Here is a 72089-nt window from a genome sequence, read left to right as displayed (position 1 = left end):
AAGACAAGGTTTGTTTGTACCAAGTCAGTAAGGCTATTATTCAGAATCAGGTGAGGCTTTGGACACATACAGCAGCATGCTTCTAGGGACACTTAACTAGTGAAATGATTTCCCCACAAATAGACACACAAAAAGAGAAGACATAAAACAAAAAAATATAAAAAAATAATAAAAAATATTTTTGGAGTTTTTGAAGTAACGAAAAGAAAATAAGAAAAAAAAAATTTGGAATTTTTGATTTTTAAAAAAAAACTTAAAAAAAATTGAAACACTAAAAAAAAATTTGGAACCGAACCCGAGCGTTCGGTCTATTTCAGTTGGTAAAAAAAATTAAGTCTGAAAAAGAACAGAACTTTGAAAATAAGAGAAATGAAGTTGAGAAAATAATACAAAAGGTTTACAACCAAAGAAACTACCTTTGAGTGATAAGCGACGAGCAGATGATACGACCGAACCCGAGCATTCGGTTCATTTCGGTATACCAAAACAAGACCCGAACCCGAGCGTTCGGTTCATTTCGGCACATATGAGACCCGAACCCGAACGTTCGGTCTATTTCGCTTCCAACTTTTAATTTTGAGAAGTAGTCTTTGGTACTGATTCCGATTCCATCATTCCTAGCCCTTTTAGAATTTTGTTGAAAGATGTTTTAGGAAGAGCTTTGGTGAAGATGTCAGCCAATTGATCAGTGGTTCGAACAAAGTGAATTTCGACGTTCCCATCTTCCACATGATCTTTAATAAAGTGATGACTCAGTGCTATATGTTTGGTCTTGGAATGTTGCATTAGGTTATGACAGATCCTAATTGCACTTTCTGAGTCGCAATGTAGTGGGATCTTTTTCATATTGAGTCCATAGTCCCGGAGCTGGCTTTGGATCCAAATCACTTGAGATGTACAGGAGGCAGCTGCGATGTATTCTGCTTCGACAGTAGACAGAGATACACATGTCTGTTTCTTTGATTGCCAGCTAACCAACTTCCCATCTAGAAATTGGCAGCCTCCAGTGGTGCTTTTCCTGTCTAAACCACAACCTCCAAGGTCTGCATCTGAGTAGGCTTGAACGAAGAAACCTGAGTTTGATGGATACCATAAACCGAGAGAGGTGGTTCGTTTCAGATACCGGAGTATGTTTTTCACAGCAATCATATGAGGTTCACGAGGATTCGCCTGAAATCTAGCACAGTAACAAACAGAAAACATTATATCAGGCCTGCTAGCAGTAAGGTACATTAAAGAACCAATCATCTGGCGATATAACGTAATATCAACTGTCGGTTTTTCCAAGGATGGTGTGAGCTTGGTGCCGAATGCCATTGGAACTTTAACCTTTGAGTCTCCCATCATGCCAAATTTAGCAAGAAGAGTCTTGGTGTAAGCTTCCTGGTTGATAAAGATGCCTTCGGGTCCCTGTCTAATATTTAAACCAAGGGAAAAAGTTAATCAGACCCATTGAGCTCATTTCAAATTTAGTCTCCATCAACTTTCTGAATTCAGCTGTTAAGCTAGGATTCGTTGAGCCAAATATGATGTCATCGACATAGATTTGAACAATCATAAGGTGGTTACCTTCCTTCTTACGAAAGAAGGTTGGGTCAACCGAACCTTGTTTGAATTTTGACATCTTTAAAAACTTGGTTAGCGTTTCATACCATGCCCTAGGTGCTTGTTTCAGACCGTAAACCGCCTTGTCCAGAATATAACAGTGATTGGGGTACTTTTCATTAACAAACCCAGGAGGTTGCTCCATGTAGACGGTTTCTTCAAGTTTTCCATTTAGAAAGGCGCATTTCACGTCCATTTGGTAGACCTCAAAGTTCTTGTGTGCAGCATAGGCCAGAAATATTCGAACAGATTCCAGCCTCGCTACCGGAGCAAAAGTTTCCTCATAGTCAATTCCTTCCTCCTGGCAGTATCCTTTCACCACGAGACGAGCTTTGTTTCGAATCACATTGCCTTCCTTGTCCATTTTATTTCTGAATACCCATTTGAGACCAACAACTGAGGCGTCTTTAGGAGTTGGAATGAGGCGCCAAACCTTGTTTCTTTCGAACACGTTGAGTTCATCTTGCATAGCTTGAACCCAATCAGAGTGATCAAGAGCAATATTTACTGTCTTCGGTTCAACTTTTGAGACGAAAGAATTATACATGCAGAATTCTACTTTGGAGAATAGAGATGTTTGCTTTGCCTTCAGTTGAGATCGGGTCAGGACCATTTCAGAGACATTACCCACTACCTGAGATACATGATGATCTCTGGTCCATTTAACAAGAGGAGGGTAATTTGGATCATAGGTTGGATCCAATTCAGCATTCACCATTTCTTCTATTTCGGATAGACTATCGTCGTCGTAGAACATATCAGCATTCTCCCCCTTGACTGATGGGCTTTCCGGTGTAGCTGGACTTTCTGGTGCTACAGGAATTTTGGGTGGTGTTGAGCTTTCGAGCAGAACTGAGCTTTCGGGTGGAACTGGAATGGAATTCTCCCCCTCAATTTATGAGCTCGGTTGTTTTGAAGGAGGTAGATTCTCCCCCTCAACTGAAGCACCATGCTTTGTAGGTTCGTTTGGAACATGTTCTCCTTCACCCATTCGTTTGGCGGCATCTTCGACGATTTGCTTCAGATGGTCGACTTTGTTGTCTGCTGCCTTGGCTTCCGAGAGAGTAGCTTTCTCCGGTTCATCGAATAGTTCTACAAACTGTTCAAACAAATTAGCAATCGAGGCCATGACTTGACATGTTTGAGTGAAAATCTCTCCAATTGCTTCTTCAGTGGCTTTTAGCTTCTTGACGTAGCTGTCATCGAAAGTCACATAATATGTTTCTTCAATCTTCCTCGAACGCTTATTTAAGACTCGGTACGCTTTTGAAGTAAGTGAGTATCCCAGAAAAATTCATTCATCAGCTTTAATGTCGAACTTGTTACGATGTTCTTTGGAGTTGAAGATGAAGCATCGTGAGCCATAACAAGGAAGAATTTTACGTTCGGCTTCCTGTTGTTTATGATTTCATAGGGAGTAAGAGAAAAGCGCTTGTTGAGATAGGACCTGTTCTGCATAAAACATGCTGCAGCAATAGCATCAGCCCAGAAATATAAAGGTAGAGAAGCGAAACTTAGCATTGTTCGGGCCGCCTCACACAAGGATCGGTTTTGTCTTTCGACAATACCATTCTGTTGAGGGGGTGTATGGGGCTGAGAAGTTGTGACTGGTTCCTTTGTCTGCCAAAAAGTCTTCAAGTTCTTTGTTTTTGAACTCCAGTCCATTGTCGCTCCTGATGTTGCGAACGACTTTTCTCAGTTGCACTTCAACTTGCTTTATAGACATCTTTAGCTTGAGAGTGGCCTCAGATTTGTGCATCAGAAAGAACACCCATGTAAAACGTGAAAAGTCATCAACAATAACAAGAATATACTTGCTACCGCCAGTGCTTTCGATAGATGATGGACCACATAAGTCAATGTGAAGTAACTCAAGTGGTTCAACAACTTTAGTGTTTATAATGGATGGGTGACTTTGACGACTTTGCTTCCCCATTTCACACGCAGCACACAAATGTTCTCGATCAAACTTGAGCAATGGGAGACCCCTAACATGACCTCCTGTGACAAGCTTGTTGATGTCTTTGAAGTTAAGGTGTGAGAGCCTTCGTTGCCATAACCAATTTTCGTCAGAATGTGCTTTAGATAAAAGACATATAGCTGGGTTTCCTTTGATAGGTTTGAGATTGAGAGGAAACATTTCGCCTTTGCGTTCTGATTTGAGAATCACTCTTTTTGTTTGCTTTTCTATGATTTCTGAACCCTCATCGTCAAATGAAACTTTGAGACCTGTACCTCCTACCAGTTGAGATACACTGATGAGATTATGCTGTAGCCCTTCAACGTACGCCACCTTTCTTATTGTGAAGTCTCCATTGGTTATCATCCCATAACTCTTTATCGTTCCATATGAGTTGTTCCCGAACTTGACATTCCCACCATTCTGAAGAGATCGAAACTCCTTTAGCTCCTCCTTCCTCCCTGTCATGTGACGTGAGCAGCCACTGTCAATATACCATTCTTCGTCGAACTGCTCGTCACTAATAACCTGCAAAAATTAAGCAGATTTAGGAACCCAAAGTTTCTTGGGTCCACGTGAGCCTTTCACAAGAATAGGAATAGTAAGAGAAACATCAACAAGATATGTTCTTTTTATTAATGTTGTTTCATCTTTCTTCTTAATGGTGTATACTTTGATTTTGTTAGAATTGGTTACAGTCATTTTGGTTTCAGGTTTTGGCGTTTGGGCCTTAGACTGCTTTCGGTCATCCTTGGCAGAGGAAATCTTCGCTTTTCCTTTCAAATCCTTTGATGATTTTGAACTTTGAGCGGGAACAGAATTAGGTTTAAAAGTGGATCGAGAATGAGAAGAATTAGAATGGGAATTTCTTCTGACTTGCGGTTCGTTAAGACCCTTTTGATTTTGGTCATTGGAGGGATCGAATCTGGATGTTCGGTAGCTATTGCTTTCGGGACTGAACCTGTCCTTTCGGTTGCTGTTTGAACTGAATCTGTCCTTTCGGTTGCTTATGCTCTCTGAACCGAACCTGTCCTTTCGGTTCCGTTCCTCATGTGGTCTGAAATCCTTTTTCTCTTGCTTTGAATTCTTATCGTGATAAGAGAAACGATTGTTTTGAGAGCGCCAAAACTGCTTTCGCTCAGAGAGATTCTTTTTGTATCTTTGATTCCTTTGCTACTTTTGATCCTTCACTTGTTTCGGCTGTTTGTGGATGTTAGTCTTTTGCTTCTGCTTCTTGTCAGCCGGTTCACTTTTCACAGATGATTTTTCACTTGTGGAAGTGACTTCTTCTGCAGGAACTTCTTTTGTACCACTAGTGCTTGGCACGTCGAAGTTGTCAGGCTTATTCAGTGGCTCTGGTACATATCTGCCTTTGGTTTTCCAGGATGTCCGCTCAGATAGACCAACAGTTTCATCGGCATTATCTATAGGAGCAGACCAGAAAAACTCATCACATCCATCTGCATTATCTTCGTTCATTATGGCAGTGAGTTCGGCTGTTTGATGTTCGGTTACTCCTGTGACCTTATATACCTGATTTGGTGTTGTTCTCACATATTGGTACACAACAGCCTTTTCTTCAAGAATCGGGGACTTATTTTGTGACAAACGAGCGAACTCCACAGAATTTTCAAAAATAAGATTTTTGTGGTTCTCGGGTTCACTCTTGACAAACTCAGAACAATCGACTTCATCCTCTACAGAAATTACACTCATATCATCGTCCTCATTAAGTTCAGATGCATTTTCAACATCAATTTTATTTTCTGAACTTAAATTGGCATTCAATGAGTCAAATTTTTGTATGGTTTCGGTCCTTAGTTTCAGCTTATCGTTTTCATCCAAAAGGTTTTTCAGCATGTCCTTATGGTCTTTGGACTTTATAAAAGATTCAATTTTGTCCAGACCATACATGTAAGTGGGATTCACATCATCAGACGACACAACACTTTCGCAGTTATATGCTTTATCATCGATTTCATCCTCCTTAAACTCAAGGAAGGGCAAAATCATGTGATGAATTTTCTGCCCTATTTCACTGTTCAGATGCAGTTGAGGGATGTTAGCATAAAGACGTTTAGCAATCAAACAAAAAACATTCCTTTGTTTTAAAAGTTTTAAATTGTCTCTTTGTAAATAAATGTTTTCGTCCTTAGATTTTATCAGCTTCGACTCTTTTTTCTCTATCCACATCCTTCGCTCGTCACTCTTGGATGACACCCTGCTTATTTGGTCAGTTAGGTTAGAATTGGTGACCCGTGTTTGAGTTAAACAACTATCCAGATTTGAGGTTCTTGAATTTAAGCTATTTAATTCCTTTTCATATGATTTCTGTGGGACTTTGAATGAAATAAAAAGAGATTGTACCTTCTTAATCAATTCGTCAAGCTCATTGATCTGCACACTGAGAGGTTTTGCTATGAAACATAGGTCCTCTCGCTCCTTGGTGTCCTCTTTTCCACCATCAGTGTTGTATCCCCTCATGTGAGATACATCGGTCACCATCAAACACTTCCCACTGCTTTCATCACCTCTTGCCACATACGCCTTTCCATGCGAAGGCTTTCTCACTTCATCATCCTCTGAGTCAGTTGATCATACCTGCACGCCACCGAACTCGTCATCTTCTGCCGAACCCTGTACAATAAGAGCATTCATAAAAGGGTTAGTAGCAGCTTTCTTCCTCTTGATCTCTTCCAGCTTTTTCATCAAGACAGCCTCTTCGTCTTTCTCCTCATCCTTCTCTGCCATTTTCTTCAGAACACAATCTTTGGCATAATGGTTCTTTCCTCCACAGTAGTAGCAGTTCACACTAGAATCTCCATCAACCTTCTCCTCTTTCTTTGGTTCCTCAGTCTTCGGCTCCTCCCTAACCTTTTCAGAACTATAGCTTCCCTGCCAATTTTGGTTCTTATTGGTAGGGAACCTTTTCTTGATGAACCTCTTTGGATTAGACACCATCATTGCATAATCTTCAGAAGTAAGATCATAGTCTTCTAGGTTCAGATCTTCATCTTCTATCACATTTTTGCTTTTAGACAGGAGGGACAGGGATCCCAAACTTGAGACCACATTCTTCTCTTGCATGACAATCTTTTCTTGGGATTTCAAAATTCCCACCAGCTTTGCCAACGAATAAGACTTGAACTGCTCATAAGCTTTGACTGTAGACACAACAGCTCTCCATTCAGATCTTAGGTCATTCAAAAAGGTGACCTTCTGTTCAATCAGCCTCCTTTCTATATCATGTTTGATCATCTTGCTAAGAAGATGATTGAAGCGATCGAATGTCTGAGTGACAGTTTCATCAGAATTCTGCTTAAATTCACCAAACTCAGACAACAACAACGTCTGAATGGAATGCTCCAAATCTTCATCTGTGGAATATAGCTCTCGCAACCTATCCCATATTTCTTTAGCGGTACTGCAGGAACTCACCAACCTAAATGTATCAGATTGAAGAGCAAATCGAATCTGTCTCAATGCCTTAATGTTGCACTGAAACTTTTCCTTTTCGTCTTGAGCAACGTCTTTAACATCTTTTAACAGATCATTATACTCTTTCTGAGTTTTAATGATTTTAGATGTTCCTGAGTGAGCAAATGGTCCAGACACGATTGCTTCCCAAATAAGATATCCATTATCTTCAGATCCGATGACATAATCTTCAAAATGATGCGCCCATACTTCGTAATCCTGGGTGTAAAGAATAGGAATCTTTGTCGTTGATCCAATGCTTTTTGAGATGTTAATAGGATTAGATTGAGACTCGTCCATGCTTGATCGTTGAACCTGTTTGAAAGATCAGACTTATATTATGTAATATTAGGGCAAAACAAATAAATGCTGAGTTACGTCAATTATGGAATGCCAGCTCCATAAATATCAGTTAATTCGGAATAACCCTAATCGTAAACTCTTTCACAGAAAAGATGTGTATGAATTACATAGCCTCCTGCTCTGATACCAATTGATGAGTTATAAAAACTCTTTGATCGATTAGATCTTTGTAACAGGTAAATAAAGAACATAAAAACAGTGAAATAAAACACAAGTATGGATCTGAATGAGTCGAATGATTCGATTACTCAATCCTCAGCAGAGCTCGACTAAGAACTTCCGCTGTAGAGGATTCTAGGGTTACAAAACAAGAACGATGAATCTGCTTGAAAAACTTCTCTAATCGTTACCTAATCATTACGTTCTAGGATGCATGCAAGCATCTATTTATAATAAACCATACATAAAACTCACGGATGGACAGGCCCATACCGGAGACAAAACTTGGACTAGCTAACGAGCCCAAAGGACGCAATACTAAGCTGGACCTAACAATACTTGTTTATAATGATATAATAAATTAAGAATGAAAATAAATGTTGAAAATAAAATGTTAGATAAACCAGATATCTATGAAGAAAGTTGTAGTGGTCTTGACAAGGGTTCTAGAGATAAAGAGCACCGAAATATGAGTTATACTGAATAAGTTATGACCTGTCGAAGTTTCGCGACAAAACCGGTACGACGTTGTGTGATGTAAAAAGTGAGTTTGCAATAACGTGCTTTTTAGCCTTAGCAATCTAAACGAAAGTCGTAGTATACGTTAAACCGAGAGCGTGCATAAAAAGAACGTCAAAATCTGATTTCGTATGAGGAAGTTATGAATTTTCTAAAATTTGGCATAATAGTGTGTAGCCGGGAGTTCGAATTTTAGATCGAGCGATTTTCAGCAGACAAAACCTAAACGAAAATCGAAGATCTCACTAATAGAAGCTCAACCATAAAAATAAAGATGAAAACGGACGTCGTACGACAAAGTTATGAATTTTTAACGGACATTTCCTATCCCGGCCTGTTAAAAATATAACTTTAAAAATCAAAATTAGCCGATGGAGTCTAAAAGAAAGTTGTAGAGTACGTCTCCACCTACTTGTGGATATAAAGAGCGTAAAAAACAAAGCTCATATGCGAAAGTTCGAACTTTTAGAAGTTGAAAAAGTAAAATGTGAAGCTAGATGCCAGGCTACGCCCCGCGTAGTCCTTCGGATGCCTGACGTACGAGTACGCCCCGCGCTGACCGAAGTACGCTTAGTAGTCTTCTATTGCATGGTCTGAAGTAAGCCATGATGCACAATCCGATGAGCAACACCTTCCCCTTACGCGCATCTTACCACCGAGGGTATACCCAACATAGTGCATGGCTTCGACCTATAAAAGGGGAGCGAAGCAGCCCCATTTCTCACATCTTCCACTCTTTCTTTCTCTCTCTACTATCTCTCTAAACCTCCCAAACACCCCCCAAGCCTAGGAAACCTCCCTAGCACTAGAAGAAAGCCCTATAAAGCCCGGAGACTCTGAGAAAAATAGTTTTTCGGTTCGGAAAACCCTGCCCCCGCAGAGCCCGATTTTCAAGAAAACCTCCCGGTTTCGTCGAAGCGAAGCGCTGACCAAGTTAGAATCACAACCTTATCAAGTGAGTGCGTAGCTAATTTCATCTTACACATAGATATGAAGTATTTTATATAAATTAGGTGCTATGTGTGCATATTATTTGTTTACCTGAGATCTATGCTGGATGAAAGATCTAAACTTCTTTTTTTCTTCAAATCTAAATTGTACATGTATTTTATAGATCTACACGAGATCAAAGATCTAAACTTCTTTCTTTTCAGATCTAATTTTTTTCCAGATCTAAACTGTATATGTATTTTATACTTTGAGATCTATGCTGGATGAAAGATTTAAACTTCGTTTTTTTTCAAGGTCTAGACTATATATGTATTTTATATCTACAAATATGTTGGGTAAAACATGGGTAGATGAGATAGTTGATGTGTGATGAAATAAAATGATGAGAGGCCTCGATGTTGACGATGATCTAGTTATCTAGTGGAGTATGGATGACGACCACATATTTTTCTAGATAGTCCAGTGGAACGCTAGCAGGCTCGCAACCTGTAGGTGTTTGTGAATGATGTTTTCACCGGTGTACTCCATCCCCCCATGGTTACCTTACGAACAATTAATACTAAGGAACCCCTTTGGTAGTAGTGTCCACCCCGATGAAATTTCTTAGGCTAGGTCCCTTATAATAGATGTTTTAGGGATGTAAAGTGAGGATAACGGGAACGGGTAATCGGGTTTAACAATTTGATGAAAATAATAAGCTTATTTATCGTGGGTTGAAAACCGTATGTGCTCACTAGGCTCCCCAGCTTGACCCACTTAGTTTCTTGTACTACAAGTAGTGACACTAGAGCATAGAAGCGATGATCTGATGAGAGATTATGGATTATAGGAAAGTAGTAATAAATAGAAATGTTCTATGGCCTATGTTGTTTTTGGTTTATGCTTTTGATCTGTATTAACAATGACATCCCGAGTTTTGTAATGTAATGAAAGTTCATTTCTTCGAAAATGCTTTGATAAATTCTTATCTATATTTTTATGGGAATAAATTCTACAACACTTTCTTTAAAAAGTTACTCTGGTTTTATTACAAAGTATAAACAAAATCGGTCTTTTCTGGCCGTAAAATTGGGGATGTCACAAAAATCCTTCAACTCCTCGCACATCCTTATCTCCGGTCTTGAAGTCTTAAGTTAGGATGATACAACTCTTCGCTATCACGTGTCTTACAAAATCTTCGCTACTCAATTTAAACAATTATTCACTTAAAAGACACACGACATAGCTGCCGAGGGACACAATTTCTTGTATCAACAATTTCCCCTAGGTGACCTCGCAACTATCCTCTTCATCGATTAAGTTTGAGAAACTTAATGATAAGCCACCAAAACTTCCTAACTTAAAGAAGCCATTTGAGTCTTCTAGTTAACTCATACTTCACTTCATAGGTGGTGAACTTGAAGCTTTTAACTTACGAGATAGTGTCTTCAAGTTGTTTCTTCAAGCATCGATGAAACGCACTGGCTAGAATGAAGAATTTTTCACCATCTTTAGATATTTTGAAAAGAATGCCGAGTTTTGGAAAGTTTTTGGCTCGGTGGCTTAGATTTTGAATTCCTTTAGTAATTGTAAGAGCATATTCCAAATGTGGAAAATTCATCTTTCAGCAAGGACATGGCATATCTCGGCATCAATCCTTGCAATGTCATATACTAGATCCTTAAGAAAGTCATGGGCTCTGGCATATATGGGTTAGATCTTGTGGTATTTTTCTATCTTTTTTTTGGAAAACTCTTGCAATTAGAAAGATCTCTTCATGATTCATAAAGACAAAGTTTGCTTGAGAGCGGTGGTATTCTTTGTTGAAGCGGGAGAGCATGTATGGAAAGTAGGTTGTGCCTTTGAATGAGTGAGGTTTGTATGTATTAACTACTTTCGGAACATCATTGGACCAGATTTCATCAACTTTCTTCCCATACTCATTGTGAAACAAGTTCGACCTTTCAAACTCCAATGGAAGCCTGTGATCAGGATGTGAAGATCAAATGGTTTGAATATTGGGAAGAATTTTGCGTTAGGAGACAGAGGAATCTCCAAGTATCCATCGGTGGGCGGCTCAACATACGTTAGATGAGGGACATAGTCTGTATAAAAAAGTCTTCACATTGGGTTCATACAGGAATGCATTAGTGAATCATTCATCTTCACATCAAATCCTTGTTCCTTCCACATGTATTTTGCTCATTTGGCATATCTACAGTCAGATTTTGGTTGTTTAGTTGCAGGGGAGTTCGACTTATCTAAAGACATATAGGGTTCTAAAACTGCTTCCTTGATGGGTGAGGTCTTCTTTGGAGATTGCGGTGGAGTTCCTTTCTTCGGATATTGAGGAGGAGTTGTAATTTTTAGCTTTTGAGGAGAAGGAGGAGGTGTTGGATTTTTTTTCTTCTGGAGGGGATTTTGGTGGAGACTAAGGTGGAGTTTGATTTTTCTGAGGTGAGGGAGACTTAGAGCTTTTGGAGGAGGATCTGATTTCTACTCTTGGTTCCTTTCCCCATTTTGAGGAAGAAAGCTTCCTATTCTCCTCAAATAATGCTTTTAATTCCTCAAGCAGTTTGAAGTTTCGGTAGAACCTAGTCAGCATCTAGGTGCTTAAGCCATTGGTTGTCATGAGGGTTGAGTTTTTGATGTACTCGAGGATATCCTTGGTGACTTATTGAATATCATCGATTGTTTCTCTTGAAGTGAAAGATCTTCTTATACCTCTGAAAGACTTTTGAATTTTGCTATAACCATCTCATAAGTATTGTGGGTTTTATTTGTCAGATACTTAGTCTTCCCTTCCTGCTCTGTGGTCACCCTAACCAGTTGATCTTTCAAATCTTTAACAACTTTCAGTAGCTCCTCAACATTCTTGATGAATTCCATGTGATCTACTTTCCTTTGGACATCTACTTGATGAATTCCTATCTTAACGCAAAGCAAGACGCGTTCAGCCATGAACTTTTCAAGTGTTTCTATCGTTAGAATTCATTCCTTTAAGATCTGCTATGTAGCCATAATAGGGGTCTGCGATGGCTGAGAGTTTGTGACTGCAACCAAGATTTGATCAATTGTCCCTTTAAGTTCATTGAATTCTTTTCTGGTCACATCTAGCTTCTTTTTCTTTTTGGGATTTGGCTTGGAAATGGAGTAATGATATCCACTTGATTCGCCCTCTTCAATAAACATCGAGAAGTCATCATCATTCCCTTACTTTTTCACCTCGTTTTCTTCATTTTCGAAATTGATTTCCAAGATTGGTTCGTCATTGAGTTGCATTGCGGCGCCATCGTTGTTGGGATCTCCTACTTCAGTTGGCATAGGAACAAGCTTCAAACATCCTTCTTGGTTTCTTGTAGCATCTCGAGTCTTTCTCATCATTTCTTTCGTACTCGTTACCCATTTTCGAGTACTCTCCATATCATCATCTTTCTTTGTGTTGTGAAGAGATGTTGCCCAATAGACTACGATTTGACGATTTGTGCCTTCTTTTTGTTGTTTGTTGAGTCTTTCTTGTTTCTCGTGCTCGAAGGGCTCAATTGAATGCTTCAAACTTCTTCTTCTTTGAATCAGTGTTTGGGTGATATTGGGCCTGTGTATTATCTAAAACATAACCTTCAAAACCAGTAACCACGGGGGTGTTCCCTTGGTTCACAGATCCTTGCAAAATGGTGCTCCCCGTTCCTAATCCGCTTGTAAGTAATGGTGGCGGTATAGGTTTTCCGGAACTTCCTCAATCTCTTTGTTCTTGAACCATGTTTAGCGTCGGTTCCATTCTAGCTAGGGTCTATGAAAAAGGACCTTGATGTGCATTCAGTTTTTGTGGTGTATTTTTAATGGAAAGAAGAATGGAGTTCAACTTTTGGGTGTAACAACGTACAAGTGCTTGATCTCGGAGACCGTGGGACGTCTATCGACACTAGAATCTCCTTGGAATCATAATTGGGTGTTATCTCTATGTTCCAGAATTGAAGATGTTACATTATTTATAGCAGAGTGGATGGACGGGTTTCATTTAGGTGATTAAACATTGAATCGAATGGCAACTGAAGACTTTTGAGAGACTATGGTATCTACCTTGGATCGATTTTGTCTAATAGGGGTGGGAAGTTCCAACTTTTTTTCCTAAATAAATCTTCATAGTTTGATTGCTTAGGTTCTTCGAAAATGACATTCACTAATTCTTTAGAGACGATGGGAGTTAGAGCTTTTGTGGGATCTACAGTCTGTTCATGGTCTATAGTGTGAGCTCGTTCTTGGGTATCGGCTCTGGGATCTTTAGTATTAGTAGGCTCTTCGATATGCATGGGTTCTACGATTTTGACCTTTTAATTTTTAAGGCTCTTCGATATGCATGGGTTCTTGGGTATCGGCTCTTGTGACAATTTTAACCGGGGTCTTTCTCTTGGAGATGACTTTACCTCTTGTGGATTTCGGTTTTGGAACATAACCAATATGTTGCGATGTAGGGCTTGGCAAGGTATATTGATACGATTCTTTATCATTCGTAGCTTCCATGTGGTTGGATACCGCAAGGTCAATAAGTCCTAGTTCAGTCAAATTGTGCAAAGGAAGTTGTCTAATGGGACTGAACATAAACTGATCCTTAGGAAGAGAATACCTTTTAAGTTCTCTACAGACAAAGAAGCAGATGTCTTCGCGCATGTTGATTTTGTCTTGAGAGTGCAGATCCTTGATGACGAGGGACCAAAAACTTACAAATGTTACTTTGGTGAGTCCTTTCTTTGGTGACTCTCTTCCAAAGTAAGTGATGAAGTCATTCTAGAGAATAGAGCCATAATCAAGTGGTTCGTTGGTGAAAACACTCCTTAGGATGTCCAATAGTTGCTTGCCCTCTGTACCACCGGTTCTACCTGAAAACCTTCGAATAATGTAGTGGCAAAGGAATTTACAAACACCCGATAATTTTGCTTTACGTGAAGTCAGCAACACCCTTCAATTTTGTTTGGAACCCCATTTTGTAAAGAGCCTTGAACACATGTTCATTGGAAGGACTTTTGAATACAATCTTTGTAGGAATTCTGAGATTGATTGCATCAAGGAACTTCTTCTTGGTGAGAAATTCAGTTGAATCATCAACGAGTTTGAGATGAATCTACTCTAGATATTGAGTTTGACGATATGCAGAAAACATACACTTGTTAAGCACTGAGACTAGAACTTTAACACCAGACTCCTGGTATGCAGTTAATTCAAGCATTTCTTGTGTTTTTCTCTGGGACTCGACGAGTTGGAGGCCCAACTCGTCGAGTAGAGTTGAGACCTGCAGACAGTTTAAGTGACCTACTCGACGAGTCGGAAGACTGACTCGACGAGTAGGTGTTGTTTGGATAAAACCCTAAATTAAGGGTTTGCACCCTATTTAAACACATTATCTCAGCCTCCATCGCCCTATATACTCCCATAAGACATCATATCGAAACCCTATCCATTTTTGTGTGTTCTAAGGCCATTTTGGTGCTTTTTGGTGGATTGTGAAGCTTGAGAAGAGGAAAGGAACTTGTGAGACCAAGGGGAAACAAGAAGATCCAAAGTTCGGAGCTCATTTTCAGCTTATTGGAGGTGTGAAGTTGAACTTTTGTCTATAGATCTTGATTTTTGGGCCTTTTCCTTCATCTTTCTAAGCCCTAGAGAGGTTGTATTCGGGACTAAGTGTTGGAAGTCAGTGTATGCTTTAGATCTAGGTCTATTGGGGGAGGGGGGTTTATGGCACAAAGATGCCTATTTTACTGCCATGAACACCCCATGCACCTTGGAGGCCATCTTTTATGGCTTTTTGAGCTAAAACCCCCCATGCATGTGTACCAAGTTTGGAACTTTACGTGTAAAATGGACATTAGGAGGCCAGATCTATGGTTTTGGTGTGTTAAGTTCCACTGAAATCGATTGTATAGTATTGGCCAAGGAGGGACTCGGCGTGTCACTTGGGTGACTCGGCGAGTCGAGACGCTTTTTCCCCTAAAACGTCTTCTGTAATGGTTTTGGTTGAGTGAAAGGAACGCTCAGCCTGCTAGGTTTTTGCCTTGGACCTAGAAATCATGGGACTCGACGAGTGCTAGAACAGACTCGGTGAGTCCAAGGCAATCTCCCAGTCTTTGAAGATGGACTCGACGAGTTGTTCTTACAACTTCGCGAGTCATAGACTAGACGCATTCATATGCTGAAGATGAACTCGACGAGTTCAAGGAAGAACTCGCCGAGTCGGTTGAAGATTGACTGAAGTGTTGTTGAAGGTGAACTCATGGAGCTCTTCCTAGACTCGACGAGTGGTCAACCAAAGAGTTGACCTTACCAGGGTTTGACCTTGACTTTGACTTTGACTTGGATTAAAGTTAACCCTTGAAGGGATTGTGCGTACAAATTGATAACTTAGAAGGGTCATCGTGTAGGGATTGAGGAGTCGAGGAGAGCCGACTTTCACGCCGAGGACAGTTCAGACACTACACGACATCGAGGTAAGTTACCTTCCAGTAGAAGTGGGTCTACGGCACCAAGGCCGACCCACTAGTAATTGTTAGTTGGGATGATTATCTTTGTGGTAATTTTCTGGTCTGTTATTGTTGGATATGTGAGTATGCTAGATCGTTAGATACGCGAGTATGCTAGTTTGCTAGTTGTTATGTTATGTGAGATAGTATCCGTAGAAGGGGGAATAGTCCCCAATTCGGTCGCTAGGACCAATGGGTAGGTCGGACACCCCAGATATATCTGATAGCATGATTATGATATGATATTATGTGTTAGTAATAGGGGTGAAATAGTCCCCGTGTTCGGTTGAGATAGACCAGAGGGTAGGTCAGCACCCCAGAATGGCATGACATGGGTAGGTCAGCACCCCAGAATGGTTTGATATGGGTAGTTCAGCACCCCAGAATGGCATGACATGGGTAGGTAAGCACCTCAGAATGGTTGGACGTGGGTAGGTCAGCACCCTAGAATGGCTCGACATGGGTAGGATGGGCGCCCAGAATTGCGCGGCAGTATGTATGCTATGTGATTTTATGGTATATGGTATGATGGGGGAACTTTCTAAGCTTCGTGCTTATTGTTTTAGTTTTTGATTTTAGGTACCTCTTCGTCTAAGGGGGAAGGAGCCAGCAGTGTAGCAACGCATCACACACACATGATTTCCACTTAGAGTTTTCTGGGATTGTACTCTAATATTTTGTTACTTCAAGATGATCTGGTTTGAAACATGATATTATGGTTTTATGTATTGACATGATCTTGGAAATGTTTTTATAAACAAATTTATAAATCACTTAATTAAAAACAAAATTTTTGGCCTCAAATTTTGGGATGTTACAAGTTGGTATCATAGCCCTGGTTTGAGGGATTCGGACACACCCTCGGGGTGTCTGGACTCAAACCGAGGGACTAAGAGATTTTCCACAAAGAAAATAGTTTCTAAATTTTTAAGTTAAAGAATTTTGAGAATGGACAAGGTGTGTGATGCGTGCAACCGGCCGAGCTCAAAGTAAGTTTTCCCCAAGATACCCATACTTGTTATGTTATGTGTATGATTTATGATTCTGAGAACTGCATGCTAGATTTGGGCTAAGGATCTAGGAGGATGCCTTGTATGCCTGATATATGATTCTGTGAACTGCATGCTAGATTAGAGCTAAGGATCTAGGAGGATGCCTTGTATGCTTGATATATGATTCTGAGAACTGCATGCTAGATTAGGGCTAAGGATCTAGGAGGATGCCTTGAATGCCTGTTGTATGAGCTGTATGCTAGGGTGGCTTAGCCAGTGGTAGGATAGCCTAATTAGGTTATGCCTAATGTGGTTACTCAATGAACGAATACTGCTTGCTTTGTGCTAATGGGTCCAGGCTAACTTTAACTAATTAGTGGGCGGATATGTAACAGTATTCGCCAGCTAGTTAGTGAAGGAAGGTAGGGACTCCTGGTGCAGCTGATCGCGGAGAGTAGGTCGGAGGGTGCCCTAGGAAATCCTAGGATGAGATCAGTCGAAAAGGGATATTGGTAAGGGGACTTGGTGAAGTTGAGGCAATCCTTGAGGAAAGTACGGATAGATGTGGAAGGTAGTATGGGCCCGTACTACTGAAAGCAGAGGATCCGTACTCGAGTGAAGGAGGGTTGATATGGAACCAGGAAACCGGGGGAGTGTGTGAGACCTCTCGAGAGTACGTATGATCCTGACGTTTACGTGTTTATTTTCAGAATGGTGGTCACACGACATGGAGCAGGAGGCTCAGGATCTGGATCAGGATCAGGATCAGGCTCGGGGGCAGGATCCAAGCAGGTGGATGATGGGCTACACGAGTTCATCGCGTTTGAGATCACGAGAGGTATCCTTGAGTCGACCCCGGTTATTTTCGGGTCGATCGAGGAAGGGATTATCGAGCTGATGGAGGATTGCCTCCGAGCATTCAGGAGTGATTTGGTGTCTGGCTAGGCGGGTACGCGCACACTGTCCTTCAAGGACTTTAGAGGGAGTGGTGTGCCAGATCTTCACGGGGTGAAGGACCCCATTGCTGCCAAGAGATGGATCGCAGACATTAAGTCTACGCAGTTGACGAGCTTCTGCCCAGAAGGGTCGAAGGTCCGCTTTGCTACGGGATGTCTGAGGGATAGAGCTAAAGACTTGTAGGAGTCGGTTGGTGACTCATTGAGAGCCCCAATCGTCGAGGCTATGACGTGGTCAGATTTCGTGACCAGATTCAAGGCTGAGTTTGTGCTAGCTGTGGAGCCTCAGCAGCTAGCCAAAGAGTTTTTGGATATGAGACAGACGACTGAGATAGTGGCGGAGATCACCGCCAAGTTCAGGGAGAGGGCCCTATTGGTACCCCAGTACGCGGGGGATGAGGAGATGCGGAAGACCCGCTATCATGATATGTTGAGGGCTGATATTCAGGAGCATGTCAGCAAATCAGCCTGCCCGACCCTGGAGTCCATGATTGCCAGGGCGTAGGAGAGGGAGCTCGATTTGGAGCACGTCCGGAAGAGGAAAGAAGAGACTGAGCAAGTGACAGGGGTTTCGGGAAAGAAAACCAAGGGATCCGACGTTAGGTCGAAGGGCCAGTCGGGCCAGAGTCACTGTAGGAAATGGGGCAGGCCGCATGAGGGAGCATGTAGAGCGGGATCGTCGGGCTGCTACAAGTGCGGCAAGACGGGACACTTTGGTAGGGATTTTACTGCCCCCGACCTATAGTGCAGATGTCAGACCTGATTTGCTTCCATTGTAATCAGAGGGACCATAAGAAGGCCAACTGCCCTAGATTGACAGCAACGACAGCAGTAGGGCCAGCGGCGGCGTCGACCCCAACGTCAGCACGGGTTATGGATGGCCTGAAGGCCAATGTAGAGGCTCCTGTGGTGCGTAGCCGAGCTTTTCAGTTGACAGCCGAGGAGGCGCGCAATGCACGTGATGTGGTGACGAGTACAATTTCTTTCTTATGCTTTTATATTATGTCGCTATGATTCTGATATGCTATGTATGTGCTATGTTTAGGATCGTTGCATGTGAACGATATCCCAGTTTAGGTATTGTTCGATTCGGGTGCTACCCGATCGTTTGTCTCTCTTGCGCTTAGCAAGAAGTTTCCCGAGTCTTCGGGCATATTGGATTGCCTTCTAGAGGTCGAGATTGCAGACGACCAGTTAGTGCGAGCATCAGAGGTCTACCAAGATTGTGATTTGAGGTTGTTCGAGGAGCGTTATCTGGTAGATCTGGTTCCTATACCTTTGTGGGGAACAAAGTTATTATTGGTATGGATTGGCTAAGCCCCAATGGGGCAGTGATTGACTGTGCGCATCAGTTGGTGCAGATCAGGACCCCAAGTGGGGGAGAGCTGGTGATTCAGAGCGAGAGGCCACAGCAGGGACCAACTTTATGTTCAGCAGCGAGAGCTAGGCGCTACCTTCAGCAGGTTTACGCAGGATTTGTCGCCTATATTATGGATACCCGGGAGGCGGGTAAGGCGACGGTGGGCGATGTGCCCATGGTACGAGAGTTTATGGATGTATTCCCTGAGGAGATGCCTGGGATACCTCCGGAGAGGCAGGTAGTGTTCAGGATCGACTTAGTCCTTGGTGCGGCTCTGATAGCCAAGGCACCATATCGGTTGGCTCCTCCTGAGATGCAGGAGTTGTCTACACAGCTGCAGGAGCTGTTAGACAAGGGATTTATTAGACCGAGCAGTTCACCCTGGGGAGCCCTGATTCTATTTGTGAAGATGAAGAACGGGTCACATCGGATGTGTATAGACTTTTAGGAGCTGAATAAGGTAACGGTGAAGAATCGTTACCCACTTCCGAGGATTGATGACCTCTTTGACCAGCTACAGGGAGCATCTTGGTTCTCCAAGATCGATTTGCGTTCAGGATATCATCAGATGAGGGTCAGAGAGGAGGATGTGCAGAAGACTGCATTTCGGACGCGTTATGGCCACTATGAGTTCGTGGTGATGCCTTTCGGGCTCACCAATGCTCCTGCCGCATTCATGGATCTCATGAACCACGTGTGCAGACCGATGTTGGATCGGTCTATGATAGTTTTCATCGATGACAACTTGGTTTATTCCAAGACGCGAGAGCAACATGAGGAGCACTTTCGGGAGGTTCTGGATACTTTAAGGAGGGAGCGCTTGTACGCAAAGTTGTCTAAGTGTGAGTTCTGGTTGCGCGAGGTGCAGTTTCTTGGGCACCTTGTCAACCAGGATGGGATTTCGGTTAATCCGGCCAAGGTGGAGGCCGTGATGAGGTGGGAGGGTATGAGGTCTCCATCTGAGATTTGAAGCTTCCTGGGACTAGCAGGCTACTATCGGAGATTCATTAAGGACTTCTCCAAGATAGTCGTTCCCTTGACCCGGTTGACAAGGAAAGTCATGGTCTTTTCATTGAGGGCCTGAGCAGCAGGCTGCGTTTTAGACATTGAGACAGAGATTGTGTGACGCGCCAATCTTAGCCCTGCCGGAGGACATGGAGGTTTTTTTGTATACTGCGATGCGTCCATCTTGGGTTTAGGCGTGGTATTGATACAGAGGGGGCATGTTATAGCTTACGCTTCGAGTCAGCTGAAGCCTCACAACGCGAATTATCTGACGCACAATTTGGAGCAGGGGGCTGTTGTTATCGCCCTCAAGATTTTATGCCATTACCTCTATGGGGTTCGTTGTACCATTTACACGGACCACAAAATCCTGAGGTATCTCATGGACCAGCCAAATATGAATATGAGGCATCGTCGGTGGCTTGATGTGGTGAAAGATTATCATTGCGAGATCCTCTACCACCCGGGGAAGGCCAATATCGTGGCCGATGCGCTTAGCCGCAAGGCAACGCCGATCAGGGATATCCATCTGAGGATGACATTTGTGACTCCGTTGTTGGATCAGATTCGGGAGGCCCAACTGGAGGCCATGAAGGAGGAACATCGGAGGAGCGAGCGAATCGTGGTTCAGGTTTCCTCCTTCGACTATGATAGCCGAGGATTGTTGACTCTTCACCATAGGGTGTGGGTCCCTTACCATGGGGGTGTGCGCCAGGTATTGATGTCAGAGTCGAACAAATCCAGGTTCTCTATCCATCCCAAGGCGACAAAGATGTACAAGGATCTTCGTCTTGATTATTAGTGGCAGTGTATGAAGAGTGATGTAGCTTGGTTAGTGGAGAGGTGCCTGACCTGTAGGAAGGTCAAGGTTGAGCACTAGAGACCTCACGGCAAGGTCCAGCTGTTGTATATCCCGTTGTGGAAGTGGGAGGATATTACTATGGACTTCATTACGAAGATTCCCAGGAGCGCACGAGGAGTGGATTCGATTTGGGTCATCGTTGACCGATTGACCAAGAGCACCCATTTTATTCCGATTCAGGAGAGTATTTCGGCCGAAAAGTTGGTCCACATCTATATCCGGGAGGTAGTAGCGCGGCACGGGGGTGCAAGTTTCAGTGATTTCAGACAGGGATGTGCGGTTCACTTCCAGGTTTTAGAAGAAGTTTCATGATTAGCTGGGTACTCTGCATTTTAGCACCGCCTTTCAGCTGCAGACGGATGGTCAGAGCGAGCGAACCATCTAGAATCTGGAGGATATGTTGTGGGCGTGTGTTTTAGACTTTGGAGGTAGTTGGGATACTTACCTTTCGTTGGCTAAGTTCTCCTATAACAATAGTTATCATGCAAGTATCGACCGTCCTCCTTTTGAGATGTTGTATAGGAGGAAGTGCAGGACCCCGATATGTTGGGGAGAGGTTGGGCAGAGAGTCATGGGGAGTACCAAAGTGGTACACAAGACTACGGAAAGGATCCAGTAGGTTCAGAGTAGGCTTCAGACTGCTCAGAGTCGGCAGGAAAGTTATGCTGACAAGCGTCAGTCGGACCTGGAGTTCTAGGTCGGGGATATCGTACTCCTGAAAGTGTCGCCTTGGAAGGGTGTTATTCGATTCAGAAAGCGGGGCAAGCTGGGCCCCAGGTATATTGAACCCTTCAGGGTTATAGCCCGGGTGGGCAAGGTGGCATATACGCTGGATCTGCCAGCCGAACTTAGTCAGATTCATATCACTTTTCACGTCTCCCAGTTGCAGAAGTGTCTGGTGGACGATTCGGTAGTGGTGCCTTTGGAGGATATTCAGGTTGATGACAGCTTGAACTACATCGAGCGGCCAGTGGAAATCCTTGACAGGAAGTCAAAGGATCTGAGGAACAAGAGAGTGGAGCTGGTAAAGGTACAGTGGCAGCACCGAAAGGGCTCGGAATGGACCTGGGAGCCGGAGGATGAGATGAGGGAACATTACCCCGGGCTTTTCCAGGATCGAGCAGCAGACTACGAGGAAGAAGTCTAAGATAACTAGGGAAGATTTGTAACACCCGATTCCTGGTAAGCAGTTAATTCAAGCATTTCTTGTGTTTTTCTATAGGACTCGACGAGTTGGAGGCCCAACTCGTCGAGTCGAGTTGAGATCCGCAGACAGTTTAAGTGACCGACTCGCGATTCGGAAGACTGGCTCGGCGAGTAGGTGCTGTTTGGGTAAACCCTAAATTTTGGGTTTGTACCATATTTAAACATCTTATCTCAGCCTCTATCGTCCCATATACTCCCAGAAGACATCATATCAAAACCCTAGCCGGTTTTGTGTGTTCTAAGGCCATTTTGGTGCTTTTTGGTGGATTGTGAAGGTTGAGTAAAGGAAAGGAGCTTGTGAGACCAAGGGGAACATGAAGATCCATAGTTTGGAGCTCATTTTCAGCTTATTGGAGGTATGAACCTGAACCTTTGTCTATAGATCATCATTTTTGGGCCTTTTCCTTCATCTTTCTAAGCCCTAAAGAGGTTGTATTCAGGATTAAGTGTTAGAAGTCGGTGTATGCTTTAGATTCAGGTCTATTGGGGGGGGGGGGGGTTATGGCACAAAGGTGCCCATTTTGCTGCCATGAACACCCCATACACCTCGGAGGCCATCTTTTATGGCTTTTTGAGTCAAAGACGCCCTTACATGTGTACCAAGTTTGGAAATTTACGTGTAAAATGGACATTAGGAGGCGAGATCTATGGTTTCGGTATGTTAAGTCCCACTGAAATCGATTGTATAGTATTGGCCAAGGAGGGACTCGGCGAGTCACTTGGGTAACTCAGCGAGTCGAGACACTTTTTCCCCAAAAATGTCTTCTAGAATGGTTTTGGTTGAGTGAAAGGAACGCTCAGCCTGCTAGGGGTTTGCCTTGGACCTAGAAATCATGGGACTCGACGAGTGCTAGAACAGACTCGACGAGTCCAAGGCAATCTCCCAGTCTTCGAAGATGGACTCGACGAGTTGTTCTTACAACTCTGCGAGTCATAGACTAGACGCATTCATATGCTGAAGATGAACTCGACGAGTTCAAGGAAGATCTCGCCGAGTCGGTTGAAGATTGACTGAAGTGTTGTTGAAGGTGAACTCGTCGAGCTCTTGCTAGACTTGACGAGTGGCGTCGGGTTTGTAGTATTACGTGGACAAAGGGACTCGGCGAGTTGGCGTACCAACTCGGCGAGTATGGTCAACCAATGAGTTGACCTTACTAGGGTTTGACCATGACTTTGACTTTGACTTGGATTCAAGTTAAACCTTGGAGGGATTGTGGGTACAATTGATAACTTAGAAGGGTTGTCATGTAGGTATTGAGGAGTCGAGGAGAGCCGAATTTCATGTTGAGGACAGTTTAGACACTACACGAAATCGAGGTGAGTTACCTTCCAGTAGAAGTGGGTCTAAGGCACTAAGGCCGACCCACTAGTAATTCTTAGTTGGGATGATTATCTTTGTGATAATTGTATGGTTTGTTATTGTTAGATATGTAAGTATGCTAGATCACTAGATATGTGAGTATGCTAGTTTGCTAGTTGCTATGTTATGTGAGATAGTATCGGTAGAAGGGGGACTAGTCCCCAATTCGGTCGCTAGGACCAATGGGTAGGTCAGACACCCCATATATGTCTGACATCATGATTATGATATGATATTATGTGTAGTAGGGGTGAAATAGTCCATGTGTTCAGTTGAGATAGATCGGAGGGTAGGACAGTACCCCATAATGGCATGACATGGGTAGGTCAGCACCCCAGAATGGCTTGACATGGGTAGGTCAGCACCCCAGAATGACATGACATGGGTAGGTCATCACCCCATAATGGCTGGACGTGGGTAGGTCAGCACCCCGTAATGGTTGGACGTGGGTAGGTCAGCACCCCAAAATAGCTCGACATGGGTAGGAAGTGCGCCCTAGAATTGTCCGGCAGTATGTATGCTATGGGATTGTATGGTATAAGGTATGATGGGGGAACTCACTAAGCTTCGTGCTTATAGTTTTAGTTTTTGATTTCAGGTACCTCTTCGTCTAAGGGGGAAGGAGACGGCGGTGTAGCAGCGCATCACACACACACACATGGTTTCTGCTTAGAGTTTTCTAGGATTGTACTCTGATATTTTGTTACTTCAAGATGATTTGGTTTGAAACATGATATTATGCTTTTATGTATTGACATGATCTTGGAAATGTTTTTATAAACAAATTTATAAATCATTTAATTAAAAACAAAATTTTTGGCCTCAAAATTTGGGATGTTATAAGAGCAGTGTCTGCAACAGAGTCGAAGGTATTGAATAATGGTTGCTTTGGCATGTGTCTAGTGAAGACCTTGATGGCTGGATCATAGTGATGGTGCTCTTGAAAGATGGCTCGATAGTTGCTTGTTGCAATTGACGACTTAGTGTTCTTGACTGTCGAAGAGGAGCCAATTGGCTTAGATTGTTTCTTGGATGCACCCGATTTCGCCATTGTTTTGTTTGAAAAATATTTTATAACTTGCAGAAAGCTTTTTGGAAAGAGGGAAAAATATGAAGCTCGTCGATTAGGGTTCAAAAAGCGTAAATCTTTCTTGGAAAGAAATAGTGGGTTTTTAAACCTCTGGATTTGATACCAAATTTCAAACGAGAAAATAATTTGACAGCTGTGAAAACCTTTGGGTTTTCACCATTTAAATTTAATTTAATAAAAATATTTTTAAAGAAAAGAAAATCATTAAATGAGATACAAAAACATTAAATGAATGTGAATATTTAGTGGGTAAACGTGGGGTCATGGGTAAGAAAACTACCAGACTTGATAGGTAATGGGAATGAAAATCAGCTGACGGTTTATAAGTGCATTGTCATATCTGTTTGGCTTTAGAAAAGCACTTTTAAGAAAAGACAAATCTCCTTTATTTATTTTAGAAGAAAAAGGACAGTTTTTGAAAATATAAATATGGATAAGAATGTATCTAATGAAAGTTAATAAAAACATTCCTTTGAAAACACTTTGATTGATCCGATTCATTAAATAACACACCCTTGAAACTTTATTTATTTCTAATAGAGAAATTAACTTCGTGTTCTTGAAGGAAGAATTGTGGTATGATTGAGGATTAAGACTATGGTATGATATGGAACTGGAAAGTAACTTGATCACAAGGTCAAACATAAAAACAATAAATCGACCCGGTGAGTACATAGATCATAAATAGTCTTCGGTGAACAAAATTTTCTAAGGAGGCATTTATGAAATTTGTGCTCAGTAGGTAGACTAAAAAGGATAACATTTAAAACAAAGACAAATAAGTGTGCTTCAAAGATATTGTGGTGACATTATGAATGAAACACACCTATTTGATAGATGTCAAGACTTTGAAGTCCTTGTCATATATCCTTTCAATAAAAACTAAGGATAAGAGACTATCATTCCTAACATCTCTAAAAATCCATTTAGTTTAGTGGAATCAAGTGCTTCGGTGAAAACATCAGCTATTTCTTTATGTGTGGGAACAAAGATAAGTTCAATGTTAGCTTTAAGGATGTGATCCTTGATGAAGTGATACCACATTTCCATGTGTTTCATCTTGGAGTGCTGAATAGGACTATGTAAAATCGAAATGGCACTCTCTAAATCACAGTAGATTGGTATACGAAGTATTTGAAGATTCCTTGTGGCACTTGCTTGATTTAAAGACTAGAACCAACAAGGCAAGGTTGGTGGCAAACGGGTTTTCTCATAAGGAAGGAATCAACTATCATGCGGTGTTCTAACTGACCGTGAAGCACAAGATGATTTAGGTTCTTTTTATTATGGTGAGTACATTTGATTTAGATCTTGAACAACTTGATGTGAAAAAGTGAATTTCCTTATTAGAATTTAGAAGAGAAGATTTACATTTCCCATCCAGAAGGGTTTCTTGATTCTAAGATGGATCATGTATGTTTGCTAAAGAAATCCATTTATGTCTTGAAGTAGTGCCTAAGGAAAAGTTTCAAGGGGTTTGATTCATTCATGACCTCATATTGCTACACTCGGATCCAGTTTCATAACTGTGTTACTTAAAGGAACTGACACCTGATTCCTATATATATATATATATATATATATATATATATATATATATATATATATATATATATATATATATATATATATATATATATATATATATATATATACTAGCCGTTTACCCGCACCAAGCGACGGGTCTGACAATGGTGGTTGAATGTTGAAAGATGAATTAAACCCTACAAATGGAAACGTCAATGATATATATCCAAGATTTGTGAACAGAAATTGCGAGATTTGGGGAAATACGGAGATAAGGAATAAACCGGGTCAAAATAGCCTAAGAATAGGGGATAAGAGGTTTGACCTTTTCAACTGTTGACCATATGTACTCTACTCTTTTTGTAATGCATAAATTGATTGAACAAATGCAATGTATGTTTGTACGACTTAAAATTCAGCATTTGGCCAAAAATGCTTTATAAGGTAATTAAGATATATATATATATATATATATATATATATATATATATATGTTGTACATAGAGGATATGCTTATCGTAGCCAAGGACATGGCTAGAATAAATTACTTTAATGCTACCCTGAAGAATGAGTTTGAGATAAAGGATTAGAGAGCTGCAAATAAGATACTTGGGATGGAGATTTAAAGGAATAGAAGAGCATGGCGGTTGTTTATTTCTCAAAAAAAGTACATTAAGAAAGTCTTGTCATCATTCTACATTGATCATTTCAAACTGGTTGGAACTATTTTGGTGGGACACTTTAAACTTGGTTGAGGTACAATACCCATAACTAATGAGGAAACGAACTACATGAGCAACGTTCCATACTATAGTGTTTTTGGAAATCTCATGTGTGCAATGGTCTGTACCATACCCAATTTGGATAATTCAATTAGTGTAGTAAGTAGGTTTGTGAGAAATCCTGGAAAGGCTCATTAGAAAGCATTCAAGTGATCTTGGAATAATTGAAGGGAATGAAAGATGTTTGCATTGTGTATGGAGCTAATAAAAAAGCAACTTAGTTGGATATGTTAAATCAAACCATGGAGCTGACTTGCTGAAATGTAGGTCATGGATGTCTTATATTTTGACTTTATTCGAATGTTCCATTAGTTGGAAGTCAACATTACAAGATAGTGTTTTGTCTGAAACTGAATTAGAGTACATGTCTATGAACGAAGGAACAGAGGAAGAGATATGGTTGTATGAGCTTATTTAGAGTCTTGGTTTGAAGGTGGAGAAACATGTCTTGTACTAGGACATATAAAGTGCGTTGAATCTTGCAAAGAATCCTATGTATCATAAGATGATGAAGCACATTGATTTCAGGTTGAATTTCATTCGTGACAATATGGAAATAGACAAGTTCTATATACTGAAGATTGGTACTATGGTGAACCTAGCAGATATGTTGAAAAAGTAGTTTCCCACAAAGTAATACAATATTTTCTTGGAATTAGTTGATGTTCGCAGGAGTTCACTCCCTTTAGGGATGGATGGTGGGAAGGGAGAGGAAGTTTTTGGTTTTAGGTTGATTTCAGAGGATACTCAAGTCATTGTGGATATTTTTAAATGTGACTTGAGCATGTGTATCATTCTCATGGAGCATTTGGGATCAATGGAGTGCTTGGAACTCAATGGAGCACTTGGAGTTCAATGGAGCATGTGATAATGGAAAAAATCATCTGATATCGGAATGAATCATTTGACAAAGAAATCGATCAAGTGACAAAGGAACGGATCGAGTGACAGAGGAACCGATCTACTAAAAGTGGGTATGGAGCACTTGGGAAAGGTATAAAGCACAATGGAGCATGGATGTGTCATCTTTGATCAAGATGTGTCGTAAATGCATGCCATATAAGTTGTTATAAAAGTAGATTACATGCATTTGCATGTTATAAAATGCGTGTCGTAAGTTTATGACATGCAAACGTGTGTCATCATCATTTATGTTACATGCTTTAATAACACATATTTACATGTCATCTAACCCTTTTTTGACATGTATTGTGTGTCTTTAAAAAGTTGTTTTCATGTAGTGATTGAATCCATTGAATGTGATACTTTATAAAGTCTTTGTATTTATATCTTCATCACCAAAATGTATATATTAAAAAGGTTGAAATATAGATCTTGACATTATACTCTATCTCCGCCCCAAAATACCTCTCATTATTAATTAAACTATCATTAAATTAAATACAACCACCATAGAATTAAATGCAACAAAAAGGAAAAAATATTATTTTGTTTAATAAATTTAATGATAATTAATATTTTTTTTAATATATATATATATATATATATATATATATATATATATATATATATATATATATATATGTTTTCTTTTTTATCTGTGGATAATAATTTTGAGACGGAGATTGTATTTAACTATATCAGTGTCATTTAGTAACAAAAGATTTTTTTTATTTATAATAGAATAGTAATAATAAAATATAAAAAAAATACAAAAATAGAAAAATTGTTATATACACAAATAAATAAAAGTTGCCATTATGTATTGTGCCCGTTCAATTAATTATGAAAATCACCCCTTTGACAATTCAATGATCCATCATTCTCATCGCCCGATATTATTTGATGCTAATAATACGTAACCGAAAAATAATTTTGCACATTTAACCAAAAAAATATCTAACCTTCAATTATTTGGCGGTTGTGATCGGCCGTTATTTATTAATAGAACTTAATTCAAACGATATAATGCTAGCCATCAAGTAAAAAAAATACAACCACCAATAAAACGTTCGTTATATATATATATATATATATATATATATATATATATATATATATATATATATATATATATATATATATATATATATATATATATATATATATATATATATATATATATAGGGTTTGGTTATTTTGTTTTCACTATCTATTATGTGCATGTATGATTGATTCTGGACCAAGTTATTTTAAGAAAGTATTAATGCATGCATATTACATATTGAAGATATAATGGATATTAATTACATCTTCAGCATTTAATATGCATTAATTACTTTCTTAAAATAACTAATATGATTGGTCCAGAATGAATCATACATTCACACAATAGATAGTAAAAACATTTGAACATATATATATATATATATATATATATATATATATATATATATATATATATATATATATATATATATATATATATATATATATGGAAAAGTTCAATAGAAAATCATAATTATTGGTTTTTCAAGGAACCATTTTTTTTTTAATTTCTAGAGTTTATTCTTTATCGAAAAAAAAATCTAAAAATATATAAATTCATATGTTAACATTATGAATGTGAAAATTATTTTTTGGATTTACCGTGTGAATCCGGATTCACGTTGTGAATTTTCAAAGATTCACATTGTGAATTTGACATAAAAGAAATAAAAAAATTTTGAATTTTATATCATTGGAAAAAGGATAAAAAGTTATGAATTTCTGTATTTTTAGTTTTTTTTTTTTAAATAAGTTCTAAAAGTTGAAAAAAAGATTGGTTCATTGGTTAATTATGGTTCTCTATTTTTAGTTTTTATTTTTTAAATAAGTTCTAAAAGTTGAAAAAAAGATTGGTTCCTTGGTTAATTATGGTTCTCTATTGAATCTCATCATATATATATATATATATATATATATATATATATATATATATATATATATATATATAATTTTGCACATTTATCAATTTATACGATACCTACGAAAATCGATATATATATATATATATATATATATATATATATATATATATATATATATATATATATATATATATATATATATATATATATATATATATATATATATATATATATAGAAAAACTTCAAAAATGGTCAATGTGGTTTCCGAAAATATCAAGTTTCATCCCTAAGTTCAAAAAACCTCACAGATGGTCCCTATGATTTCAAAACTTTTAACAAATGATCATTTTCGCTAACTCCGTTAACATTTAGCCGTTAAGTGAAGGGCATTTCTGTCATTTCACAACCACAGAGACCATTTATGAAGTTTTGCCTTAATTTTTTTTAAAAAAAAGAAAAATAAATATAATTATTTAATGCTAAACACCATCTCTCTCTCTCTCTCTCTCTCTCTCTCTTTCTCTTTCTCTCTCATGAATCAAATCATTCTTCGTTGCCCCCACCATCGCATCATTCCTCACCGTTTGTCACCACCAAATTCTACCACCGGTTCCTCTGGTAAACACTTCGATCCCCATCCCATCCTTCTCTTCCTCCGTAAAAGTTCACCAAGAAATTGAGCTTGAGTAACATGCATGAAATCGATTAGCAACCCCAATGAAATCATTCACAGAATCAAGAAACGGGTTCTCCGTTTTAGTCACTGGAGCAGCCAAAAGACGAAATGGAGACAACCCTCCTCCAACCCTCCTCCTGTTGATCGGAAACAACCAAACACCCTTGAGGATCGCTGCTTCCCTTTGTTGATACTTCGTTGTTTCCTTCTTTTCATCCCTCGTGTTTTTCTAATGGAACAGAGAAGGAACGACCAAGGAGGCTACCGGAGCAACCCCTTGCTGTAAGAGTCACCCAACATCATAAGTTGCCTTCATTTTCTTCCTTCATTTTGGCGATTGTCCAAACCCCCCACCGAACCACCTCTGCTTCCATTCTGCTTTCTCCATTCGATCCAGTGTTTCCCATTCCCCTCGATTTATGATCGCCGACGACGAGAGAAGAGCCAAGGGGAGTTTTCTAGAGATCGACTCCCTTCTTGCGATCTATTTAACCATTAGACCACCATTTTGACTGCTTCCATTCGTGTTCCTTCTTCCCTTTCCCGGTCAATGAAGAAGCGTAAACCAACAAGGGGTTATCGGTCTCGACAGACACCCTTTTCCCTCCTCGTGATTTCCCAGCCGCACCGGACCTCCCATCGATCTGCCTTTCGTTCGTCTGTTCCTTGCCCAATCTGATGGATACGATGATTATTCAAGGTCAAAGTTGGTTTGGCTTTTGGGGAAGATGAAGCTATAAGAATAAGTATTGTACAAGTCTCAAAGCAATGGGGGGAGAGAGAGAGTGTGTGTGTGTGTGTGTTTATGTGTGTGTGTATGAGAGAGAGAGAGATCAAATTTCTTTAATTTTTTCTTTTTTATTTAATAAAAAATTAAGATGATAAGAGAAAACCTCATAAATGGTCCCCGAATATTGAAATGACGAAAATACCCCTCAATTAACGGTAGAAAGCTGATGGAGTTAGGCGGAAGGACTAAAAATTAAAAGTTTTGAAATTACAGGGACCATCTGTGAGGTTTTTTGAACTTAGGGACTAAACTTGATATTTTTGGAAACCACAGGGACCATTTTTGAAGTTTTGTATATATATATATATATATATATATATATATATATATATATGTATATATAGAGAGAGAGAGAGAGGTTCAAATGTTTTTAGCAACTATTGTGTGCATGTATGCACCAATGAGAATTAAGGAAATAATAAATCTTTCAATAAATCATGTAAGGGTATTATAGTAATCTTTGCATGTTTAATTATGGTAATTCATTAACTTCCTAAAACCTAGTTTTCTCCCTGTAACAACGGAAATTTTAAAACAAAATTTTCATTTCTAAAAATGTATTTTCATCCAAAACAAGGCATAAATATCCGACGTGTCATGTCATAATACAAATCATATAAATCCCAAGATCATAAGTCCTCCTTCAGTGTGTACGGATCACGCCGGCGCCTTCCCACGGTCCTCGCTAGTACCTGAAACACATACACAACAACTGTAAGCATAAATGCTTGGTGAGTTCCCCAAAATACAACTTACGCACATACGCCTTTCCAGGCCCTGACCTTCCGGTCCATGTGTCTCAGGGGACTTCCGTCCCTGCTGGGTAAACCTTCCGGTCCTACCCACGCCAACCTTACAGTCCACATTACAACGCCTTCCGGCCCATAACATATTCGCCTTCCGGCCCATAACATAATGCCTTCCGGCCCATATCAAGCATATCATACATAGCACATATAACAATTAACTTATCACATATAACACATATGTCTCATACCATATCCGACCTTCCGGTCACACAGTCAAAACCCTTCCGGGTACAGTATAGTGAGAAGACTCACCTCGTGAATATCGATAGCTAGCAAATTCCGAAATCACTCGTGCTCGATCCTCCGAGCTACAATCTCCCTATAACATCATACGTCTCTTATTAACACTTTTACCACTAAGGTTGACTACCCTTTTTAAGTCAACACTAGTCAACTCTTGGTCAACGGTCAACGGTCAACGGTCAACTTTGACCGGACTCGGCGAGTGCACTAGGGCGACTCGGCGAGTCTAGACGTTTTCACCAACTCTCTAGGATTCCCTTTTGACACGTCGAGTACTCCCCCTGACTCGACGAGTTCCACCTGGAAGAATCGCGGGGCCACCCCGACTCAACTCTAACTCGCCCTGACTCACTGAGTCAACCCATAACTCGGCAGGACCATTCTAAGGGCAATCTTCAAGCTACTCGCCGAGTTTGTTCGTCGGACTCGGCGAGTCCATGCCATGCAACCACTCCAACTTGCTTCTAAGGTCAGATCTGCTCCAACAATTCATAGATCTGGCCTTCCTAGACTGATTCATCACGTAAAGTCCTTATCTTGGTGTTCATAACACACCCCATGGCTCATAAATGGTATTTTGACCTAAGGCATAAGGATTCCAATCCAAAACCCCCATTGATTCACAAAAAGCTTGGGCAAAGGGACACTCTGGACCTCTAAGGGTCCATATCTATAATCTAAATCGCTTAAGGGACCAAGGAGGCACTAGATCTAGCCATAAAAGGGTTCAATAAACCCTAAATCAATATAAACATCAACATAGCAGAGGATAGCTCGAAGATAGTACCTCAAATGTGATGTTCTGGACTCCAAACTCTCATAAAGTGGCTCCTCTTGCTTTCCCTTAGCTGATCCTCCCTTTCCCTTGCAAGATGACACCTCCAAGATCAATAATGGCCTCCTACTTTGCTCCAAACGCTCACACTCGTTAGGGTTTCACTCAAAGGACTGGTGAGCACAAATGACGGCTGTTACACTCCCCTCTTTATCTTCAAACGATCGCCCTAAAAAACCTGTAGCCTCACCTCGCCGAGTCCACTCACAAAACATCAAAATTGGAAACATAAAAGATACCTGGAAATCCGGGCTGTTACACTCCCCTCTTTATCTTCAAACGATCGCCCTAAAAAACCTGTAGCCTCACCTCAATCGGCAACTTCAATGTTGTTCCTCTACCAGCCGACCATCACTGATTTCCTCTCCTCCCATCCCTAATTTCAATTTAATCCCTCTATTGGCAAATTAGGTCATCCCTGAGATTAGCCTACTTAAATCGAGTGCACACTTAAACCAAGTTGAATCCTCCAACTTCAAGGGGTAACATCGTACGCCTTGAGTCTCTCTCACCAAGCGAAGAAGCTCTGGCGTCTCATTCCAGCCACCGTTTCCTTGTTTCTCCATTTATCAGCTCCTGCAATTGGCTCTCTAGTAGAACAACAGAATACATGTATATGATTTGATTATTACCATTTTCATTGGGTTACTCCTGCAATTGGCTCTCTTGTATAACGACTACTTTGTTTGTTTCAAATTTACATTTTCTCGCAAGTTGCTTAGGTGGATCTATCAAAAGTATGTTGTTGAATAAAGATCTGTAGGGTTGTAATTAGTCTTTTTAATTGCATGAATTTGAGATGTTTCAATTCTTTGCTGCCTAATAACTGATGTTGGATACATATCATGCATTCCAACTGTTCGACGAAATGCCAATAAGAAAAAAAATCTCAAAAATAAAAGATTTATTTAAAGAAAATGATAAATGAAAGGATTTTCTTGTTTGCAGATACAATTGAAGTCTTCAGCAGAAGAAATGCAGGCCATTATTAAGGGTCTTGAAAAGGTCAGACAGGAACTAGATGCTTCAGCAAACGATGGCCCTGTCTATGAAGTTTTTCATAAAGTAAATACACAAATATTTTACTCAATTTCTTCTAATTCGATTTTTTTATATAAAACTACAATCTGATGCAAATATTTCTTTTTGTTGCATTGTTAGACACCGAATCAGTTTATCAGCATTGTTGAGTTGGAAGTGGGGTCCGTAACAAATTTGTATTCTGTGGTCGTAAGAATCAAGAACAACCATTTGAATTAAACTTATATATATATATATATATATATATATATATATATATATATATATATATACATATACATATACATATATATATATATATATATATATATATATATTATTTTGTATTATTTTATAGTGTTTGTGTTGCAGGGTAGAAATGTTGATGCATTGACATTATATTTTGGTGAAGACCCTGCTCGTTGCCCTTTTGAACAAGGTAACATGTTTAATTGGCATGTTCTTTTTATAAGGAGCAATAATAATAATAATAATAATAATAATTGTTGAATTGCATATGTTTGAAAGTATAAGAGAAGAATGATGGTTTATGGCTATGGTTGTAGTTAATTCTTTAAGAATATTCAAAACCATTCTGCAAGAATAGTTTATTCTGTTAGAATATTATTGCTGTATTCTGATAGAATTGTAGTTAATTATTTGTATGTTTAATGTGCAGTTGTTACAAGTGTATCAATACGAATTACTTGGCAATGAATTTCTGATAGAAATGGCTTGAAGACCTGATGGGAAAGGCTTGAAGAATGAACTAAAGAATGATCACTCATTGTTTAAGAATGTTGTTATTTTTTAAGAATTATACTTGTTATTCTTTCATAATGTTTGTTATTATTCAATGAATCACAATCATACAATGTAATTATTTGGTATATTATTAGTTCAAGAATTGATTTTGTGTATTCTTTCAAAATGTATTTACAAGTTTATGGTTGTCATTCTGTCATTCTGACAGAATAAAATCGAAAAATATATTTACTAGTTTATTGCTAACATTCTATCATTCTGACAGAATAAAATCAGATTTTTAATTTTGAATTACTTTAAAATATTCAGTTTTTTTAAAAATAAAGGAATTAATTATCCCTAAAAATACGGAAATTTCCTTTTTTAATATAGGTTAATTGACTAAAATGCCCTTATGCTAAAATTTGTGTGATTATATGGTATATGCTACCCTATTCTACTATCATAGACCCTTAGATCATGACCCTTGATTATATTTCATCCAATGGTCTAGGTATGTGCATTCTGCCACACAATATTTACTAGAAACAAAATAACCTAAGCTATATATATATAATTGAGATCGGTTGAAAACTCATAGTTTTCCGAGAACTTAAGAACTAAAGGTGGAGCGTTGGATTAAAATCAAATCATTAAGAGTATGATCGTCATCATACCAATCTCACTTAATTTTTTGTATTATTGGAAATATTAATAAAAAACACTCAAATTAACATTCTAAAAAAATTGGATTTTTTTTATAAAAAAGAAATAATTTTCGTTTTTTTTAAACTGAAATTTTTTTAACTTTTTTGGAAAGCATAAATTTTTAAAAAAAAATTGATTTTTTTTAAACTGCAAATTTTTTGGAAAAAAAAAACTATATTTAAAAAACATGCATATTTTTTAATAAAACATGAATTTAAAAAAAAAACTGTAATTTTTTCAAAAACACTATATTTTTTTTTCTAAAATACTGCAATTTTTTTCAAAAAAAAGTGCAACTTTTTTTAAAAAAATGCATTTTTTTAAAAAAAAAAACTGCAATATTTTTTAATAAAGCTACATTTTTTTAAAAAAAATATATAAATTTTTAAAAATCACTAAATTTATATATAAAAAACTAGAATATTTAAAAAAAAAACTCTAATTTTTTTTAACAAAAAAAAAAAAAAAAAAAAAAAAAAATCAACATTTTAGGTGCATATATTCATAATTTTTTCAAATGAATATATGCATATTTCTTATACTATAATATTCGTAAGTAAATCATAGAAAATCTCATTTTTATTAATCAATCTATAAACATAATAGTACTAGTATTTTATTCGATACAAAATAAAATATAAAAAATAAAAAATGCTATGAAGATTCACAATGTTATCATTTCGTCATATCAAGATTTTCATATTTTCTTCAATTTATCACTTTTCACCTCTTCAATGTTTTCCACAAATTCTTCAAAATCTACAAGAAAATTAAAAAAATTTGATTAATGCAAGAACACTCACAAAAATGCACATCCATATATATCATATAAGATTTACATGTGATTCATATGTGAATTACATATGATTTACATGTGAATCACATGTAATTCATATGTGAGTTACATGTTATTTACATGTGAATCACATGTAATTCTTTTGTGATTCACATGTGATTTACATGTGAATCACATGTAATTCATATGTGAATCACTTGTGATTCATATGTAACTCATATGGGATTCATTTGTGATTTACATGTGATTTTATATGTGAATTACATGTGATTTATATATGAATCACTTGTGATTCACATGTGAATCACTTCTGATTTACATGTGAATTACATGTTATTTACATATGAATCATATGTAACTTATGTGTGATTCACTTATGATTTACATGTGAATCACATATGATCCATATGTGAATTACATGTGATTTTTTTCTATAACGATATGAGATTTGCTAAATTCCAAAACACAAATTGAAATATAGAATACTAAAGAAGCAGATGGTGATTATTAGTGCACTATATAATTAGTTTATGTCCAAAAAATAATATAAATATTAGAATGTTTGTAAAGATTCTGCATTTTTTTAAAATAAAAAGATTATAACAATGATATTCATATACCTTGGTTGTTGTGCTCCTATTTGCATTATCATTTATCAAACTCATCATTTACTCTAGGGTTTAATTGCAACAATCAATTATACAAGTTCTATATAATCATTTGCATTATCATTTTCAGGTGAATCGGTTATTAAGTTAGCACTTGAGGTCTTTTCAAGTTCTGTATGATCACTTGAATAAATTACAGGGCGCACTGGACTTGAGATGATCATTGAACCAACACCAAAATTGTTTGATGGTGTTTTACCAGTGATGGATACTGTTATTTCTGAAGTAGCATCCTGCAAAAATTAGATGACATCAGGATCACATACTAAGAGAACAGACAAGTGATGTACTAAAAGTAACCTTTTTCTTACTTTTGAGAGATTAAATTTTGATGACTTCTTCCCAAAAAACACAGTCTTGATCCACTTTCAGGAGACTTCCCCATTTTTTATTAATAGAAATGTTACATCTCTAAATTCTCTGCATTATCCTAAAAACAAACTCTCAATGAAGCTACAGGAAATGAAACATAAAACACAACCAAAACTGTGTAGTGTGAATAACATCATTCCTACATACATTGACTTGAAATTTGAATTTAATCATCCTAAAAGGGCCACTGTTTGAATCCAATTTCATTAGTGTTTGAAATAACACAATATCGTCACACCAACAAGATGAAATTTAAATACTTGCTTCTCTAATTCCATTCCAGACTTTACAATTCCAATTCCAATCACTAAATCCAACCTGTCAAACCATATCTGTCAGCAACATTATACATTACCAGTTCATCCCATGTATGCCCAAAAAGACGTTCACCTCTGATGGTGAAGGTGAGGGCCCACGAAGCTAGCATAGCTGAAAATATCGTCACTCCTATTGCTGATCCTACCACATCTACACAATCAACAAAACTAGTTTTTACTTTCCAACATAAATTTCAAATCTTCTAACCATTCAATTTCCTAGTAAAGATGGAAGTGTTTATGAAAATATACTTCACTTTTTACCCTTGAAAAGCGCAGAACATGTAAACTGCAACATCTGTCCCAAAGAAAAAGCTGAATTTTGATGTTTTAGATGTCAAACCTAGTTAGCATTCAGTAGCAAAACCGATTACATATGAAGTATAACAATTTCTTAAGATACATTTTCAAATTCAAAATGTAAATCTAGAATAGAGACAGATGGCCTGACAATTTTGTGCCATTGCAGACGATGAAGGTGAAGATGGAAAATTAGAGAAAAGATTTGTCAGCTTGTCACGAGTACCTAGTTGATCCACCACCAAACGAATTAGGCTTTCGATGAACACTTATGCAATCATAGATGAACACGATCAGAATCAATCTCTTGGATCGTGGATTATTCATCGATGATTTGGAGATGAATGACGGTGGATTTGTACTAGTTGCAGAGGTAGAAGTGATCGATCAAGAGAGGAGGGACGGAGACGGAAGACGGCGAAGAAGATGACGTGAAAGAAGGGGAGAGAGAGACATAAATAAGAGGTGTAATAAGGGAATTAAGATAATTCCTAAAATGTCCTTGATTCATTTCAGTTTCTTTACCCCCGTGTCTTATTTTCCTTAATTATTTACAAAAATGCCATAGATCATCTTGACCCTTTTTTATTTTGGTCTAACGGTCCTTGTTTGGTTCTCAGGTTCTTGGAAACTATAGGTTCTCAAATGATCCTTCCTCTCTCCCTCTCTCTCTCTCTCTCTCTATATATATATATATATATATATATATATATATATTAGAACCAATAGAGAACCATAATTAAGAAAGAACCAATCGTGAGTGTCGGAAATCATAATGATCAACGCCCAAGGAAATGGATGTACACTTTTATATTGGACACACACACACACACCAGATTATACCAAAAAATCCATCTCTTTATCAAAATACTCACCTGTTTTTTTCATTTAAATTTATTTTAGGCCACAATTTTTATCAAAAAAAAAAAAAAACTGAATATACCGTTGTTCTCGATTTTTCGTCATCTTTCCATAGAGATCCATATTGATATATAAACATCAATTTTTTTTTTCGAAAAAAACCCACTTCATTTTGTTAGTTTCTTTTTAATGTTTAAGTTTATTTAAAAAAAAAACAAATTATACCAAAAATATGAATTTTTTGTACTCTATTAGTAAACATCAACACCGAGAAAAAAAAATCGAACAGTGTAAATTCACACTGTGAATCTAAACTGTAAATATTTCAATTTTCAACATTCACAATGTGAAAAATCTCGACTAGTTCAGATTCACATTGTGAATCTGACTTATTATTATACACACTATGAATCTAAGAAAGTTAAAAAAAAAAAAAAAAAAAAAAAAAAAAAAAAAAGTCAATTAGTGTAGATTGACACTGTGAATCTAAACTGTAAATATTTCAAATTTGAACATTCACAATGTGAAAAAGCTCGATCAGTTCAGATTCACACTGTGAATCTGACTTAGTATTACGTACATTATAAATCTGAGAAAGTTCACAATGTGAATCTGAACTGAAACATAGTTTTTTTACTCGAATATGAATCTATATTTAAAAAGTATAAAAATACATGAATTTTGATATATTTATTATTTTTTTCTATAAAAAAATAGACCTTAACTTTTCAACAAAGAAAATGAAGTGGATTTTTTTTGAAAAAAAGGTTCGTTTTTTATATATCATCATGGATCTCTTTGGAAAGAGGACGAAAAATCGTGAACAACGGTATACTCGTTTTTTTTCGATAAAAACATGGCCTAAAAAAAGTTTAAACGAAAAAAAGGAAGTGTGCTTTGTTATAATCTGGTGCATGTGTCCATTGTAAAAGTCTACAATCCTTCCTTTTGCAGTTGACCGCTTTAAATTTCGACGCTTTGGATTGGTTCCATGATTCCTTGATTAATAATGGTTCTCGATTTGAACTTTTCCACACACACACACACACACACACACACACACACACACACATATATATATATATATATATATATATATATATATATATATATATATATATATATATATAGGGAAGAGTTATATGGAAAAATTATTAGGGCTACACGTGTTGGAATCAATGAAAAAATAACAACACATCACTTTTGAGTAACTATATAAATAGCTTCCATAATACATTACTTATGAATAAAGAAATGGACACATGTCACTTGATTATTGACTTCAACATATGTTGCCCTAGTTATTCATTTTCCATGGAATCTACTTCTATATATATATATATATATATATATATATATATATATATATATATATATAATGTTTGGTCCAGAATCAATCATACATGCACACAATAGATAGTGAAAACATTTGAACCTAACTCTCTCTCTCTCTCTCTCTCTCTCTATATATATATATATATATATATATATATATATATATATATATATATATATAGTTAGGTTCAAATGTTTTCACTATCTATTTTATGCATGTATGATTGATTCTGGACCAAACATTTTAGTTATTTTAAGAAAGTAATTAATGCATATTAAATGCTGAAGATGTAATTAACATCCATTATATCTTCAACATGTAATATGCATTAATTACTTTCTTAAAATAACTAAAATGATTGGTCCAGAATCAATCATATATGCACACAATAGATAATGAAAACAAAATAACCTAACCTTATATATATATATATATATATATATATATATATATATATATATATATATATATATATATATATATATATATATATATATATATATATATATATATATATATATATATACTAGTCATATGGTTGTAAACTTATGGTTACGGTGAACTGCTACCCTTTATGGTTCACTTCATGATTTCAAGGGTAAGAAAGAGGAATATTTCCTATTGTTGGTTTATTCCTTAAACTATTTGATAAATCCTTCCTTAAGCTTATTAAGTGTTACAACCAAATTTTAATTGCACTGATATATAACATTGGTTTTGAAGACAACACTTTCTATTGAGTACATATATGAATTTGTAGTACAAAAGTTTCCTTGCCGAATGGGACATCCCATTCACTATCCTAGCAAAGTATCCCATTCACTATCCTAGCAAAGTATGTTACATACTGCAATTATGGGTAAATAATTGCAAGTACCATGCCATTACAGGTAAAATAAAGTACATCCTAAATATTGTAATAAGAGTAAAATATCCATCAATTTTAACTTACTAACTTGGCTAGCTTTCTCTTGAATCGGTTCAAGTTGGTGATAAGAGTAGAATATGTTGTTATTTTTCACCCTTAGATCGTCGTACACAAGATTCTTTTTTATTTAAAATTAGTGCTGAATGCAAAAAAAAAAAAAAAAAAAAAAGTATTTTTATGTGGTTGTTTTTGAAACGTCCGACTTCCCTTTTTTTGTTAAAATTTTCTATCATTATTTCTGTTTTACTAAGACGCAATTTTGGAGATTATACTTATTGATACCATTGTGTTTCATTTTTTTCACTAGGATATTTTGATTTGAAAAGTATACCTATCTCCGGCAACGAAAAATGATTATTATTTTGATGATATAACTTATATAGACTTTTTAGTTTTGAGGAACTTACCTTGATATAATATGGATTCTTAATTTTTTTTCCATATTAGGACATTATACTTGATCTTAGCCGGTTACTTATTTATTTGGTTTGCTATATGGGTTTGTTGTTATAATTTTATGTTTATAAACAGTATGGAATTAGAGACCATATGGGTGTGTTCTATAGCCCTTTTTGTTACATATGATAAAAGATGAACATAAAAGATTAATAATTCATATTACTATTGATGAAATGTGTGATGTTTATGTTTATATTGTTGCTTTTTAGCTCTTCCACATAGTACCATTTGATATATGATTTTAGGAAAATAAGATCCTCTTTTTTTTAAAAAAATTGTCATAAATTGAAGTGTTAAAATGTTTTTCTTTTCAAAATTAGTTGAATCCATGATATCTAGAGCTTGTGAAATGAGAGTCTGAAAGCGTAATGACTAATGATCATATCTCTAATAATAAAGGTATTGATATGTTTGTCCATGGAACATGGATGAGTAGTCACTAAGTCATGTATGAATATCAAGAAAAAAGTTAGGAGTATCAATGTCTCTCATTTATTCAATCAATTCCGACTTTTTATGTTAAGTAACATCTTTTTTTGGTTTAATTTTCCTAATGTGTTGTGGGTTTGAAAATTTGTTGATATATACACACACCTAAATTTACATTTCCCAAACACCGAACCTTAAACTCGAATGATGTTTAAAATATATTATAAATGGGTAATTTCATTACGAATAATTATCATTTGCCTTTTCAGGATGTCACATCTAAAATAATATCTTTAACAAAAGATGGCCCTCTAGATAATCTACAATCCAAGTCATGACAATCTTAATTCACTGCTTAATTCCAAAAGTATGACCGACTTTGGAATGTTGAATAATCATATTATTCAAGAAGTAAAACATGCAAAACGAAGCAGGAGAATAAATAATCGATAAAAGGTTTAAACAAACTCAGAAATAATTCTCCATTATTTAATCACCAAAAATCAATTACATTTATTTTGTTACAAGTTTCGAACTAAATATCTAACTACTAAAACTAAGACCATCTCTCAGACCAATGCTCCTAACATGCTGACTGTGCTTGACCCTACGCGGAGTCTTCATTAAAGGATCTACATGATTCTCTTCTGATGATACCCTCTTCACGAAGAAGTGACCTTCTTCTACTCTATGTCTAATGTAACGGTACTTTCTGTCGATATGTCTAGACTTTCCATGATCTCCTTGTTCCTTAGACAAGGCAACTGATCCTTTATTATTGCAGAAAAGTTCCATTGGCTCTTAAATGGTTGGAACAACTCCAAGGTCACCGATGAAGTTCTTCAGTCAACCCACTTCCTTTGATGCTTCTCTTTCAGCTGTGTACTCTGATTCGCATGTTGAATCGACCATTGTGTCCTGTTTGGAACTCTTCCAAGTTAACGACTCCACCGTTTAAAATGAACACCCAACCTGACTGAGAACAAAAGTTGTATGTATCTATCTGAAAGTTGGCGTCACTATACGCACTTACTCTCAACGTATCACTACCACTAAGGACTAGAAGCATGTCCTTCATCCTCCGCAAATATTTGAGAATGTTCTTAACCGTTGTCTAATGTGCTTTATCGGGATTTCCCTGATAGCAACTAACCATGATCAAGAAAAAGAACACATTAGGGTGATTACATGTCATAGCATACATGATCGAATAGTCGAAGCGTAAGGTACCCGACTCATACAACTATCTCTTCATCCGTACTAGGGCTTTGAGTCTTACTCAATTTGGTATTGCTCCAGATAGGTAACTCTCCTTTCTTGGAATTTTCCATACTAAAACGCTTTATTACCTTTTCCAAGTATGTACTTTGACTATGTCCAATTAGTCTTTTCTTTCTATTTCTTAAGATTCTTATCCTGAGAATACAGGCTGCTTCTCCAAGGTCTTTCACGGCTAAACACTTTTCAAGCCAAGACTTAATTTCTTACAAAGTTGGAATGTCGTTTCCCATGAGCAGTATGTCATCGACATACAACACATGAAAAGTCACTATACTCCTACTAGCCTTGATATACACACGGGAAACATCTTTATTCATAGAAAAACCAAACACTTTGACTTTCTCATGGAAGCAAAGATTCCAACTGTGAGTTGCATGTTTCAATCAATAAATGGATTTCTCAAGCTTACACACTCTATTTGGAAACTTTTCATCAACAAAACCCTCTGGCTGACTCATGTAAACATCTTCAACCAACTTCCTGTAAAGGAAAGTGGTTTTCACATCCATCTGCCAAATAGCATAGTCGTGAAAGGCAGCTATGGCGAGCATTATACTAATAGATTTTATATTGGCTACTGGTGAGAAGGTCTCATCATAATCAACCCCCAGGGTTTAAGTGAAACCCTTTGCAACCAATCGAGCCTTGAAAGTGTGTACCTTTCCGTACATGTTGGTATTCTTTTTGAAGATCCATTTGCACCCAACTGTCTTTCGACCTGGTACATTATCAACCAAATTCCAAACTTGGTTGTTATACATGGACTTGATCTCACTATCCATTGTCTTTTTCCATTTAGCAGCCTCAGGGCTTGCCATTGCTTCCTTGTAACTAGCCGGCTCATCCAAATTTATCAGTGTCCTATCACTGACAAATGTATCACCGTCTGTAGTAATATGGAAGGCATAAAACTCAAGTGGCATGTTAACTCTACTGGAACGCCTAAGAGGTAATGACTTGTCTATTGGTTCAACATGAACCTCTCTGTCTTGTTGAGTGCTAGTATCATCTAAGGTTCCTTCACTGGTTGACTCTTGAATTTCTTCAAGGTCAATGGTAGTGTTATTGTCCTCTTTGAATATGAGCTCTCTCTCTCTCTCTTTCTCTCTCTCTCTCTCTCTCCCTCTCTTTCTCTCCCCCCCTCTCTCTCTCAAAAGACTCATCTTTGTGCTAGAAAAACCATGTTCTCACTAGGTTTGTAGAAAAATATCCAAATGACTACTTTAGGTAATCGATGAAAATACATTTCTCACTTCTAGCTGCTAGCTTTTCATGAGTCTCTCGTCTAACGAAAGTTTCACAACCCCATACTTTGATATGTGCTAACGATGAAACTTTCTTTGTCCATATCTCGTGAGGTTTTTGGCAACCTTCTTTATAGGGACAGGATTGAGGATGTGGGCAGATGTCTCTAAGGCATACCCCCAAAAGTGAATAGGAAGAGAAAAACGAGTCATCATCGAATGAACCATGTCTAATAATGTCCGATTACGCCTCTCATCCACAACATTCAATTGTGTTTTCCTAGGACTCAATTGTAAAACTATTCCACATTCCTTTAGATCGTCATTGAACTCGGTACTAAGATACTCTCTGCTTCTGTCGGATCTAAGTATATGTATCTTCTTACCCAATTGATTCTCAACTTCATGTCTAAACTCTTTGAGCTTTTCAAAGGTTTTTGACTTATTCTTGATTAAGTAGATCTAATCATATTTTCTATAATTATCTATAAAATTCACATAGAATCGTTAGCATCCCTTGTGGATGATCTGAAGGGTCCACACACATTTGTATGTATGAGAACCAACAAACCTTCACCTCTTTCACTAGATCCCGTGAAAGGTGATTCCGTCATCTTTCCCAAAAGACAAGATTCGCATGTATCATCTGACATTAGGTCAAGTTAATCCAACACTCCATCCCTTTGGAGTCGGGCGATGCGTTTCTTGTTACTGTGTCCAAGCCGATAACGCCATAATCACACTTTGTTTACACCATTAGACAAATCAATATGAAATGCACTATTGCCTAAATTGTCAACACACGTTACAGTTTCATACACACTATTATAAGGTAAAGCTTCAAATATAAAAACACCATCTTTATAAACTGAAATAGAACTATTCAAAACATCAAAAGAATATCTAAAACCTTGTCTGAATAATGCATGAAATGAAATAATGTTATGTGTCATTTCTGACAAGTAGCAACAATTTATTAAATCCAAACTAACACCACTACTAAGCACTAGACTATAAACTCCAATCTTGGTAACTGGAGAAGATCGCATATTCCCCATGATAAGGTTCATTCTTCCATGCTCCACCTCCTCACTTTTTCGTAGGCCCTACAAATCAGAACAAATGTGAAAACCACATCCTGTATCAAGGACCCGAGAACGAGAAGATGATGAGTTGTTAGATAAATTAATGTATATACCTATAGAAGATGGCTTCACTTTGCCATCCTTCATGTTTAGCAGATACTTTGACAAGCTTCGTTTCCAATGCCCTTTGTTGTTGAAGTAAAAGCAAATGGCCTCTTTAGGATAAGAACTGTGAGGAATGTTAGAACTAGATTTTCCATTGGGTCCATTTCTTGACGATCTAGCATGAGATTTTCCTTTCCATTTCTATTTAGGAGGATCTTTCCTCTTCTTCCCCTTTCCTTGACCAATGGCAAAAATAGGAGCACTAGCAGGATTCGGGTTTGAGTTCTTACCCTTCATTCCTGCCTTAGCGGTCTGCAATAGCTTGTGTAATGGAGCCAAGGTGGTCTCAATGTTGTTCAAATGATAGGTTAGAATGAACTGATCCTAACAAGGTGCTCCACGTATCATTGCATTCTCTGTATGTGGCTACATACATATTCTCCCTCTTTCATCTTGCATGTCATTATGGCTTTCACCACTTCGTACTTTTCTTGATGAGATCAATTGTGAAATTTTTTCCAAAATGTCCTTGTTCATCTCATAAGGCCAGTAATCCTCATAAAATCTCTGCACCCCAGGGGTCATAGTGGCGACCATGATGCAAGCAACTTTTGTTGCATCGATCGTAATGCTTTTGGTAGGAGGTATATTCTTCAAGGGTAGCTTTGGCCTCTTCGACTTCAACAAGTTCTTTCTCGAGGACATACTATTTATTCTCGAATCGAAGAACCATCTTTATATTTTACATACAATCATTGGAATTGGTACCATCCAATATAACTTTGGAGCATATGGAGAGTAAGAGAAGTTGTGATGGGAAGAGGATGAGGGAGCAGAAGCATCAGCAGAGGTTGATATCTATAAAAAGAAGGTAGTTTTAGTTAGATAAGAATAATTCTTAATATAGTAACCCAAAATATAATACTAAGGTTTAGACTCAACTATATAATTCACAACTTAGAAAAGGGATGCTGTAATCTAATTGTAAATTTTGTAAGGGTATGTAAATGGCGATTTACCAATTCCACCAGAAAACAAATGAAATTAAGTGAAATTCAATTCCTAGGTTTTTTGAGATTCATTGAAACTATTCAATGACATGTTTAATCTCATATTATGCTCTTTTATTTGTGACTAGTATATCGAGTATCACAAACAAGATGTGAATAACCATGCAAATGTGCTTGGTAACCTCATTGCCATTTATCATCCCAATTAACATGTCGGTAACCACACACGCTCCATCAACAATGATAATTTATGAGATACCCATTACAAATCTTTATTAGTCCCTATTAGGTGTTGGTTAACCACACACACTCTACTATCGACTTATAAAGTGCAATGTGCAATTTCATGCGTTAGCATACTAATTCCCATCTTTCCTAAAGTAACTAGATTTGGGATTTTAAATAAAAGGTTCCAGTACTTTTAATAACATTATAGTTTTAAGGAGATTTAGTTGTTCTATAAAATCCATTCTGCTAACAACCCTCCACTAATCCAGGAAGTGGTGGTTGAGTGGACGCTCATTTAACTACCATTTTATAGGTAGTTTCCTTATACCCCTTTACAGACTAGCTTCGTGAATGAGGCGTACTAGCGATTTGATTGACTGCTTCTTATACATATAATATATTAACAATTAATAATAATAATAATAATAATAATAATAATAATAATAATAATAATAATATATAAGGTGTATTTTAAATTTTTCAAAATTCTAGGTTTATTTAATTTTAAAATTCGAAAATTAATGATCAATTAATTTAAATTTAAAACAAACCAAAAAATTGATTTAATATTTATCTATTAATTAACAATTAATTAAATATATTATATCAAATAAGGATTAACTAATTAAATAATCAAATAATTTAATCTTAATCCCAACCCTCTAATTTTCTAAAATTAGGGTGTATGAGTTATCCAATTTTATAATTATTCTTTTGAATCAAATTAAATTAATAATTATCTAAAATAGGAAACCCTAACAACCTAGCCATTTTCGAAAATCTTGGGGAGGAAGGCCAGGGTTTCTAAAACCCTAACCCTAATTGAATTCTTAGCCTTTTAGAGTTTAATTTCTATAAACTCTAATTGATCAAATTCAACAATTATAGCAATTTAATTGAAAACAAATTAGCTCTGTTACTACTGATAGGAATTAGGTAAACCTAGGGGTGTTCGTTTAGATAGATCGGTTTAATCTGATCTAATCAAGTGAATCCAAATTAACTTCGGTTTTCAAAACGTAGATCCAAATAGTCCAAACTAAATTCAAATCTAATCCGATCTAACCAAATTATAATTCGGTTGGATCAGTTTTTACAATTCGGTTTTCAAGAATCAAGACAGTTCAACAAATATATAACTTTAGTATTAAGTTACTCTATAATATAAACTAAAAAAATATTGTTTAATTAGTTGTGAATTAAAACTTATAAATAACTATCAAGAAAAATATATTATAGTTTACTATTTTATAGACAATTTTTTTTGATAAGAAGTACATATTAAAGTATTATAATAGATGAAAATTTTTAATATACTAAAAGAATAATTTAGTAAATTTATAAATTATTAAAGATATATATTAAGAATAACAAAATAATAAATTGCAATTCGGGTTTTTTTGGACTATTCGGTTTTTATTTTATAAACCAAAACCAATTCGAAATCCAAAATAATAATTTGGTTTTGCTAATAACCAATCCAAAAATCCGAATATCCGAACCAAATAATCTGATCCAAATTGTCCAATTGGACAATTCGGTTTTATCCAAATAGTAAACAATCCTAGGTAAACCAGATAAACTTAAAACCCTTAAGTTCATATGCAACCTAAAGGATCTAAGTTTTCACTATTGAACCTATAACTAAAAACATCAAATAATAAACCATAGAAACCCTAGGATATTTTTGAAAATACCAAAGAAAGGTTTAGGATTACATCCCTTATTGTTATTATAGTAAAGAACAAGAATCCTTCACTTGTAAATCTCTTGGAAGCAAGCAACATAATTATTGTGAGTCTAATGGTTCACATCCAAGCTAACAAGAAGGAGGCTTAAGAAAGAGGAGAGAGGAGAGTAGTATTTTCCGCTATCTATTAAGGAGAAGGAGTGGCCGAAAATAAGAGGACTAAGGGTCTTTATATAATGGCACAGGAAACCCTAGATAATCCTGATTTGAATATTAAATTAATATTTCAAATCTAGTATGTAAAACATTTCGTATTTATCCACATGGGATATTCTAGAAACCCTAGAATATCCTCTCAAAACCGTCCATCCCTAGGGTTGGAAGGTTCTGGAGCATTTTCTTCAACTATTGAACAATTGCACTTTAAACCTCACACTTTTAATTAATTTCATTAATCCCAAAATTAATTCTAATTAACTTTTGATCAATTATTAATTAAATAATAGTTTTTTTAATTAATATATTGTTTTCATAATACATTAATAAAATATTTGTTTCAATTTTTTAATCACATAATAAATCAATCTCTTTCTCTCTCTCTCTCTCTAAAAGTTTCATGTCCAATTGCTAGGTTTGAGGGCAATCCAAAAAGACTGTATTACTATCAATTCAAGTATGTATATCAATCTTAGTTATGAGCTTAGACACCTAATCCAACAATAGTCTTGTAGAATTTATTAAAGTACGATTCCTTAATAATAAGATGTTGAAAAGCACAATGAGTTAATAAGGAAAAAAACTAAAAGTAGAATGTTGTAATGGGAAGAATGAATGTATGATGATATAATAAACAAATAAAAGAAAGTAGGTTGTTATTTGTTGCATTTAGGGAAGATTTGAAATCCTATCATTATCTGGATCTTTTACAAGTGGGGAGATTGGAGGGAAAGAATGTAAAATAAGCATAGATTTATGTAGCCTTGATGGGAGTGTGGTTAGGGTCAACTTGTAGGACTTCTCATGGCTGTTAGTCATGTTCAAGTTTGCCCATATATACATTGACTTTAAACAAAATGTGATTTCTTAGATTAAAAAACAAATACATTTTGCACACACACAATTAAAGAAATTATATATATGTATATGTCGTTAAACCTTTTCAAAGAAATCTATCCAATTATAACGTGAAAATTTTCTTTATATGTGGATGCCATAGCTACAATTTCACAGATTCTTCAAAGTATAATGTTGCAATATTGTAATAGGAAGGAGTGAAAGTAGTAGACTAAGGCTATAGTAAACAAATAAATAAAAGTATATTGTTATTTCTTATACTTAAGCCTTTGATTTTTTACTTTTTTTTTTTTTTTTTTTTTATAAAATTTCAGGAAGTGGTGGCGAGTTTCTACCAAACATGGGCAATCCGAGTGAGCCAAAAGCAAAAAAGCAAAAGGGCACTATTGCCCCTACGGAACCTTGTCCTATCAACAAAGAATGACAAAAATTGAATGAACATGTACATCCTGCAACACTCTTGCCCGCCGTGAAACATGGGGATCCTTCTGGTTAATTATTAATTACAAAGAATACATGGTTATACAAGAAATTAAAGATTTAAAGCTAATCTTATCCATAGACCCAATCACTTGGACAAATCGATGTCTCTGCATAAGATTTCAAAGAACTTCCATAAACATCAAGTATCCTACTATCTGTGCTAAAAGTAAATTCAAATATTATTGTTGTGATATGGACGACTAACATGTCCTTAACCATTCGGGAAAGTGTTGGATATCAATTTGATGAGTTCTTCGAGAAGTAACTTATGTCCAAGAAGTAACCGATGTTAGTGAGTAAGGGTATGTATTCACGTATATTTCTATTTTATTTCCAAATGTATTAAAATATTAAAAGATAATTAAATAGTAGTACTAAATACATAGAAATGAAAAATATTTAAATATAATTTAACGGGTTAACAACTTGATATCAGGTCTATAATTTCAACCTTAACCAATACAACCCATATAATTAAAATGGTTAGAGGGTTTGATTCGATAAACTAAATTGGTTGAAATCTCAACCTAAACCGCTAATTATTTGGTTGGAATGGAGTTCAAATTGAGATTACGGGCTCTAATAAAAACCTTAGTTTTATGCCGATCCAATATATATTGCAATCACTTGTCAACAATTATTGGAGTTCTTTTAATTTAATTAATATACCGATGCATTAAAGATGTTTAAAATTACAGTCTTAAAACGCAATACATTTTTTATATAAAACGATTTACAATGTTGTAATCATTTTAATATAAAATAAACAGCTATACATATGTTTGCCATGTTTCTTTATATAAATTAGTAAATATCAACACATCTACAAATATGAAACAATGAAATGGACCTCAAATAGAAACAAGAAATGGAGAATGGCGTCCAAATTTGACTCAAACTGATCGCTGCTTTGGTCCCCTCCCTCACCCTAACTAATGAGATTCCATGTTTCACGATTCACATTTGTGCCGTACGAATACCTCTACCACTTTGGTCCTTCACAAACCACTGTAATTCACATCTTCATTTGGATTTTCTATTTATTCCTCATTGAACATGATACACCAAATTAGGCACGCCACCAAATTATTCCATTTTCACAATGGATTCTAAATACATGAACAGATAATATATAAGTAAGTTTTGTAGTTTAAGTTTGAGATTATATTCCTTATAAATTCTACGAACTGGGAACATTGTGATTAATTGATGAAAAATATATACCATTTAGATACTTATAGTATCTATCAATCTAATCATCTGGGATATTTTTATTATTCTTCGTTTGATGAAACACCAAATATAATCAACAACGATTGACATGGTTCATATAGTATTCTCATCCTCACAGTGTTTTTATTTCAACATACATGCATAACAAAGTGTGTGTATTAAATGTTTATTCTACTGTGAATATTAAGTTTCTTAGTTGTATATTCTATTAGGAATATATAACTAATTGTTGTTGATTGTAATATAGCTGTAAAATATACCAAAAAATAAAATAAAATAATTATAATTTGTATAAAATCATATAAAATATTTTATATATCTGACAAATCTACTAGAATATTAGAATATTCTAACATTCAAAAAATCATATTGGATTATTTACAATGTAATATTCTATCAGAATATTTCATGTATTTTTCATAAAAAAAAGTAATTACTTTTTATGTTTTTAGGTAAAGAAAATGACGAAAATAATAATTAATTTTTTTTTTTGGATTTTTCCTTTTATTTTGCATTTTAAAATTATTTTTAGATTGCATCTCACGATCTAACAAAATTAACATGGTTTCAAATGAATATATATATATATATATATATATATATATATATATATATATATATATATATATATATATATATATATATATATATATATATATATATATATATATATAAGATGGATCAATCACTACAAGGAAAATGCGATTTTGCTAGGGAAGGATTCCGTTGCGAAAAGCTGAAATTCGGTTGGGAAGGACGAATAGCGACAGAAATTGCGACGACCGAGTTCCGTCCCAAAAAACCTCGTAGCGAACGTTTGCAAGGGAACAATCATTTCGTCGTAATTGTAACAACGGAATGAAATCCACGGTAGATGGTATTCCGTCGTGTATTCCGTTGTAGGATTCAATCACAAATTCTGTGGTAGTTATTCCATCACAAGTTCCGTTGTAGTTAATCCCAAGCAAAATCTGTTGTGATGATTCCCTAGTGAATTCTGTGGTGGTGAGTCCCTAGTAAAATTCGTGGTGGTCATTCCCTAGTAAATTTCGTTACGGTGATTCCCTAGCAAATTCCATCATGATGAATCCCTAGCAAATTCCATTTGATGACTTCTTAGCAAATTTCGTGGTCATGAACCCTAGCAATTTTCGTGGTGCATATTATATATATCATATTCCATATGGACAAGATGGATAATTGATTTATAAATTAGATCCATATTATTTTGTAGTAATATATGAAAAACAAAAATAACAAAAAAAAAAATGAAAACCATTATATCATAAAATAATACAATAATTATTTATTACATGGAAAAAAGAAAGTTACTAATCTAAAATAAATACTCTGCAATAAACACATATCAATACACTTTTTGACCTACTAGCTTAGTGTTGCTGTTTTTGTAAAGACATTAATAACATTCAATGTCGTTTGAAGTTGTTTTTTAAGATGCCTTACCCTTGCTTTGTTTTCTTCTTGTTGGGCCTTCATCATTTCTTTAAACTTTCGTTTTGCTCATTTTGTTTACCAAGAAGCTCCCTCATTTCTTCTATTTCATCATTTTTTTCAGAATGTAAGATACATTTGTTTTATTGTTCCTATTGGGAACCGCCTTTACAAAAGAGCCTAATCCATAAAGATTTTTTTTTGTCATGACCACCAATATCATAAAATAGTTTGTCCTCTTCAAATTCAACACCTTCAGTTTCTCACTTTTCCCATTTTTCTGTATAGGCCGCCCACAAAATAAAAATAATATAAGTTAAAAGATATCAAAGTTATGAATGATATTATGGACTAGCTACAATATAAAAGTTTAACACTTGAATGAATGAATTTATGTATCTTTTTCATTTGTGAAAGTGACTCCATCGTGATTCTTCGTGTGTGTATACAGAAAAATTAACTATAGGGTGGATCACGTCTTAATTTCCTCTTTTGCATAAATACCATAAAATGTCAAATATACAGATAAACATATATAAACATTGATACGATGTACCATTAAAAAAAGTTACCAGATCAGAAGTTATCTTCAAATGACTAGCAAATCTAACATTATGTGTAGGTTTTGCTACTCTATCAGCCACACCGTTACGCCTATTTTCCTTGTTCTGCTCAGATTTTAGCTTGTATTCATCTGTATTCCATTTTAATTGCCAGGAGTTCCATACTTCCTGTGGAATATGAGTTGGTTTAAAGCCATGTTTGTTTCTTTTTGGGCTTCGCATGTTGAAGAGATATTGACCATAACTTTGTGCCGCTTTCCTTACCCAAGCTTGCCTCACCAGCGAGTCTATTGTTTCATCTAACAACATTTTTTCTACACATTCACAATAGAAACATAAGTTTAAATGTAAATGTTTACAAAACAACAATTTATCACATATAGTTAACTACCTGAAACTCCTCCTAATATAATTTGTGCATTTCTTTGCTTACTTTTCCCCAAGCGTACCCTTGTGGATCTACTCTTTGTAAAAAGAACCGACTAATAAAGTGTGCACAAGGGCCTGGTGGCATGAGCTTGCAAGTAATCATGTGATGGGTTAGGTTTTGAATTGATATGTACGTGTAAACCAAAAGGTTATACATAGAAAAATTAGTAAGATATGATTGGTATAACTCACATTTTTTTTCTTCCAAACATGAATAGTTAAACGTCCATCTGGTCCATAATCTTCAGAGGAATTGTTTTCACCTTCTACACTTTCCACTACAGATCCATTCATGATTGGTTGTGTTGGTGATGGGGTAGATTCTGGGATAAGTGTTGTTGATGGGGTATATTCTGGGGTAGGTGTTGGGATAGATGTATATGTTGAGGATGTGGTAGTTCCTTTACTTAAGGAGGATGTGGTAATTACTGTAGTTGTGGAGGATGGTAGTCTAGATGCAGGTTTTGAGGTTGTGGTAGTAGATACATGTGTTAATGATGTCGTAGTTGATGTCGGTGTTGAGGATGGTTTATATGATGTAGGCGTTGAAGTTTAGGTTATTGATGTAAGTGTTGAGGATTGTATTGTTCCAGTTTTTGAACTTTTGGATGTATTTGTTGAGGATGATGTGGATGTTGTAAGTGATGCCAAGGAAGTGGTAGTCATGGTTGGTGTTAATAATTTAGGTTTATGGGTTTTGGTGGTAGATGTTATAGGTGCATTGGATGTGGTTGTTGGTATTGGGAAGTCGATTTCTTCTTCTTGTAATTGTCTACTTATGAATTTTGCAGTTGTAGTCCTGTTGCGGTTCAAAACCTGTGGTGAAATGAATTTAGTTGGCTTCACACCGAATGCTCCTTTTGCTTTCAAGTTCGACATCTTTTTTGCTTAAAAACAAACAAAAAAGTATAGTCAATACCAATGTATTAAAGATGATAAACTACTGATGAACAGAGAGAACAAACAAACAATAAAAATAAATTATAGATAAAGGCATTACTACGCATACAAACTATATATTGAAAACAATCAAAACCAATTTACTTGTAATTTAAGATGATAATATACATGAAGATGATCAGAGAACAAGAAACGACGATCACGACAATAGTAAATTAAATAAAAATAAATTTTAGATGAGTGACAACCTATATCGCTAAAGTCAGTGCACAAACGTTATAAACAAAGACTTCCATGAATTAGCCACTGGAGATGATGTTTACAGAAAATCTAAACCATATTTCTAATCAGTAAACTTATCCTAATACGCAGCATAAACGTGTGTAGCTTGGAGGGAAAGGAATTGCGAAATATTTTGAAGCTCCGCTAATAAAAAATTTGAATTATGCCAATTAGCGCTAAATATTTAGTAATTCAATTTTATTAAAGTAGTTCCAAATATATATATATATATATATATATATATATATATATATATATATATATATATATATATATAACATCAAGAAACATAGACTAACGAGGTGTTCATAACATAATTCTAATTTCAAATTATAAACGATTTGAATGATGTGCGGGTTTCTTATAGTGTAATGGCTTCACACCAAATGATCTATCTGTCATCCATGGTCAACATGGTAGTTTCTTATAGTGTCATGATATACCCATGGATGACAGATAGGTCATTTGGTCAATATGGTAGTTGCTTATAATGTCATGGTATACCTATGGATGATCTATGGGTTATTTGGTTAATATGGTAGTTGCTTATAGTGTTACGGTATACCCATGGATGACATACAGGTCATTGCTCAATATGGTAGTTGCTTATAGTGTCATGGTATACCCATGGATGACATATGGGTCATTTGGTCAACATGGTAGTTGCTTATAGTGTTATTGTATACCCATGGATTACATACGGGTCATTGGTCAGCATGTTAGTTGCTTATAGTGTCATGGTATACCTATGGATGACATACGGGTCATTGTTCAACACGGTAGTTGCTTATAGTGTCATGGTATACCCATGGATGACATATGGGTCATTTGGTCAATATGGTAGTTGCTTATAGTGTCATGGTATATCTATGGATGATATATGGGTCATTTGGTCAATATGGTAGTTGCTTATAGTGTCATGGTATACCCCTGTTTGTCATACGAGTCATTGGTCAACATGGTAGTTTCTTATAGTGTCATGGTATACCCATGGATGACGTCAGGGCCGGTCTAAACGTATATAGGGCCCAGGGCGAAAAGAAAAAAAGGGTCCCTAAAGACAAATATAGTAAAGATTCAAAAAATGATATCATTTATTCTTCACTATAAACGTGTTCAAATAGCAATAACAAGCAAACCAAATTGTTTATTTTTTGAGCTAGTTTGAGTTTAAACCAACTTTAAACCCTAAAAATCATTCAGGTAATAATTATATATATATATATATATATATATATATATATATATATATGCATTACATACCCCACAAATTTTGGGCCCCCTAGAGATGTAGGCCCTGAACGGTCGCCCGGGATGCCCACCGTCTGGACTGGCCCTGGATAATGTACAGGTCATTGGTCACATGGTAGTTGCTTATAGTGTCATGGTATACCCATGGATGACATATGTTCATTGATCAACATGGTAGTCTCTTATAGTGTCATTGTATACCCATGGATGATAGATGGGTCGTTTAGTCAATATAATAGTTGCTTATAGTGTCATGGTATACCCATGGATGACATATGGGTCATTTGGTCAATATGGTAGTTGCTTATAGTGTCAAGGTATACCCATAGATTATATACGGGTCATTGGTCATCATGTTAGTTCCTTATAGTGTCATGGTATACCTATTGATGACATACGGGCCATTGGTCAACATGGTAGTTGCATATAGTGTCATGGTATACCCATAGATGACATATGGGTCATTCGGTCAGCATGGTAGTTGCTTATAGTGTCATGGTATACCCATGGATGATATACGGGTCATTAGTCAACATGGTAGTTGCTTATAGTGTCATGGCATATCCATGTTTGATATACGGGTCATTGGTCAACATGGTAGTTGTTTATAGTGTCATGGTATACCCATGGATGACATATGGATCATTTGGTCAATATGATAGCTGTTTATAATGCATGGTAACACCCATGGATGACATATGGGTGATGGTAACCCATGGATGACATATGGGTCATGGTTGTGATGGGAAAATGTGGTAATTGCTAGATTAAAAAGGCATATATCAATTGTGTCGATTGTGTATTAAAATAGATTGATTTTTCTTTTAATTATGATTTTTGACAAAACTACCCTTATAAATCAAATTTGAGTCATTGTATGTATGAGGACAATTTGGTAATTTTATAGTCAACAACTTCTAGGCGCCATAATTTTTCCGACGAAACACGTCGTTTCAGTTTTTCAGTCTTATTTCAGTCACTTGCAAACAACCCCAATTTCAAAATCCGACAGTCAAAAAACCCTGAAATCATTTTTGCAGAATCGTTATCTTAGTCAAGGAATAATATTATGGAGGCCAGTACTTCTTCGAAGATGCAACCAAGAAATCAAAGCAAATCGCTAACAGACATGCATGCCATTGGAATTGATTGAGAAGATAATAGTCTACTGATGAAAAAATTTAGCAGTTGACGCTTTCAAGATGAAGAGTGTGTATGTTTTGTCTTCGATCCTTCTATTGCACTAGTTTATTTGATTTGTCCTTACATTTTGGGGCCAATATTGTGTTTCGTTTGCAGAAGCAGAATCTTCAACAAGGAAGGAAAAAATGATGAAGTATACAAACAGATGCATGCAAGTAGATGGATTACCGTTTCATAGGTGGTCTAACATGCAGTTGTCAACAAATGCAAAGAGATGAGAAACCCAAATATTCTGTTCAGGGATGGATTGGTACGTTGTTATATATATGCATAGTATTAATTAATTTGTTTCTTGTTTTGCATTACTTTAACTAGAAATTATGTGTTTAATGTATTTTTTCTGATGAAGTTATTTTTCTTGGAAGCTGATCAGGAAGGGAAAACGATGCTTAAAGAAGCATCTGCATTGGGACATTCAGATTCAACATTTGTCCTGGGAATGATGCTGATGGCAGAAGGGAGGCATAGGAAGCAGGAAGCTTTGGACATGTTGAACAACGCTTACCGCAGAACAAAAGGTACGTGGAGTCATAGAGCAACTTATTCCAAGGTTCGTCTCCACTTAAATAGGGAGGAGAGGAAACATGTACACTTTCATGGCTTCTATAGAACTTGTGTAATGCATAAGTTTGTGATTAGTGTGTCAAACCCTTTTGTGAATGGATAGAAATGGGTGTTTAGGTGTGACATTTGTTTGTGGGATGCTTGTTTCGTTAGGTTTGCTAGGGAGTTTGGGATCATTTATGAGTAGTTTGTTGATATGTACTTTCATATTATGACAATTAATGATATGTACATTCTTTTGGTTTAAAATATGAATATATAGTAATTTACTTGATAAGTAATTACTTGATGTTGTTACTTGATTAGTAAATATGTTGTGTTGTTAATAAGGGACTAAAAGAGTAAAAGTTTGGAAAGTCGTGTGGCAAAATGAGAGTCAACAAAAATTTACTATTCCTAACTTGGTCAAGTTTATATATATATATATATATATATATATATATATATATATATATATATATATATATTAGTGGTTATATTATATTTTACATATATAATTACTTTAAATACAATGTATTAACTCGAATCCACATTAATGAAGATAATATTAAAGTTATTCAATTGTGAGAAACATAAGTTAGCTTAGTGTATGTTACTTTAATGAATCAGGGTGAATTTTGTATAAAATTGTTGAGGTTGTTATTTTGTGATAATAAGTATAATAACGTTTCTATAATTTTCTATAATCTGTAATTATGAATACATAATATTAAAGTTATACAATTTTAAGAAATATATGGTACATTAGTTCAGCCGGATGAAGCGTCTTTCTTCTTTCCGGAATTCGCGGGTTCGAATCCTACTACCTTCAATCTTTTTATTTAACTAGTCAAAGTTCCACTTTCACCCATAAAAGGTTATAATGTTTGAATAATGTGTTTTGACATAACTACCCTTATTTATCACATATTTGGAATGATTTCAAGGGCACTTTGGTCTTTTTGCAATCTATATCATTTACGTGCCATGATGTCTTTGATGTCATGTCGTCGTTTCAGTTCTTCAACCACTCAGAACATCACAAATCTTCCCGACGATAAAACTGCAGACGAACACTTAAACCCCCCCAAATCGTCGAAGGGTAATCGTTCTTAAAATCGATTTTATCCGATAATAGTGACTCATGTATTCAGTCCTCGCAACCCGAGGATCATAAAGTAAGTTTTTTTTCCATACCCTGTTACACTGTTTTTCACAATTACGCCTAATTTATTTTAAAAAAATTGAAATCAACTACCCCAATATGTATTTTGTAAGTAGAATGTCGAATACAAGTTGTCGTTCGTTAGATGATCTTCCAATAGAGATTTTGAGTCGGGTTAATGTAATAGTAGGGTCAGAATCTGCGAAAGACATCATCTCTACAAGACTTTGGTAATTCTCAATAAACATCAACTAATGAATGTATATTTGATGAAATACTAACTTTGTTTATTAGTTATTTCATGTGTATTTAAATTTTTGAAGTTCAAAGAAGATGTATGAAGTGGGGGTGATCCTCAAGTGTTCAGAACAGCATCCCTTCACATGACTGAAGGAATAGGTCCCAATTATCTGAATGCTGATTTATTTATACGCACATGTGCATTGCATATTAACATTGAAGCCATGTTTAGACAAGGAATGGTGATGCGGGCCCTAGTGTGGAGGATCGGGCCCTTGCGTTCCTAGAGGCCCACGATCGTGTGACTAAAGGGGCTTCACGGAAATGGTCATAACTTTGGCTACGAATCTCCGTTTTGGGCCTACAACCAATCAAATCGAAGCTTGGAGCAAGGAGCACGTCTAGATAAGTCCACGAAGGGTACTTACCCATTTTTGAGTCAAGAAATCGCTTTCTAAATGGAGTTATGAAAAATTTTGTTATTTTTCCTTAATTTTTGGGTTTTGTTTTTGGGTTTGTATTTGTCCCATGGACTTTTAGGGTTTCATTTTAATTTTTGCTTCTCATTTAACTATTTTTGATGTAATTTGGATGGTCGATCATCAATTTTATGAACTTTCGATTGTCTCCCAAATTCTATGTCTTAACCCAGATTTTGAAGCCAATCCCACGGTATTCGTAAAATCAACGTGGTTTTGAAGAGATTGTCCTGGCTATTCTTTTAGAATCAACAGGTTCATTCTTGGTTATCTTTGTGTTGTTTTTTTGCGCTGCATCAAACAAACACTCTTTGTTTACTTCTTTTTCACAAGTTACAACGGATAATTGTAACATAAATGATGTGCAACTGTTATAGGATTGTGATGATGAGATATTGGTGTTTGTGTGAGGGTGATGTGGTAAACAATAAAGATGATGGGGGTTGTTGACTATCTAGATATATACCTAAAGAGAGGGCAGATCAAAGCTGATGAATTTGATTATAACCAGAAGTAGTGTTATGGAAAACTTGGTGGTGGTCAATGCTGACAGCAAGATTATGAAGATGAATGTGGTGTAGATTTAAACTAACTTCCCCAGTTTAACAGCATATTAATTTATTTAATTAGTTAATAAGTAAGTTATATATATACATATATATATATATATATATATATATATATATATATATATATATAGAGAGAGAGAGAGAGAGAGAAGTAAGTTCCATTGAGAACTTAAAGATTTGTAAAAACTCGAAAACTCCTATTCTGCTCATCAATTTTCAAAAACCCAGCACACCATTGGACTCCAAGAGCTTCATCTACGAGTGATCCACGGTCCAAAAAATGATTTAACAAACATCTTTTTTTTTGGAAATGTGCATATATGCACATATAAATGTGCATACATTCATATTTATGTTTCCTATGTTTTTTACATTTTCGAGTTGTGGTTCTCTTAAACGTTGGTATTGGAGTCTCATTCTTGTGTTGATTTTGTATTTTTTTTTGAAAAAAACATTAAATGTGCATACATGCGTATATATGAACATTCAAATGTGCATATATGCACATTTCGTAAAAAAAAAGATCGTCAAATCTTTGTTTTTTTTACATAGATTTATCTTAGACGCAAATCTATGAGTCCAAAGGTGATCTTGTTTTTGAAAAATGATACAAATAGGAGTTCTCAAATTCTTGCAAATGTTTAAGTCTTTGCAATGACAGTTTTATATATATATATATATATATATATATATATATATATATATATATATATATATATATATATATATATATATATATATGAAAATGCATAATAAAAAAGGATTCTAAATGAGAAACAATGTCAAAAATAAATATTTGTTCAAAATGTGTTTTTGGCCTTACACATGTTTTGTTAAATAATGGTAAGCATTTTCAATAAATATCTACTATAATAAAAGAATATCTATTTTGTCACACGTCAATCTCTCATTAGTTTTAAGACTTGTTATTTTGTGATATTTTTTGAATAAATAATATCTACATGTAAATTTCTTGATTTTTTTTTCAAATTTTAAAATTAAAAAAACATATAATATATATATATATATATATATATATATATATATATATATATTTATATATATAAAGTATTAAATGTAATAAACGTGATATTAAATTGTAATTAATACGTTTCTTCATTCTTTATTTCAAAATTTATTTTGAAAAACACTTATTATTTACACTTTGATGTTTAATCTTTTTTTTAATCAACTTATGTTATACACAGGTCTTACACCTAGGCATTTAGTAAAACACAATCATGACTTTCTAAAAATAATAAAACACAAGACCAAAAGTAATTACAGTTTATATCAAATTTGTTGTGACAACTAGAAGACTTTGAGTCAAACCAAGTCTAAAGGGCCTTGTGTATGAGTGTATCCCTAATGTATATTTATGTAACTTGATGCAATAAATTTATTTGAAAGCCAAGAGGGCACCATTTTTATGACTAAAGATAATATGTACTTGGAAATTTATGTTGAAATAAACCTTGAAAATCAATGCAAGTCAAACAAGAATCAAATAGTTTTAACATAACAACTTGTATTTATGCAAGGACCTTGAATTCTCAAGTTTTAAGGCCATCATCCTTTTGGTCTATATTACTTAAAATCGAAATCACAATGTCTAGGAAACATTAAAACTGAAATCAACCCCAAACAAGCCCACTAAGGACAAAAACACACCCTAAGGATTCACTAAGGCCGAAATCATCATGGGAAAAGGCCTAGGACCGAAATCAAAAAGTAAAGTCAAGTCTATGACCAAAATCACATGTGATTTCAGTCATACTAGGATATTTTAAAGGGTTTGCAGTTAAGGATGAGGATAAGACAAGGAAAGTTGACTTTAGGATTTGATTTCCTACACATTTCCAATAAAATAGCAGTATTCCACGTATTACCCACCAAATGCCCATGCTTTAACCTCCAGTTAACCAAGCATACATCTTATCATCTCCTTGATAGGTTTTGAGCATTCTAACACTTCCTAAGTGTACATGCAACCCTAATAACCTTGAATCTATGTTTTCTGTATATACATGAAAATTTATTTTTCAAGGTTATTTCCTAACTAGCATGGCATGGGGATTACATAAAACATAAAAACTAGTAGAAATACATACCTTGTTGTTGCTTGGATTTCTTCAAGACTTTGTGAGCCTAGCACCCCAAATGTTGTTCCTCAAATGTTTCACACAACACTACAAACTTGGAATAACTTGAAAGAATGTCACTTAGCCTCAAAAATCGGTTATGCCCTCTTATGAATACCCTTAGTCCGATTTTGCATGATATAGGGTTTCTTTTATAGTGTGTCATAATTAGGAGTTACAAATGTAAACCCTACTTGTCATGACTCTTCATTTCTCATGACCCATGGGTTTGTAACTCCCATGGACTATCCATGGAGCTCTATATGGTTATAACCAAACCCATAAACCATGGATCATTAATCCACCATAAAAGAATTGATGATTAATCATAATCAACCCTATATATTTAATTAGTCTCACTTTGATCACCAAATTAATACTAGATTAATACTTGACCAATACTAATTAAACAATAATATTATTAATATATTAGAACTTATAATATATTAATAATCACAAGTGGACTTAGACACTATATCCAACAGTCTCCCACTTGGATAAGTCTAATAACTATATTTGCAAATATGACTTCAAAATCCGACTAGCAATCATAGCTCTTTCAAAGTCTCTCGGAACTGAGATGATGATGATACGTCATTTAAGATAAGTGATCATATAATCCTCTGCTCTCAAGATATCAGCCGGACAAACACATGGAACTTGGTCTTACTTATTGTCCTGCATTTGTTTCTCGATCTCTGATTTGTTTCGACATAGAACTAAATTGAACACATCAATTAGGTTTTGACCGAGCCCGGTACATAAGTCAAAACCAAATCATCGAGGGGACAAGATATCACTTCTATTTCTAGAAGGAACAGATAAACTTCGACTGATATGCTTGTACAAACTACTTGTTGAATTATTAACAAAGGCACGTTTTATAACATCGAGTTTCCAATGCGTTTTCGTACAATCAATGAATAACCAACTCATAGTCAACAACTCATATCTCTAGGTTTGAAGATTTATATGATATTACCGTCTCACGATCACTCGAGATAAATTCCATGAAGTGATGCAAGTGAGCATGGGTTGAATCCAATACTCAACCCTTATGAGTACTAATGAATGTTGTAGCAACCATTGCATTGTCTAAAGCACTTTAGACAAATCATACAAGCCTAATTCATGACAGTCTTGATTCATATCTACTTCCAACATATGACTGACTATGGATGGTTTGAATAATATGATATATACCATAACATAATTATTCTAGAAGTCAAAACATGCAAAGTGAAACACGAGAATAATACTAATCTTATATGGCCCCAACACTTTGAGTGTAAATAAAAACACCTTTTATTTAAGAACCATATTGATTACTCATTATTTATGTTTCGATTAATCAACTTTATGGTTGAATTAAAACATTAGTTGTCCCATGCTCCAAGCATGTACAATATGTTTTTCCAATTTACATATAGTCCTCTCTTTGTTAAATAGATCAATTGACAATATTCCTGAAACGATCCAAAAATACGACCCAAAAATTTCGTTTTTAATACCATCAAAACTATAATCAGAGTATCATATAAATAAACCATGCGTGATATGTCCCAAAAGATAACAAAGTACTGTGCGGAAAATGTAACATGCTATATCCAAAACAACAACTAGATCAAATCCAAACTAAAGCTGAAACGGTGGTGTGTGCGATGCCGTCATCCAGAGCTCTTCCCTTTGCTTGCGGAAGTACCTGAAACCAAAACTGAAACTGTAAGCACGAAGCTTAGTGAGCTCCCCCAACTTACCACATACCATACAACAACATATAAACACATATTGGGCCTTGCCCACTGCATCGGGTCGGGACCCGGAAAACTGCATCGGACCGAAGTCCGGAACTGACTGGGACCTTGTCCCCTGCATCGGACCGAAGTCCGGAACTAACTGCATCGGACCGAAGTCCGGAACTGACTGCATCGGACCGAAGTCCGGAACTAACTGCATCGGACCGGAGTCCGGAACTGACTGCATCGGACCGAAGTCCGGAACTAACTGCATCGGACCGGAGTCCGGAACTGACTGCATCGGACCGAAGTCCGGAACTAACTGGGACTGTGTCCCCTGCATCGGACCGAGGTCCGGGACTGACTGCACATAGCATAGCATATCATAACAATTTATACTGCATACTGCATCGGGCCGTGGCCCGGAACATAAACACATACACATAGCACATAAAACATGTCTGAACCACGAAGGCATCAAACATACTAACTACTACATCGGACCGAAGTCCGGAAACTACTATTAACTGGACGGGCCGGCATTGTGGCCTTAGACCCGTCCCTACGGGAAGGAAACTCACCTCGTAAGCTAGCGGATGAGAGTGCGGCTCGGAAAGCTAACGGCTACTGCTCCTGAATCTCCTCGGCTACAAATCCATAACACACTCAATCAATCACTAGCACTACACTCAGGGTAAAATGACTCTTTTACCCCCGGTCAACGTTGACTTACTCAGGGCTGACTCGCCGAGTCGGGATATCCGACTCGCCGAGTCCTAGACTCTCCGCTTAACTCTTACATGCTGTTACTCGTCGAGTGTGGCATCGACTCGACGAGTACCCTCTGGATCCAAGAACTCAGATGATCTTCATCCGACTCGCCGAGTCAGATGAACAGACTCGACGAGTTGTTCTTGATCCTCAAGAAGATTGCCTTGGACTCGCCGAGTTGTATGAACAAACTCGCCGAGTCCCTCCATCACTGAGTCTACTCTTAACTCGCTGAGTCCACTCTCTAACTCACCTCGTCCACTCGACACTGAAGGAACTGAAGAACTCGGGACTCGCGACCGGACTCGTCGAGTCGTTCTTCCGACTCGCCGAGTCGCCGCCATGCAACACATTTTTACTCGATTTCTCTTAAATCCAACACATGCAAATGATAGATCTGGGTCCAATAAGCTGTTTTACCATGTAAAGTTTCCAACTTTACGTGCACAACTACATGATTGAGGGAAATAAGACTAAAATATGCACAATAAGGGTAGATCCATGGCTAACATGCAATGTAACCCCAAAAAGGCAGTGGATCTGGACTCTACAACACCCCAACACTCAGATCTAAAGATATTTCGGCTTAACAACACATTCAAGCAAGCATAAAGCTTGGAACAAGCATCAAATAGCCCTTAAAAGAGCTCTAATGGAAGTTTAAGCATGAAACCAGGAGGGAACTCCGAAAATACCTCAATAAGTTCACCCTTGACCTTGGATCTTGGCACTAGAACACGTTTCCTTGCTTCCTTCTTCTTCTCCTTCTTCACTCCTTCACAAAATGGGACAAGATCACATATAAGGCTCACCAATGGAGGTCTAGGGTTTCTCACAGTGCTCTCAGGGGGGGGAAAGTGACGAGATGGAGGCTATAATGGGGTTTAAATAGGGGGCAAACCCGGGGAGTTAGGGTTTCACCCAGACGGACGGACTCGCCGAGTCCATGATATGGACTCGCCGAGTCGCCGGCTCCCGCGTGCCCATGATGTGCGACCCGACTCGGCGAGTCAGGCTAGAACTCGCCGAGTCCCTCATAAAACTTAGCCTAAAATCAAGTTAATTAACATACCGGAAACGGGTCGTTACAATTCCAATGATGCTCATTTCACAATTCCAATCCTTGTTGTAAATGCAAGAATACCAAACTCTTGCCATTTACTGTAATTTGTTAGATTCTAAACTTATATGCAATGATCCCCTTGTAATGACTATGCACAGAAGTCACAAAGACTTGGCAACAAACATTACAAAGTATTCCAATGGAAAACAATTCCATGGAAATGAAGTCTCAAATTCAAAGTACATTCCTTTAAACATCCTTCTTAGCATTAAGTTCTTTAATCTTACACATATTCAAAGAATAACTTCCACCTATGAAGACAATTCCATATTACCATTTTGACCATCACTTCTGAACAAGAGTTGCCTCTTTTCAAAATATGTCAATATGGTCCTTACTCTATACTTCTAATTGTCCATGAGCAACCAATCTTTGGTAAACCTCAGATTGTCCCCACCAACTTTCCTTAATCATTTTAGTCATTTCCTGTTCTATTCCTTTTTCCATCTTAATGCCCTAGGCATTTGGAAAATTTAGAATGGATGAATATTATAGCACATGTAATCAAACCTATACCCAAAGCATATGGGACATGATTTATGCTATAAAATTTTTTATTTGCCATGTTTTCATAATTTGAACTATGAAGAGGGATGCCGTAATCATAATCGAATTTTGAGAACGCAACATATATAGAATTTCTTTATGTTGAACCATTCCAGCATAACATTCATATATATTCTTGACTAAAGTAGATTAAATTCTCAATCTAAGCTTGTAGAATTGGAGTGAAGTATAAAATCCTCTCCCTTAATTATAGCAAAACAACTTTTTCAAGGCGAATTGAAACTTTTGTTTTCTATAATTAATATTGCTTACTTGCAACACTTAACATAATAATCATGCTCCCACTAGCATAATGATTATTATCTTACTATCATAACACTTATGCTCCCACTAGCTTTGATATGTATCCAGAGATCAGCTGGGCTTTTAGAAACCAACACTTTATTGACTTTTCTACCAAAGTTCAGATTTCTGATACGCAATTTCTTTGATAATACTTTATCAAAACCATACACCTTTCCTTAGATATCTCACTTGTGTGTCTAAACAATTATGAAGAGGTATGCCGTAATCATAATGTTTAGACCTTTTGTCATTCTCACAATTGCTATCTACTCAAAATCTACTTAGTGAAAGAGTTTCCTTATGAAACTTAGATTTTTATGGTGTATGTGTTCCTATCCATGTCAATTTGTCATAACCATAATCACAAGACAAGGTTAGTGACAAATCCAAACTCATATGGACTGAACTTGTTCAATCTTAATTTCTAGCCACTTGGTAGCACAATGCACCATTGCTTCCGGGTTGTTATGTAAACAATTGAGAACTCATAGAACTCACAAGCATAATCAACTTTTAACTGGAATAGACACAGAAATAAGAATATTTCAACACGATAGGTTACAAACCTCAAGTGATGGGCTAATGTTTAACAAAACTCTTGATTAGTTCTTGAAACTATCTCAGAATCTTTTAGACTCCCACTGTCCTCTTGACATATAATACTTCTCTTTGTCAGGAACCATTCCTTGACAAAACAAATATTCAAGAGCTAGTGCGGATTCTTATCAAGTTAAACACTTCTCACTATTGGTCTTAGTTGGTCTTTGTTTTATCCAAAACATCACAACTTACCAATCTCAAATGTACAAGAATAGGAAACATCTTACTCTACATTTGACAAGTGTTATGAACTTTCTAAAGACTATGTCACTCAAGTTACAGTCTTGGAGTATAACTCCAGGATTTGTTTTTGGCACGAAGTATGAATTATCTTTTGATTTAATCATTTCAACAATTCACGATTCCTCTCCTCAGGCAACAAACACACTAAGGTGTCCTTAGATGATCAATTGTGATATGGTTCCATAATCACTAAGATAATCATAAAACAAAATACACAAGTACTCTCCCATCTCTTCATATTGGAGAAACTATTATCTTTCTGCCTTATTTGATTCTTCTTATTCATTCTGCCATACATTGAAACTTTTCCAATGTTTCAGAAATACACTTAAACTTGTAAGCATAACCATATTTACTAAACTTTAGTAAATCATAACGAATAATCTTATCAACCTTTGTGGTGGACCTGAATAGTGCACCTCTTAATGTACCCGATCCTTTAGTCTTTCGCTTGGCTCACATGCGAATGTGAACAACGAATTAGTCTTAATTTACCAAAGATAGAAATCTCATTCATCACACAATACAACTTGCATGATTCCAAGTTTCTATCCAACTGAAACTTGGGTGATGAGAATCTTTCCTTATTTGGTAAATTATGACACTACCGCTAATGAAAGAATCAAACCCTTTTACCCGTATTGCTTATCAATGGAAACATATAAGCAATAGCCTTTTTCACAAATGCCATTGTAAGGATACTTAAAATAAATAAAATCAAAACCATTTTCTTTTATTTTAAAACTTTGAGGAAAATTTATCCTTACAATCCATATGGAAAACTTGTTGTTATCTATTCCTAAGCAATATATAATAACTCTTAAGTAACAACTCAAAATTCTGATCACCGAACCATGCGATCAAAATCCATCTTCACGATCAGAATCAGCATATACTTACTTTAAGTTTCTTCACTCTTCTTTGATTCTTAAAACATCAATATGTGACCCAGTCACATCATGCAATAAGAATCTCAGAATAGAAACTTAATAAAGTTAGATAATGGACTTTACCTAAAGCAGAGTCAAACATTTGACTTTACTATCCTTATGGACTTTTAGGTAAATTTGGCAGCTTCGCAACCAATGCCCTTCCTTTGGCAACAGAAACATATCGACTCTTTGGAAACGGTACACAGACTTAGCCTTTCTCTTTACCATTTGGTCAACCGAGTTGACTATGGCCAATCCCTTTCAATTGGGAAGAGAAAGTTTTTTCTGGACTTCCAATGTTACCATTGTCAATGTCCATGGAAGTTTGGGAAGTTGATCTTCCAATTAAATTTTGCTTTACCAATGCTCCAAATCATTGCTGATCCAACATCATCAAGCAAATAGGTAAGATCATTATAGGTCATGTCGTGATTTGTCATCATGGAGTAACTGAAGAACCAAGTCAACAGCCAGCTACCTCGAGACTTCGACACCCGACTCTCCCGGCTTGTCAATATGGGACTTAATATCCAAGACCTAAGCACATATAGACTTTGTTTGCCAATAGGGATTGAGTGACTTAGAACTTATAAGGTCTTGAAACTTGTGGGATAGGGAGATTTATTGGAGGAGGTGGAGGAAGTGAAGTATGATTTCCAGTCCCACTAATGCACAACAAAGGGATTGATCTTTCACCTTGGTTGCCATTTGGGATATCATCTTCATTAGGAAGCTTGTTCCTAAAGATTTAGGAAGACCATAGCTGTCTAAACTAGACATCTATAATGGGAGAAATTCAAGTTAGTTGATTTAAAGTCCTTAATATAACACCCAATATGAAATATTAAGGCTAGGATCCAACAACCTATTTATAACTGGAAGAGGTATGCCGTAATCCAAGTTATAAAATAGTTGCAGGTAGGTAAATGACGATTTACCGATTTCCACCATAAGAACGAAATATTTTATTATTAGGTTTTAATGGTTTTGAAACTCCTAGATCTTTTGAGATACATTTAACTTTTCAATGGCATGTTTTAATCTCGATTGTCCCCTCTCAAGTTTGTGACTGGGATGCCGAGGATCACAAACAAGGTGTGAATAACCATACAAACTGACTTGGTACCCTTAACTTTATCACCTAATCGATGTGCTGGTTAGTCACACAACTCGACCGATCTATAATTAGGTCAAGTTACCCCTTGCCACACTTACTAGTTCTTGTTAGTGTGTCGGTTAACCACACACGCTCCACTAACGACTTGGTAAGGTACAAAGTGTAATTTTATGGGTTAACACCTGTTGGGTCAAAAATATGGTTTATACTTTACTTTTCTAGAAAAATGTATTTTTGTGTCTTGGACCGTAAACAATTTGGTGTTTACGGCCGTATACGTGTTTACGGTTGTATTTACGGCCGTAAACCCATTTATGGTCCATGTTCACCAAGCCCATATTCCCTAGTATATATATAGGTGTTAGGGGTGAGGAGGAGATTAATGAACACGAAGGAGTGTACGGTCTAAAGAGAAAGAAGAATAAGTGTGTTTTGTGTGTGTGAATCTCCTGTATCTAGATCATCATTCTATTTATCAATACATTGAGATTCATCATATTCTTCTTCTTCTCTTCTATTTTATCTGACATCATCCGTTTGATTGGGATTCTACACCATCAAACGGATCTGATTGATCCACAGGCAGTTTAGGGACTTACAATTGGTATCAGAGCGTAGACGATTCAACTTAGGTACGTTACGCAGATTCAGATTGCCCTTTATCACTTGCTAATTTCATTTCCCAAAACATCTCCCTTAAGCACATTCCATTAACACCATATTTTTGATTTTCTGATTTTCTAATGTTTTTGGATTTTTTTTTAATTAAGATTTTATAATTTTTGTTTTGTTTTTATTTCTCCCCCTAAATTTGTGCATAGGAGAGAAACGAAAGTAAATGCGCAAATTTAAACTATCCTAAAACAAAAATTAGTCTTTAAAGCGAATCAGCTTAAGAAAAACTCAGGAATATAGAGAAGAAAACGCAAACCATAATTCACCGATTGAATCTGCATTCTGAAGGTCTAAGAAAAGTAAGCATAATCTCAGAATAGATCCGAAAATTCTTCATATCATTAAGCACTAACCCTATGAGTGATACCTTCCTTTCTTCCCTTCTCGCAAAAGGACACATACACTCAAGTAATGTTCTGAGTGTTGTACAGTTAAGAGATTTCCCCTATCGTATGCCAGGAGCAGCCAATACCAACAAACCGAAGTCTGATGATATGCCTCCGTAGCTGCTCTGAAATAGAGCGGGATCAGTTGGTCTTTGGAACCTAGTCCATTTTGAAACTGAGTCGACCTTTGTCATCAATGCAGGTTACTCTCTCCCATGACATATCCTGCTTATCACAAACAAAAGACGATGAAATATTAGAGTCATTAGAAGATTTGGGAGTTTTCACCTTTGGTACCCATCTATATTCAGGTTTAACCCATTTCTTGTTCGACCCAATGGGTATCTCAGCACTTGATTTGGAACTTGAAGCTGATCTTCGAGATGACTTTGACTTTGGCTTTACGGGAGCATCTCTTGGATTGGGCTTGTTGGCTGACATTTCCTTCTTGCCCTTGGGATTAAGATTCTTGATCTTGTGGGATTGATTCTTAGCCTTCTGCGCATTCCGGTCACCATTGTCTGAACGTGACATAGAGGGGTTTCTGTTGGAGTATCTCCCTCTTGGCGCTTTCTGCCACCCTTGTGAATAGTAGGGAACGTATGCGCGATTAGGACAATTTTTGGCAATATGTCCAGGTGCTCCATAGTGAAAACATGTCTTTTTCTTCACTGTGAAGTTGTTTCTTCCTGCCCCTAGAGATTCACACACACTAACACACTTGTTCTTCTCTCTATTTTCTCTTTACTCACGTTCATATTCCCTAGTATATATATATATATATATATATATATATATATATATATATATATATATATATATATATATATATATATATATATATAGGTGTTAGGGGTGAGGAGGAGATTGATGAACACAAAGGAGTGTACGGTCTAGAGAGAAAGAAGAATAAGTATGTTTTGTGTGTCTGAATCTCTTGTATCCGGATCATCATTCTATTTATCAATACATTGAGATTCATCATATTCTTCTTCTTCTTCTTCTTCTTCTTCTTCTTCTTCTTCTTCTTCTTCTTCTTCTCTTCTATATTATCTGACATCATCTGTTTGATTGGGATTCCGCACCATCAAACGGATCTGATTGATACACAGGCAGTTTAGGGACTTACAATTGGTATCAGAGCTTGGTTGTATCAGTCAATTTTGTTAGATTTGGAGCATTATTTGATCTTATTTTCGAAATATTCTTGCGTTTTTGGATAGATCTCTGAAATATA

This window comes from Lactuca sativa, chromosome 1, assembly GCF_002870075.4.
Source record: "Lactuca sativa cultivar Salinas chromosome 1, Lsat_Salinas_v11, whole genome shotgun sequence".
NCBI lineage: Eukaryota > Viridiplantae > Streptophyta > Magnoliopsida > Asterales > Asteraceae > Lactuca > Lactuca sativa.
This window is presented reverse-complemented; position numbering follows the sequence as displayed.